The sequence below is a fragment of the Polistes fuscatus genome, unplaced genomic scaffold (assembly GCF_010416935.1).
Source record: "Polistes fuscatus isolate 324 unplaced genomic scaffold, CU_Pfus_HIC Scaffold2, whole genome shotgun sequence".
Classification (NCBI taxonomy): Eukaryota; Metazoa; Arthropoda; class Insecta; order Hymenoptera; family Vespidae; genus Polistes; species Polistes fuscatus.
Window position 1 is genome coordinate 13716226 of NW_025113096.1, and position 72089 is coordinate 13788314.

Consider the following 72089-nt stretch of genomic DNA (forward strand, 5'->3'; position numbering starts at 1 on the left):
AAGGATCATTTTTTCGTGTGCGTGTACGCGTACGCGTATGCGTGTGATAAGAGAGAACATCCAAGAACGATATTTAATAAGGTTCCTACATTCCAATTGGAAATCATATCATATAATCAAGGGAAGCATTCAGAAAGTTTTCTAACACGAAGTTAAGTTAAAGCAAACTTTAAGTTCTTATAGAAGGACGATCGATCTTTCAAGGAAGTCGAGAGAGAGAGCTATTGAAATCGCCGAGTTTTCGCCTCTATCGTTATCCGACATCAATGTCATCCTTCTCACGTAGAAAGAACGCATGAATGTCGATAAAGAAAGCTTGATGAAGATTAACGGAAAATTATTCGAAACTTTCATCGTGATTTTGCAAATGATCTATATATTTTATTTTTTTATTTTTTTGTTTTTTTCTTGTTTTTGTTTTTGTTTTTGATACGATCGGCAAGAAGAGCTCACTTCGAAATCGTTGACAGTTTTTGGATTTTATATCAAAAATAGAGATTAATTTTCATCGTAAAATAATTATTTTTATCTAAGTAAGAAAATCTTTAAACAAGAATAAATCGTTAATTTCTGTCAGGTTGAACTTCAAGGATACGTTTATAAATCAATTCTTTCGTATCGTATGCTTAGAAAGAAAATAAAGGGAACAATTGATTTAAAATTAAATGATTAATTGAATACTTTGAGAAATGTGTTACTTCACTCATGGAACGGAAATTAAGTATTCAACGTGTCAAGTGCAGGAGCGTTACAGATGCATTTTGTTAAGCTTAGTTTCTGGGATGTCGTAACGAGAAGAAACATTAGTGAAAGCTTTTATGTTAATTAAAACGATCAACTTTAGTTTAGATTAGATCTTCATTAGAAATAATTATAACTTTATTTTATATATTATGTTAATGTAATAACATTAATCATTTGATAACGAATCAGCAAGCAAATCAACATGAAAACAAAAACAACAAAAACATATATAATTATGTATTGAAACAAGTTGAATTATAAGAACAACGTCTCGATGATAAGCTCTTTTTTTTGAAAAACATAAACTCAACCTATCTAAATACATCGTTAGTAGTCTCGTGTACGTTTCTGTCAGCTTTTAGCAGCTTCACTGGCAGCAGGTTGTGCTGTCGAGCAGATTGAATGAACGAATTAAGTTTTCATTGCGACGATGTGTGGTACTCGAGGGACTCTTTCTATCTCTCTCTCTCTCTTTTTCATCCATGATATCACTATCTTTCTTTTTCTCTTTTTCTCTCTCTCTTTCTCTTTTACTCACACGTAGTATACTCGTCTCTTTTTTTCCATTCTCTCTTTTTCTATTTCTCTCTCTCTCTCTTTCTTTTTCTTTTGCTTTTTTTAACTTGTTGTACTTTTGTGTCTCTATTTTTCCATCTATCTTATATCTTCAAATGCCATGTTCAGCCCTGTATACTTGTATACTTGTCATCTTGTTTTATCTCCGTTTGATCGTTATAATTCTCCCACTACATCGTAGTACTTCTCTTTATTGAGGGACTTGACGGAAGGTCGTGAGGCGACCGCGATTATTGGCTGGGACAACAATTGCAAGGTTAAACGGAAGCACGAGCTCGTTTATCGTTTATGTGATTCATTTATAAGCGCAAATTGTTCAAAAAATTATTCTAAGCATAAAAGGATAATGTAACGAGATTTTGTAGGTAATATAAAAAGAAACGTATGAAGGATTAAAAATCTTTTTATCTTGCCATCCTATCTTTCTCCTGGTTGTTGAACAAGCAAATGTCCGCGAACTGGTTAAATTAGCGAGTATGCGGGAAAGCACTTAGAGAGAACATAGCTCGTACACGGTGAACGTTTCTAAAGTACTTACATATATACGCTCGAGCGTAAATCCAAAAATTCAATGTCCAAAGAGGATAGAATAGAAGGGAGAAAAAGAATTAAAGGAAAATTATTATTTTATATTCGTAACACAAACACATACATGCATGCATATATATACGTGAATTCACGCATATGCATATAAATATTTGCCCAACTTTCAATATTCGCAAACATGCATTTAATAAATTATCTAAGAAAAATTTATATGAACTACAAAAATAAAAAACAAAATTGCAGATAAAAATGTAACGTTATTTGGCAAGCACTATTATCGAGTAGGGCGAGTTTTTACATCAGTAGATCGATACAGGAATAAAGTTGCAAAAAGGAAACAAAATCATAATTCGACCTAGTTATTAAATACACATATTCTGTACGCATAGGTTTAATAAATTATTTAAAAACAAGATTATAGATAACTTACATTAGACTACAAGTTTGTATATACTAAACCAAAAAATTTTTTAGTCGTTCTAATGATACATAGGAAGATATTAAGGAAGTCATATTCTTAATCAATGCCCTGTAGTAGTCGATTTATCGAAAAACGAAATTAATATTTCTATATACAAAATGTTTCAGGTTTTCTCATACGAACGTTGTGAGTGTATTCTACTCAAAATGACGTATTGATTCTGACTCAAATACGTAACTCAAAAATGAGCACAAAAATATTATATAAACATAGATCATTTAAGGCTTTATTCAAAAGTTATAACATAAATTAAAAACTGTCTATTTGTGCTGTTAAAAATGTTGCCCGCCTACGCGAATACAAGTTTAATACCACTATTGTATATTGTTTTTGACATAACAAATTTCTTGTCGATTTCTATTAATTTCTGCAACAGCATTCTTAATTAATTTTACCATAACATCAAGTGTAGCTTTTTTAATTGCATAAAGTCCTTGTTTCATCTCACAAATAAAATTTTAGAGAAGCGAGGTCAGATGATTTGAACGCTCAAGCTATTGTTCAAAGAATATTACGTTGAATCATTTCAAGATAATAAACAACATATGCAAAATTATTAAACATCATCTTTGAGCAACACATTTAGATAATTTTACAACTTATATTATAGCTTTTGAATAAAGCTTTAAACACTATTTCTATCTTTTGAAATTTTCGGTTAACATTATTATCATTTGTTTAATCATTTTTCCTTCTTCGAAATCTTTCAGTCGAAATAGATATACGCAAAAAAATAACATTAGGGTGAATCCAAAGTTCGTGCATTTTTTGTTATTAATATTTCACTCGCATATAAAGTCATTGTATTGACTTCAAAAAATTGCACTATCTGAAACAATACAACAAACGCACGAACTTTAGGTTCATCCTAATATAAAATACCGTTAAAATGACCTATGTTCATATAATATATTGTTTTTTATTATATACATATATTTAAGCATAACAATACGCTCATAATGTGTTTGTCGGGAAAAAAACCTCAGATATCCCTTATATCAAAGCTTTTATTTTTTTCTTTCTGTAACACTAATACTAACTCTAATAGTGACTCTCTTATTTGAGAGTACGCATGAAGATAAGGGACGTGGGTTGAAGAGGTGATGGAGGTGGACGACGACGAGAAGGAGATGGAGATTGTGTGGGAAGAGAAGGAGGAGGAGGAGGTGGAAAGGATGGAGGGGAGGAGGGGAGGAAACGAACAGAGGACCAGCAGAAGCTCGACCGGGATCGTCAGAGTGCCCTCCGACTTGGCCGCGCACGCATCCCTCCTCTGCCAAGAGCAACGATATCGAGTCGATATCGTGAGAGCGCGCGCGTTGACAACCGCTACGAAGAAGAAGATACCCCAAGAACGTCAACGAGAGGTAGAAAGAGAGAAAGAGAGAGAGAGAGAGAGAGAGAGAGAGAGAAAGAAAAAGAGAGAAAGAAAGAGAGAAAACTACTTTCGAAGTTTCGAAAGTTCGCGCATTCTTTCGGTGAAGGATCGAGATACGGTTACGACAACGATAACGATAATCAAAACCACTACGAAGAGAAGAACGAAGATTAAGAAGATTAAGGAAAAGAAAGAGGAGAGAAATGAAAGAATCATTCTTCGAAGAATATTCACTTTTATTCAACTACCTGGTATTTCGGAAGATCGAGGAATAACATTTAATTGGTATCGATTTGTCTCCCGTAATTGAAAAACAAAAAAAATAAAATAGAATAAAAAGGAAAGAAAATAAAGGAGCACAAAAGCACAAGGGGATCTATATATTATACTTCATCATTCAGATTGTAATATGCTTATTGTTATGAGCGTATGAATGGTGTGTTGTTGGTGAAGTTTCAAGAGTATAAAGTGTCCGTCGATCGGTCGTCGACTAATATTTATCGTCAATCGATCGAAGAAATATAAGAATAAAAAAGACAAAAAAGAAAGAAGAGATTAATAGGATCAAGAAGTCGCGTGATAACGGAAGATAAAGATCGGAATCATCGTGAGAAGATTTTTCGCGCGATGCGCCGCTGAACGACGATGCCTGCCGAGATATAAATATAAAAAATCGCAGAGTACACTGAAATATATATATATACGTGCGTTATACGAGATTAAATTTTCCCCTAGGATGTATCTTTGATAATACTTGTACCAATATATAGTCATCTCTTTTTTTCTTTCTCCTTTTCTCTCTCTTTCTCTCTCTCTCTCTCTCTCTTTCTCTCTCTCTCCTTTTCTCCGTCTTTATCCGTCTCTTAATTTTCGTTGAACGATTATTAAAGAAGAAGGAGAATATTTTGTTAGAGATAAATAAGGTCATCTCGCGTACTCGATATCTGGAGAAGAATAGAAATCTTCATCGGAATAGTGTTGTACACCGGACCGGAACAAGTCCTTGGCTTTCAGAAACTTGAGAATAACGTTGTGCGAACGTTGACGATATAACACGCGCGAACAATGAAGTGGTACTACCTAGTGCTGGCACTGATCGCTGTAACCAGGGCCGACAATGCGGTCCAAACGACGGAGTATACGAATTTCAACTGTCCCGAACTCAATTCTCAAGAGGAGATCGATCTCGATAAGGTTAGTTCGTCGATTTATCACAATTTAGTTATTTTTTATTATTATTATTATTAGATAATAAATATACTTAATTTTATAGAAATTAATTATAATCAAAATTAATATAAACAAAAATGAAAGTTATTATTTTAAACATAAATACTGAGTTTAATCTGAATCTGAGTCTTATGACTGAGTTTAATTGATGTTCGTCTTGATCACACAGGTCATCATTTTAAAATGAATTTACTTTTTGTTTTTTTTTTTTCTTTTTTATTGTTTTCGTTTTTTCTCATGTTTATGTGCAAGCACATGAACGCGTTGGGGAGACAGATTTCAACGATATTCTCTTGTAATTTCACGAATGAAAATATACGCGCTCTCGCGCAATTTTTCCAAGAGACCGAATTACGATTTTCATGGGTATGGGTTGAAGGAAGAGAATGAGAGAGAGCATAGGGTAAATGGTTATGGTTCGTGTAATATCCATAATGAACGGCCTGTGATTCAATCTTTCTTTCCCTTTCTATCTCTCTCTCCCTCTCTCCCACTCTTATTTTTTCTGTTTTTTTTATCAACAGTTGCTCGCGTTTATCACGTTTCGAGCAAACAAAAATATACGAGGGGTTGGTGAGACGATGTTCGGACGATTAAAGTTGTAAATTGTAAATGTCGCCTTTATGAGCTGGATAAAAGCTTGCGGAATAATGGAACTCTTTACTTTTTTTTTGTTTTTGTAATACGTTCGTTGGTCAAATTTCGAAGAATTTTCAATTTGTATTCATGAAAAATCTTTCTTTCTCTCTCTCTCTCTCTCTTTCTCTCTTCATATACATATATATTACATATATTTCGTACACGTACGTATATATACATGTATGTATTATTTTTTAATAGAAAAATAAAAAATCAAGGAGAAATTCGAAACGATCGAAGAGATAAGTTCGATAAGCGTTAGAGGTGGGTCACGTAATGGCTCGGAGTTGGCCGAAGCTTAAAGTATCGTTAATTCAAAACAATTACGAGTTCCTGGCACGCTGCCTCGGCGAAGTTGTCGAGTCCAGAGAGAGTGTGAGAGATAGAAAGAGAAAGAAAAAGATAGACAGACAAACAGAAAGAGAGTGAGAGAGAGAGAGAGAGAGAGAAAGATAGGAGCTGGTTTATAGTCGTTAAATATAAAGTTAAGTTAACTGATGGATATAATTCGAATAAAATAAAATGTTCGTTTATAGAAAATCGCATACGTTTTGACCAAGCAAGCTATTTGACATTTTCCTATATGCTCTACATATGCATGACTATCTAATGTCCCTTGAGAGATTTATGAGAAATCGTCGAGTTGGATTTCAAGCTTAGAAAACAATTTCCGTGTGTCTTGCTTGCATTGGTAATCATCTGCCAGGGTAAATCTCGTTTCCTTTAAGAATTTCTTTAATGTCAACGTTGAAATATTATATTTTGTTGAAATAAGTGAAATAGAAAAATATTACGAGAGAGAGAGAGAGAGAGAGACAGACAGAGACAGAGCATGACGAATATTTACCAAATTAATTATTACCAATATAATATTTACCAATTTAATTAACCTAGGACTAATTAATATTTTTTCGTCGTTAACAAATGTCTCATATTCGATAGGGTTATTCAATTTTTTTTCTTTTGGTTTCTTTTTTAATTCATAGGAGATTAATTTGTATGTTTTCTAATGGTCATATATTTAATTGAGTTTCTTGATTTTTTTTTGGGTGAGTTAATTGACCTAAAATTGACTAATATTATTTCATTGTTTAAAAATGTCTCATATTTGGTTGGATTATCTTGATATCTTTTTTTTATTTCTGATTTATTTCACCTTAGATTTGATTTAATTCATCTAATACCAATTTAACATTTGTTCGTCGTTTTGAAAATTGCCATTTATTTACATAATTACGGTAATGCAATGTCTAATATCGTGACATTATTTCGTTGGTCGATTGTTCGTAAATTTCGATCGTAGTTTCATCCATATTATTATTATTATAATGGAACATCGTCGGGTATAAAAGGAAGATGAATCATACGAGATAGATGGAGATCGTGCTCGACGTCTACCAAGGGAGAGAAAGAGAGAGAGAAAGAGAGAATTCGGCTTGACAACGCCAGTTGTCAAGCCGGTTACATCGCGGAGTTCGTCGAGGCTTAATAGTACTTCCTATTATTCGAAGTTTCGAAACGTGCAAGGTGGATAATCGAAGGTAGAAGTACATCGAATACTGTACCGATATATACGTATACTCGTAGTCACGTTTAGAATGTGCATAGAATTTAACATGGAACGTAGAATTCGATAATAGTAAACTTCCGTTATCGATTCGATAAAATTTCGCGCTAGTTGAAGGGTAGGGGGACGAGGAACGGATAAGAGGGGAGGATCTTGGGGGCTTAGGGAGTTGGTTTTACTGTAACCAAAAATTTCACCAAGATTTTTTTTTTCCCTTTTCTCAATTTTGTGTCTACCCGTTGATTTTAAAATATTTTTTCTTTTTCACACTTTTATCGTGAGATCTCATTTCTCTTTCGTTCAAGTACCATCAAGTCTTTCTCTTTCTCTCCACCTGAAATTTCCCTGCTTGGTGATAAACCGTAAACACTTTGCATCTCACGTCTTTTACCCTTTAGTTTCGTTCTTTTTTTTTTTCCTTTCTTTATTTCTTACCCTCCATCACTGGTGTTCTCTTGCTTGTTGAAAAGAAAAAAGGGTAAGAAAATACGAAAAGCGAAACGAGTCGTGTGTCGAGTTGGTATAGAGAAACGAAGTGGTAGGACCTTTTCCACGTTCCGTTTCCTTCTTGTTTTCCATATAGCTGACTTCTCGATTAGCATAAGCTTCGCTTAAAATCCATGCGCTGAATATAAAGCGAGTCGAGACGTTGTCGTTGTTACTAGTTGAAGTTATGGGCAAGCTGTTGCGAGGGTTGCAGCTGCGTATCTCTCTCTCTCTCTCTCTCTCTCTCTCTTTCCATCTCTTTTTCTTTTTATTTTTCATCTTGTTACACTTGCGATTAAAGAGAGAAAAATAACCGGGGTAACAATTTCATTGTAATTTGTGTCCATTGATGAATAACCCGAAGATATACAATACTTATTTTATTATTGCGAATATGATTGTCTTAACGATATTACGTAGAAACATTTTTATTGAGAGTAGGTTGGGAAAGAAAAGTTGGATTTTTTTTTAGCTACAATTTTTCCGCTTCGCTTGAAGATTTACGTGGCTATCGGGATGGAATTTATGAACAGTCTCCTTTTCGTCTTGAATCTTTCCGTGATCTTGAACTTCCGTTTTGGCTGGACTCACACAACTCCGCGTCGTCCTCGTCCTCTCGTCCTCGTTTTAGTTGTAGATATCGCAAATCGTAGATATACAGTCGATTTTTTTTGTTTCTTTTTATCCCAACCATAGATTTTTCCACCTTTCGTATAAAATATAGCGACATTTTATGGTCCATTTGACGATAATATGACAACGATTGGTGTTATACTCGTAAAATATCTTCGTTGTGGAAACGTTTAAGTTTTTTAGATTATACTCTTCACATTCGTTATTAATCAGTTATAATATAATCATTTTATATCGTAGGTTTATACATTAAACGTAGCAATTAATTCAGTGTCGTGATATTAAATTCATTGCATCAAAATTATTATATTTTTTTCCTCCAGGAATTAATGTAACAAATTATGTACAATCATTTGAAAAGATGCAGAGAAGAGCTAATCAAGTATTACATAGAAAAAGAAATAATTGTATTTTTACTATATTTTACGTAGATGCGAATACCCTTGCGAGATCAATTTTTGATCATTTAAATAAAACGTTCTCCTGTAATACAATTGATATCACTTCAAAAGTTTAATAATACGTAGATGCGAATACCCTTGCGAGATCAATTTTTGATCATTTAAATAAAACGTTCTTCTGTAATACAATTGATATCACTTTAGAAGTTGAATAAATTTTAAAATACGTTTATTTATAAAAGAATTTGAAAACAATGCATTACAAGCATATATCAATTATTTAAAATTAACAGTAGTAATACGAATACTCTTATGACTCGCTACATACATATATATATATGTATATGTTACCGTGAAAGATCGAAATTGGATTCACATGGTCGCTTCGTATATGTATTATTGTATTAATGCATAAGAATAAACCCAAATATTCGATCTGTCACCAATGTATTTGGTATATGTTGACAAGTGATCATATGAATCTTGACATTCTTCAATTTCAGTCTTTCACGGTAACATATATAAATGAATTAATTAAAATAATCAATGAAGTTCAAGTAGAAATCATGGTGCTATAAATCGAGCAACGAGCACTCTGTTCGTTGCACTCTGATCGAAATCGTCGTTTAGATAATCAAAGGGAAATTCTACAAGTTTCTCAGTATTCGTAACAGTGCATACATATAGATAGATTGATATATACACATACGATAGGTGCGTACGAAGTCATCGACCGATAGATTACCATTTACATAACATAGAAGGCAGGCTAACGATCGAAATCGGATTTGTCGATGACGAGATGGCTGTCAAGTTGAAAGACGTCCTTCTTTTTCTCTTTAACCATCCGATAAATGACCTCATTAGCTTTTTTTTTCTTTTTCTTTCCGAAGAGCCTATCAATCAAAGGTTCTTTTAAAAACAATTTTTTTTCTCTATCAGACTTTCTCAATTATCTCATAACTCGACAAAGGCATCAGACGGTTAATGAAATATTTTATTAACATCTATTCTTTTAATTTATAATATAGAAAAAAGAAGAAAGAGAGAGGAAGAGAGAGAGAGAGAGAGAGAGAACGATAGTATCAGTAATCGATGAAAGGTATCCGGAGTTCTCTCGTTTCGAAGCGTCAGGAAAAAAGGTAGACGGATAACGTCATCAGGCGTCCGAATGAAATTCATCGAGGAATATAAAATTTTACGATGGCGAAAGGAATCAGGACACCTTCTACGTCCGACTTCTTCAATACGAACGTTCGTCTCTAAAGTCGATTTTTGTAGGGAAGAAAATGAAAGAGGAGGTGATAGCTTTCAATTCTCACCCCTCGACCAACTCCCCCTTCTCCCTCTTTTTTTCTCTTTCTTTCTTTCTTTCTTTTCCCTTTTTCTATTTTCCTTCTCGTTGGGAGGCAAAGAAAGTTCTTTCGTATTTTCGAGATAATGGTTATCTTAGTAAAAGAAGAACAGCAGGAAAGAAAAAGGAAAAAAGGAGAAGAAGAAGAAGAAGAAGGAAAAAAAGAAAAGTCATGAGGTTTCTTCTTTTTCCTAGATTTTAGATTAGAAAAGAGAAACCAAAACCAATGCGATTTTTCTTCGATCCATCATCCTTTTACCAGACAACTGTATAAAAATTCTTCTCTTTTCATCGTTTTAACTCTAAGCTCACCGTTTTATCATTTCTCTATTTCTATCTCTGTTATACATTTTTCTATAATCTACTAGTTCTCGAAACTGAGCTTCACGAGTAACGAGCTCGCGAATTAACAGGGTTTCACAATGAAACGAGAAGTTTTACCTGAATAGCGGCAGTTGCAGTAGCATCCTACCTAAAGTGTATCTCATTCCTATCGCATGAGTTTTTTTCTATTTCCTATCCTATATACCCATTAAATACCTAACGAGTTTTTATGTTTAAATCAAATCTACATATGTGTAATATGTTAAAAAAGAAAAATATAAAAAATTATGCTACAAAAATGTAGTAAACGAACTCTCGCGATAAATTTTATATTTTTTAAACTTACTTTTTTAATTATATATTATAATATATGTTTGTTGGTTATGATTTTTACTTTAATCTAACAAAATGTATAAAGTGAAATTTTATATAAATTTTAATGCAACTTTTCAACTAATTTAATATTAAAAAAGAGATAGAAAACGTCTGTGAATAGATATTTTTTATATAAAAAATATTATATATACAGAATGTATCAGCTATAAAGGAGGCTACCTAAATATTTTCTTTGTTGTTAATGATATAAATAATATTTACAACATACCTTGTTTGATTTCAAAAGAGGTGTATCATTGGAAAATATTTTCTTGTAAGGTAATATTTTTATTAATTTTATCAGGGTTATTGATATTTTTTATCCTATAAGCGTTTATTTTTATATATTGTACCTTACAACGGGTAAAAAATGTATTAAAGTATACCTGTATCATAACTTACAAATGATCTTGAACATCATAAGTCTTAAAACAAAGAAATACACATTTTCTGTTTCCGAATTTACAATAAGTGCAGTAGAAGCAGATATTGAAAAAAAATCGAATGATATTTTTTTATATTTAATGTATTACTTCCATTTATTTGAAGTATGTAATTCTATCTTATTTCATATTTAAACAGGTCAGTATAGTTATTTCTGAGTTTAGCAACTAATCATTTCACGAATTAACGGATTTGACAGAGTAACGCTAAACATATATATACTATATTACATTATATTATATCCGCACGTTTAATAAATTTTCCTCCTCCTCGTGTATGTATTCAAAACACGGAGAAAATTAATTTCGAGGTATCTCTAATGGTTTCGATGAAAACAGAATGTAACGCTTTACGTGGCTCGTCCCGCATAATCACAATGTTAAGTTCATTTCCGGAGTTGAGGGAAAACTAGACGACGCGTAAGCGCGTAATTACGACATTAAGCAATTAAATTTCAATAAGAGGATTCCTTCTCGCGTGACGAGAAGCCGGCATCGTCCACCACGTGTACGGTTACGAAATAACAAGCTGACAGAACGATGTTGCATCTCTGTATCTTCCAAACCGTGAAGATGCCAAAAGAAACAAAAGAAAAGAAGAGAAAAGAGACTAATAAATAAAACAGAAGAAAGAAGAAAAGATATAAAGATCGAAACTTACGAAACGAGTTTTAAAAAGTTTTCTTTCGGGGTCTAGTCATAAGGGTGCTCGTATGTAAATCACAACTGAAAGTGAGAGAAATAAAGGGAGATCTTTTTTTCTCTCTCTTATCGTGATTCCAAAGAAGGATATTGTGCAAAAAAAAAGAGAAAAGAAAAAAGAAAGGACAAATAAATGATCGATGAAACTTTTCACTAGAAACTAGAGCTGTTGGTTGCGGAGTTTGAAAAGGATTTTATCTCATGTGAGTTCAAGATTTCTCTATTTTTCTCGCTCACTCACCTATTCTCGTTTCTCTCACTCTCTTTCTCTCTTTTGTAAATGCGACGGTGCAAGAGGAGGGATTGAAAATATCTTCGGTAAAGAACGACAGAATATTTCTGCATCTTCACAGCTCGAGAAAAACTACGTTCGCAAAGTTAAAGGTCACCGATGTCATGAGTATATACATATTATACAGGTAAACGTGAAATATATAAAGTAATATGTAAACGTATATTATGTACGTACACGTACATCATAGGTAGATACCACATCTGTTCGTACACGTCGAAACTTGCGGTAACATACGTATGTGTAGGAACTTTTGTGTTTTGAAACTAGTCGATTTTTCTATTGATTTATATGATTAATAAGGAAGAGAAAGAGAGAAAGTGAGATAGAAAGATGTCGCGAAAATATTTGTCAAATCTTGTAAACCAAACCAAGTCATTGAAATTCTCTTATAGTTTTTTGTTTTAATTAACTCAACAAAATGTATATATATATATATATATATATATATATATATACGTTACCAACGAAGGAACGAATTTTGAAATAGAAGTGCAGAAGCGAAAGAAGAAACGATAAAATTGAGTAAAAGATAAACGTATGATTCAAAATTTTTCAATGAAAGTATTTTGACAAGCTAGTTGCATTATTGGTGATGCAGCTGAACTGTATGTATCCAAGCTAGATGAAATGCTTCGAACTTTTTGATTTTAATTTTCTATGGAGTTTTGCGAGACTCGATTTTGAATCCTTTCTCTCGAGAATTTGGGTTTAGGAAAGCATTGAAGGAAAAAAAAAAGATGAATGAATAGATAGATAGATAGATAGTCTTCTATATTTCTTTATTTTTTTTCCTTTCTTTTTTCTTTTTTTATTTTGTTACTTCCATAATAATCCCATCTAGTCATAGAATTTTCGCAGTTTCATTTCTTCGTTGACGACTTAATTTACATATTCAAGATCTTTGTAATACGAGGAGATTTTATTTAGCGAAGAAAAAAGAGAAAAAGAAAGACCAAACTATATAAAAAAAAAAAAAAATTATTGCGAGTACCGAATTTTTTACATTTTGTTCAGTTATTCTTACAAGCGAAACACGTTTTACGGATTAATTCTACCGGAAGTACGATAATAAAAGAGAAATCGATTTAAGGATTAAACAATAACAATAACAGTAACAATAACAGTATGATGTAGTAGTAATATCTGGGGAAGGCGAAAGTAAAAAAAGAAAATTTAAAAAAAATACAATACATATAAACGCTAATTACGAAAGCGAATTTATAATCAACGCCATACAACCGGAAGAGATTTAATGGCAAATTTGCATCGATTTTCGAGCCGTAATTTATCCCACTCGCGAGCAGTCGTAAATTAGCTCGATATTCATAGTCACAGTTTTCGTTATGTAGTAGAATAATCGAAACGTAGGTACGTATGTTCAATATTTTGACAAAACTTCCATTCGGGATTTATATTAGAAATCTTGAGAGATTTATCACTTTAATGTGTTTCATAATATGCGAGTCACCGGCACGTGTTTCGTACGTGTATATATAATAATATATTTTGGGAAGATTCAAAATGAACGTAGTAAAATAAAATTAATCGATGAGGAAAATTTCGTCGTACGAGGACTCTGAATTATGTTAATCGGCCACATTGTTTTAGCTTCCATTAATCGCACTGGTAGTAACCATTTTGTTGTCCCTGGATTCATGAAAATATATTAACATGTACGTTTTCGAGTATCGTTTTCATCGTCGTCGTCGTCGTCGTCGTCGTCGTCGTCGTTGTTATTGTTGTTGTTGTTGTTGTTATTGTTGTTATTATTACAGTAATTACTATAACACATCACGAGAATCCAACAAGTTACAACTGGTACAATTAGTGACCACTCGAGATTGAATTAGTAATTAAACGGCAACACGTTGGATAGCGTCGGTTGCCATTACGCTTATTTGTTGTGCAGATGCTTTTGCCAATCTGTTTAGGGATTCATTAAGGAAGGAGACGTTTAACTTTACCGAATCTCGGCTTACTCTCGACAAATTTCCCATCCGCAATCAATTCTGTTTCATTACTTACGCAACGGCCATCAACCTTGGCTAAAAGCAAAGCTCGTAAAACGATACTTGATATTTGTGTTTGTGCGCTCGCGTGTATGTGCGTATATGATGAATGTTTGGCTGAGAGTGGTCCTTTCAAATTGCGAACGATAAGTAAATTTTACTTGAAACTCTATCGACTATAGGCATGTACCTAGTTTAGTGGCTTTATCATTGGCTTAAAAAAAAAAAAGAAAAAAGTAAAAGGAACACACAAAATGTGAGTACCTATAAATATTTAAATTTTCACTTGAGAATATAAATTGAATGATGAAAGGGATATAAAACAAAGAAATCTTCATCTCGAGAGCGATTGAACAACGTATATATAAGCTCTTTGTTATATTTATCGTTGAAAATTCTAAATGATTAATAGTATTCTATGTAGGAAGAGACGACATATCGTATTCGTAGCTATTTATTATCGTGATTTATTTTAAGCTCGTAATTAAAAAACTACGAGACCAAGTTGAAAAGGGAATTCGAAATAGAATAGAATAAGAAAAAATATAGCAAAGAAAAGGAAGAAGAGGAGGAGGATGAGGAAGAGTAGAAAAGCTTACCAACGACGAACAATGCGGTGAAAGAGAAATGTTGCTTCGATATCCGGTCCATATCCGTGGATCATGGAAAAAGGTCGAAGGGAGGATGGAAAAGGAAGCTCCGGGGACGTGGGTAATACGCTAGGTGGCAAAGGTTAAGGAATAAGAAGAATACAAAATATAAAATGAAAAGGAAAATCCTAAAGAAATGGGAAGAACGCGTTCGTGAGAAATTAGAAAGCTCGTCTTTTAAGCTTGCGTGGTGCTTTTCGAGCACTACGGTGTACGTGCACGGAAGAACTATGAGAAAAAGAAAGAAATAAAGAGAGAGAGAGAGAGAGAAAAAGAAAGAATTATTCTAATGAATGAGAGTAATAAGTGTAGTTAAATATTATCGTACAGAATAATTTACATAAAATTAATGCCTTTTTAAAATTTTTTTTTTTTAATATTTATGAATAACGCTATTAACACTATTAATATTTATAATATTGTTTTGTTAATATTACTAAATAATAATTTTATTACCTATTATTCAATATTATTAAAAAATATATGTAAGAGGGTTGAAAAGTTTTATATCTATAACCGTAGGAACAATTTTTTGTTCGATCAAACTTACTTATAGTTAAAAAAGTTTAGTTGAGCCTTCAGACTTTTTAATCCAGCGCCTCGTATATTATATTAATTATAAAAATATAATATATTGTGTGTATATTAATTAGAATTTTCCTTATGGATAGGGGATAGAATATATTCATAGTATCCTCGTGCTTGTCGTAAAAGGCGACTAATAGGGTTTGAGTATTGGCTTGACAATCACACTTCGCAAAAATCCACTCGTTTAAGTAAACTTCTGGAAGAAAAATCAGAGAAGTGAAGATAAATATAAAAATGGAAGTTTACGAGAAGATATTAATACAAAGAAAAAAAAAATGTCAAATTTAAAAAACGAAATATTATTTTTAGAATTGATATATTTTATATTATTAATAAATATATTTAAATGTGATTATTTGTAATACCTTATAATATTATTATATTGGTAACACAATAATCAAACGAATAGCCAATATTCGACATATTCAGCCATACATTCAAGGAAAACAAGATTTTCAGCATTGAATTCAAAGGTAATGCAATCTCTTATAGATACTGTATATTATGTAAGTCGGAATACATTGTTACTAGTTCCATTCTTGTCTAAATAAATACATAAAGAATAAAGTTAGTTTGATAGGAATCAGCTTGTATGATATTATATAGTTACTGTAACTTTAAGTCAAAGTGGGTCGTATCGAGCGAGGATGAAAATAAGTTTTCCTTCTGACGTCATGTATATTTCGCGTACATGCAAAATATTACCCCTTTTCGTGCATACGAAACGACGTTCATAGTTGGAGCTAACGCAAATCGATTTCGGAAATTTGTATCAGCCTTTGACGACCTGCTTTGCTTTTTGATAAACTCGTACCAGTTTTCTTTTTCTTTTTTAATAATTCCCAGTCATTTTCATTGCAGAGTAATTTTCTTCACAGAATTATTTTCTTTGATCTTGACGCAATGCAACATTCTGAAAAATCGATGGTAATTCTATTACTGGCAAATGATTAAATCGCCAAAGAAAAATATTGGAAATTTAATTGTATCTACAAATCATTATCAGTTTGTTCACGTTGATTTCATTAATTATCCATAAATTTGGACATTCACGAAAAGCATCAGGTGGAATTTGTAATCGTTGGAAATCGCATTTCGAATGCGATTGATTCTCAATGAAGGAATTGCAGTAGTTTCGGAATAATTTGCATCGTGGCAGCCAATTAAATTATCTAATTAGCATAGGATTTAGTAAGGAATGAGATAGTTGGTCTACTCAATCCCAAACTTAATCCATGACTAAGCTTTATTGATTACGTTCTCATATATTCTATTTGTGGAAAGAGTATCGTTTATCTGCCTTTTACTCTTTCTTTCTTTCTTTCTTTCTCTCTCTCTTCTTTTTTCTACTTTATAGTGAGTTAGCAACAGAAAAAATAAAAAGAATCCATCTTTGTTTGATCCACGTTCCACAATTTTACAATGTCCATTCGCTGTCCGTTTTCCTACGGACTGAGTGAGCTTTAAAAGTTAAAAACGTAACTTTACACTGATATCACTGCTTCCATGCTGGTAATTAATTCATATTATGATAATGACATGTAAAGAAAAACGTCAAAGAGACGCTCAAAATTAGATGTTAAGATTAAAATACCCTTAGTAACGTATATATGAAATTAAATGAAATATCGTATAGTGTATTTTATTTAAATACATCGTTTTAGATTGTCCATGAAAATATATTTTCTAAAAATAACCTTTATCGGATAAAACCGTAAATAGACTTTTAAAAATAATTTTTCGTGAGAAAACTTTTTATGATAGAGAGAAAATTTCCATTTGATAGTATCAACTGTTGCATCTTCGCGTCCATCGATTCAGAATAAGATAGGATTAAAAAGAGGAAAGAAAATAAGATAAAAAGGTAGAAGAAAATATGGAAAGTACCGTGCTTTGGAAGCGAGGTCTAGGAACGTACGCATCGTTTAAAAGGCAAAGTTTAATCATGCTCTAATGTAGGTCTAATGTAGGTCTAGCACATCACAGACGGGAACCCAAGGACCAACATCCCATGGCCTACATTCGGTTGCGCATGCTTCCTCTCTACCTTTTACCTTTACATATATACACGCACATTTATACGTACACATACATACTCGCGTATACATACATACACAAATACACGCTTTCTATGTTCTCTCTCTTTGTAACGGTGGCAAATCAAGAAAATTAACATTGGTGCATGCACAATTATCGTGTTGTCTATCTTAGTTACTTATGATCAATGAAATTACAAAGATAATAATATTAGGAAAAATCCATCGGAAATCACTATGCTTGATTTCATTGATGATATTATGATACTGTCATTAAACCGAATATATTACGTGAATCATGCTTTATTTGTTTTTTTTTTTGTTTTTTTCGGAAAATTGTTGCCTATTTTAAGAAAAATGTATATACCTACAAACCTTATAATCGAATTATTACTTAATAATACTCATAATATTATTCCAAATTATTATATTAGATTATATTTAATATTAAAAATATATTGATCGAGAATATAAATGTATTGATCGTCAAGAAAATTTCGAACTATTCCAATATTTCCAAATCTAACTTTTTTTTTTACTTGTAAGAGCATATTTTCTTTCATCTTTCTTATATCCGTTAAAATTCTGAACTTCTTAAAATAAATGTTTCAAGATATAGAATGTAATAGTTCCAGCAATAAAAATGAATTCGAAGATGAGAAAGTAAGTAAGAAAGAAGAAAAGAAAGAAATAGAGATAGAGAGGAGAATATTTTGCGGTAGAAAAGTTAGCACGCGTTTTCCCATTTATATTTCTTCGAACGTCGATTCGTTCCTCGGCAATCTCGATTTATTTTACCGCTCGCCATCCATCCATCTCTATCTGTTGAGGACTTATCTTTGAAAGATCGATCGATAATTCAACATTCTTTGTAGAAATGCGGTTCTATCGGTTTGCAAAGATAAAGAAAAACTTGTTCAAATTAATTCTCAATGATATTACAGCAAATTAGGTACAAATAGTATTTGCGAGTATTTTTCATTTACTTTAATATTTTTCTATAAACGCGTTTTTACAATCTTTCTGAAAGTTAATCTATTAAAAAAAAAAAGAAGAAAAAAAAATTAAAAAACGGAAATAAAAAGATAAGCAAAAAAGGACAGCATAATTAATAAACAAACAATTCAAGATACTTATTGTCATAATAATTTATACATTCCTGTAAAACCTCAATTATACTTCTTTTTAAGAGAAAATACGCTTTTATACTTTGTATAACAAAAAAAAATAATTTACAAAATAAAGTAGGAGGAATCTAATTTAAAGGAAACGTGAGTTACATGCGTCGAGGTAACAAAAAGGTTGGAAGGATGGTAAAACGTTGTTGAATGTCGAATTAACGAGGACTTGGGACAAGTAAGTGGGTTGAGTTTTCTCGCTGAAGGTTACTCGTGCGAATCGAGGAAAATGAAAACGTTGCTTTTGGGAAAGTATTCTGTGGCTCGTGTTTAAAGTTCCGCGCACGTTGCGCGAATGGGGAAGCTCATCCGAAAGCGTCAAACTTTATCGCTCGGACCGTAAAATTTGCACGGGTTAACAGAAAATTTTACGCTCGCATGAAGCCTTGCTACATGACCTCTTCGATACGTACACACGGGGGTGTGAAATTTAGGTCGAAAGGGGTAACGCTGCAGATGGCACCTCAAAGTCCAACCAACTTTCGAGTCTTGTTTTGTATACTATTTTTTCCCCTTTTTTCTTTTTTTTCGTTCTGTTCCTCCTGTTTTAATTTTCTTTTTTTTGTTCTTTTTTTTTCTTTCAAACTCAGTTCCCGCTCGTGACAAAAAAGAAGAAGAAGAAGGAAGAAAGAAAAATATTTCGACGAAAATAGCTAGAACTACGTGATGGTTAATGCACAGAATAAAAGTAAAAATATATGTCAAAAAAGGTTATAAATAATATATTATTACGTGAAAAATTACGTAGCACATATTTAAACTTTTTCTTTGATAATAAATTGTGGAGTAAAAATTTTTTGCGTAAAGGTAAAAAGACATAATTATCAATCGCTATAATATCAAAGAGATATTACATCATCGGAATAAAATGTATGTATCATTAGAATAAAACATCCTCTTATTTTAATCGTACCGTTGGTCCATCGATGGTACGAAAAGCAGATAAGCCAACTCGTGATTTTAATATCAAATCTTGAGAACGATTCAGAGTGGAGTAGAAAAGGAAGATGAAAGAGTAAATCTCAGCTAGGGACGCGAGCTTGCATGCAAATGCATTGCATAAGTTAGCATAAGTAAAGCACCCTCTCGCTTATTACTTCATGAGAGGAGGTTAAAACAACTGATTTTCGGCATTGAATAGTAACTGTGTGTCAGACATAAACTAGACGTCATCCATGATCCGAACGTGCGTAAATGTTCAAGAGAGGATTATGTTTTACTCGACAAGATTTTCCTACGAAAGCTTCAATTACCTTTTTCTTCTTCTTTCTCTTTCACACCATGAGAACGCCAATATCCCTAAATCTCTTTTAATCTATCATTTTTGTGTCATTATAGTCTATCATAGAATCACGGATTATTTCCTAAAATACAATTTCTAACTAACGAGAACATATTACTTCTTATTTTGTTTTGTTTGTTTTTTTTTCATGATTGCTCATATTATTTTAAAACAAAAAATTAAATTATTTTAAATAAATTTTGTAACGAATTGGATATTATATAATTATATATCAATGATATGATATTATTAATACGATAATATAGGAATGAATGACCAATAACCTTTTATATTACTTTCAAAAAGTTATATCTTTTGAAGAGACATATTGGTTCATTGAATCAAATCAGAGTGAAAGATCACATTACCCGGATCATCGGCTGCTCTCCATTTTATAAATCGGATCAGAATACTCGATTATAAAAAAAAAAATGAAGAAAATATAAAATATAGTAAAATAGAAACGGACGTATTTCAAATAAGATTCAAATCGATGCATTTTCTGAAGAAATTTACGCAATAAGTTTGACTTATATCTACTCGTTCTGGGAGTAATTAAATGATCACAATTTACGGGAAAAAGTTTGTGTCATTAGTTAAACTCTCCCGGTTATGAACTCCTTCTAAGTTTCTTAACTGTAACAGTAGTTAATATTAATCGTTATTCTCACTGTGCCTGTCGCGATAATGAAAAAATTTAAATGTTCCAAAAGTCCTTAGGAATGAAAGCAAAGCTAAGCGAAACGAAGTTTCAAAAAACAAAAAAAATAAAATAAAATAAAAAATAAAATAAAATAAACAGAAAATTAAAAATTAATAAAACAAAAAAATTCGTTACCTACGCGTCACGAATCACATTGTTCGTTCGTCCTTTCTTTTTTTTTATTTTGGTGTGTTTTCGTTGACGAAAAAACTCAATCCAAACGAATTTATTTCAAGAGAGGATAAATCGATCACACACCTGAGCTTTTTCGAATCGTCGGTGTAGGCTTAGAAAAGAGGAACTAAAATCGCGTTTTCTATCGTGGACAAATGGTTTTAAACCGTGCGGGTTTGTGTGTTAGTGAACGAGCAGAGACACGAACTGTGGCATATCGATCTTTGAAATTTACCTGCCGATACGTGTAACTCGTCCTACGATTGACGCGGAAATAGTTACGTTATCTCGACTAGAAGAATAGGAACGTGCTTCTGGGAATACGTCGAGGGAATACGATCGATAATAATACTCTTTCCCTTACTTTTTCTAACTCTTTCTTTTTCTCTAACTTTTCGATCTTTCAAAATAGATGGCTCGTCGACAGGCAATTATTAACAACTCGCCCTTTTTTTTCCTCTCTTTTTACAAATACCAGCTCTAAATTGGAAACAGATATGAAAACAGTTTAAGGAAAAATGAGGATGAAAAAAAGGAGAAGTCAGAAAAAAAAATGAGTAACAAGTTGTTCTTCTATGAAATGAAAAGAGAAACCGAGTAGAAAAATTTTACCGATAAGTTTAACTTTTACCCAGTACTTACGTACGTACCTACTTACCAGCGTTAAATCTCAAATAAAATTTTATTTTTTGCTTTTCCCTTCTTTTTCCTTTTTTTCTTCTTTTTTCAAAATCCATTTTCGTAAAATACCATCAACTTCGAATAACGTAACGTCAACGTGGATAAAATGAATGGGCTGCATCGTACGTTTTCACGTCGCGAAGCCAAAGGAAGTTTCCCACCTTCGACGAAGTCGGCACCGGCATTAGCTGAGGGTGCCCAGCTATTATTATATTTTGTATTTAACCAAACTTCGATGCTTGTTCCGTAAGTTAAGCTTCTTCCAACCACCTTATCTTTCTCTCTCGTTCACTTCCCCCTTACCCTCCCCCCACCCTCACCTTTCTCTTTCTATCTGTCTCTATCTATCTCTTTTACTCTTTCCCGTTGGAACGAAGATGAGAGAAAACTTTCGAAAAGGGGATGGCAGCTTCCGTCGTCGCCAAGTGAACGTTCTCATTTGCCTTTCAAAGGCTCGCTAGCAACCCTATCCCCATCCTCCTCCACTCTAAACCATCCCATCTCGCTACCACACTCACTATTATTCTGCGAGATACGAAGAAGAAGAAGAAGAAGAAGAAGACTATACCGAAACGAAGAGTACCACCAGAGTCTTCTCCGTTGAAAGTCGAGAGAAGCTGCGAGAGAAGGTTGAAAATCTTGTTGAATTTTCCTTCTTTCTTACCCCCCCTCCTCCTCCTCTTCCTCCCCACTTCTCTGGCTCCCACTTTCTATCTCTTTCTCTTTCATTCTCTCGTTAACGGCTATTAAACAATGTGCAAACGTAGAGAAAAGCGCTGGTGGGGTAGAGAAAGAGATTAAAGGGATAGGGGGAGGTAGGGGGCTGGGATGAGGGCGGTTTAGAGAAAGAAAGAGAGAAGAATCATTTACACGATGAAAACTATTCGCGATATAACGGAGGAAGAGGGTTCTTCGCTTCGAAACTAGAGATCTTCTCCTCCTCCTGCTTCTGTTCATCCTTCTTCTTCTCTTCTTCTTCTTCTTCTTCTTTCTCTTGATTCTTCTTTTTATGTTAGACCTGCCGGTGGATATTAAAATTATGAATCACGCATGTCAGCTAACCTCCATGAAATTTACGTCCTAAGCATTTCGCGAATTCTTCGTCCTCATTTTCGTCGTTGTCGTCGTCGTCGTCATCGTCATTAATTTTTATGTTTTTTTATTGTATCCTAACTTTTTCTTCATCTTATTCTCTTTTTATTTTCCTTTAATCCTTTTTATTTTCAATATTTTTCATTGGAGATAAATCTACGTAACGAATCGTTTTTGTTAACGAGTAATTTAGTTTATCAGTTATTGCAATACATAAAAAGTTCTTTGTTTTTTTAATGAGAAACTTGATTATTATAATCGAATTAAAAGAGTTTTCGCAGAAAGTGTAGACGATGACAATCTTGATCTAATAAGTTCTATCTAAGTTCGAAGAAGTCTTAAGATTTGACGAGAAGTTGAATATTTTCGATGCATTCTTGCACAAATTGCCCGGTATGATCTTATTAAACTATCGTTATATCGTTATATCGTATATTTCCTGATTGCTTCTGGATTAGTTAAATGAAAACCTTTAAGTATATATATAATATACCTTGGAACTCTGTTCTCTCTCTCTCTCTCTCTCTCTCTCTTTCCCTCTCTTTTCCTTTTTTTCATTTCTATGTCTTATCTTTCACAACTTTAGCTTACTTCCATAAGTTTTCTACGACCCGTTCGTATGCGCTAGGAACTTTTACACATCATGATTTTTGTGATCACAGAGAAACATTTTTAAATAATACGAAATAAAAGAAATATATGACAAAGGAAATATTTTTTACGGATATTTCTTTTTTAAGAAATTAAAACGAAATTTTCTTTATAATATAAAATAATGTAGTTTATACGCATAAAAATAAGTGTCGCTTGTAAAAGCAATGAATGATAAAATTTGTAAGAAAACGAAAAGAATTCAGCCAGTTAGCAATTAGTTTCCCGTTTGAGGTAAAAACATGAGTGTAAATTTATGGCTTCGATACTTAAAACGTGACGCGACTAGGATCTATACAGAAGGGCTACGAAGGGCTACCAGAGGGCTACGAGAGGGATACTGACCAGTATAAGATTTCACGAAGTTGTACGATCGTAATCCTATGGTAAAACTTCTGATAGATGAGATTGTAAAGTAAAAAAAAAAGATAAAACCCCTAAAAAAAGAGAACGAAAATAAAGAACAAAAGAAAAATATGAAAAATGCTTTTCTTTCCGTTAATTACATTTCATTTTCATAGTAATTTATAAACATAAGTTATGCATTTAAAATATTCCGGAATTTTAAATTTACGAGTCGACTACTACAAGTTTAAGCCCGTAAAAATAAATGGACAGAGAAACTGTATTGCTAAGCGTGTCTTTGTTAAAACTAGTTGAACGGACTTTAAAAATGTTCATAATTTTAAACTTGACCACAACATAAATGTCCACAGATACTCCTAAAAGTTTACGTTCTCTCTCTCTCTCTCTTTCTCTTGTTTTTACTCTTTTTCTTTTATTTATTTTCCGAGAAAGAAAGTATACAGGAGTAGTTGCTAGCACATTGCAACACATTTCAATAAAGGATAAAAGAAGAAGAAGAAGAAGTAGATAAAGAAAAAGAAAAATAGAAAGATAGAGTAAATGACCTTTTTCGTTAGAATCATAAGTACGAGTGAATGTTCTCGAAAAGATGTTTAACCAAAAGTCTTACCAAACGTGATATTTAATTCTAAAACAAGTTTCTAATACTATGTCTATGATACGGTAAAAAGATAATTCTAAATAATTAAATAATAAGATAAAATAAGCGGAATTTTTGTCTTAATTCGAGTTTTCTCAAAATATCTACAACGTTCTTCCATCTCGGACTTGACCATTTCGTTCAGTTCGTTCGCATTTTACGAGGATAGTGAGTATAAAAAAAAAAACAAGAAAATAAAGAGAAAAGATAAAGAAATAGAACAAGAAGAAGAATGAAACGAGCACCTAACTATTTTGTGCTAGGCCAAAGCTTGATTGGATCGCTGATCGATGGTACGAGCAAGCAATGAACGCCGAAGCTCAAGTGTTTTTTACTTTTTTCTTCGAGAACTATCGCGATGGTTTGATACTATAAAAAGAAAAAAAAAAGGAGTAAAAGAGAAACATCGCAACATTTTCGTAAATAGGATTTTGTCTACGTAAGCGAATAAGATTAACAAAAAATTTCATTTTTCTTTTAATGAGAAACTAGCAAAAATTGAAAGTAATTTTCTAAAAGGAACACAATGTTTAAGAACGAAATAAGAAATTTTTGTTTACTCCGGTATTAAATTTATATTACTTTTTCGTGTAACAATTAATTGTAACACAATGTTTTTAGAACGTGATTAGAATCTATATTTTTACTTCATTATTAAATTTATATTACTTTTTTGGGTAACATTTAATTATATCATTAACAGAAAGAAAAAAGAAAATAACTTTTCATAGGAGGACGTTGATTAAAATTTCATTAATTGGATTCTCACTCAAAAGGCGATGTAATTAGAGAGAAATCACGACGACATGTGAGATTTGGAAGTGTGATATCGAGTGATTCTCAATGAATCAATGTACATATACGCACAAACATATGTGCACATATATCCTTCCCGTAACATTCTGTGCAGTTCTGCGGGCGATAAGCGGTCGGATGTTAAATCAGCATAAACCGTAAAGTCCAATGAGTTCGATTAATTCAATATAGGATGAGTATGCTCTTTATACAAACGAGAACTGCTTCGGATGATCGAACTTTAACGCTCGATAAAGTAATAATAACATTCAAAGCGCCAATGTTCTGGAACGCGTATATATGTGCGTAGATATATGTACATATGTATGTACATATGTTACAATTTCAATTACAAAGGACCCATTTCAATGTAAAGATATACATAGACTGGTGCAACAAGAACTACAATTTTAATCTATTATAGAAAGTTTTGCTCAATGAATCTTTTTCTGTAACAGAAACCGAGGTTACCGGAAAGATAAACATTAGTATCTAAAAAAAAACTTATTATTTTTTCGTTGATTTAAAATTACAGTTCTTGTTGCGCCACCCCATATATACATGTATACAATAACAGGTACATAAATTTTATATGAGTCGATAATTCATGAGAAGAGGTTGAAAAATACTGAACATAACACATGAAGAAGTGTTAGGCGTTCCAATAGGAAAATACATTCCAAGTATTGCCCTAAACTGAGTTGTGACGAGCTGTATCTCTGATTTAAGTTATAATAGACGAAAAAAAAAATGAATTACTATTAGATGACTTTAATAATCACATAGTTATAAATTGAAATAAATACAACTCAATATTTGTGAACATTCTTTTGAAAGTATCGAAGTGATACATAGGCATAAAAAGTCGTTGAAAAAAATATACAAATAAAAACAAAAAGTTCAATCATAGGTTGAAATATCAAACGTATATATCGTTAACAAGCACACAATGGTCATCCGTGAACAATTTAATAATTAAACGAAAAGATACAAAATCGTTTCGTTGCACAAGAATCTAAAAAATTCATTGTGTATGATTACGTGATATACCAACTATACATATACACAGATAAAAGAATGAATATGTCGCATATTTATTTATTAAGCTTTTATTGACACCCGTTTCAATACTTTGTTTAGTTTGAATTTACCTATTGTTGCGAGACGAACGTGCTTATATTTACGCGATCGATCGAATCTTGGCAAAAATTTTAATTGCAAATTTTTTCTTGTATTTTATAAAAAGAAATTTGTTTTGTTTCGATTAAAAAACAATTATATTATTTTTGTAAAAAAGGAAATAACGTCAAACGTGTTTATCATTTGCAATTTATCAAAAAGTTGGCAATGAAATTAGGTTTAATAGATACAGCAAATTTGTAATTCTCAATAATCGTAGTTAGAATTTTCTTACTTGATATTCGGAAATTTCTTGGCTTGCCATTACTTAGGTGAAATCCTCGATGTGTCGATTATACAGCTCGTCAAGATAATCGTGTCGATGGTAAATGATAAACGACCGTCAGAACGGTTTGATGTATCGTCTTATGATCAAGACTATCATTAGTTTCTGATATCATGCTAAGATTTTGAGGAATGAAAGACCCCGTCAAATTAGAAATCGTATTACTTACAAATTCTAATATATAGGGCAAGCTTTTAAACCCTTTTTAATTATTACAAACATACATATCAAATTTGTTTAATTCATACTATAAACATATGTACAATACCAGCCAAAAATTTGGTTACGTCACTTCATTTTGTTAAAATTTCTTTATTCTTTCACGTGTTTTATATGACTCTATTTAGAATTGTTTATATTGGGGACTCTGGATCAAAAAATAAAAATTATTTATTTTCTTTTTTTTTTATTGATTTGTTTTTATTTTTTTACCGCAAAAAGGACGTTCGATTGAACGGAGCTGCCCATAAAGACCATGTCTTATGTTATAAATTTTCTGTTATCAAAATTCATCAGATCAACTTTCCCAGCTACCAGTACTGTTCATGATATTACATTGCAATATCTTACACGTTCGGCTTTGTTTTTTGTTCACAAGTATTAGATTTTTTTTTTATATGAGGTAGTGACGTTTCAGTAGATTGTTTACCTTTGCTATGGTTGGATATAAATGATACAGTAAAAAATTAAAATTAAATTGTACCAAAACTTTTGATTATCTAACGTATACTAATCTATTCATTTTCTAATTGAAATGTAAAAAATTGGTATCCATTGTTTAAAAAAAAAAAAAAGAAGTAAATTTGAAAAATGTAAAATAGAAAAGTGTTATCAACCGATTGAATCTAACCAAAGTAATTTCTTATCGACTCGATCTTGGAACTGGCCGCAATTGTTTAGCTGGCGTTCACCAAGGGACGATAGGTACCCTTTTAAGGGTGAAGCTCAGCCAGCTCGAAGTTAAACTTTATCCTGAAGATTCGCCGTAGCAGGAACTCCATTCGTTCCATTAAACCACGAGCACGAATCCGAAGTACGGACCATACAATTTCGGTTTAGTTTGCGCTTGGTCTAACAGAAAATATCTCGATCCAGATTCACTCACATACGTAAAGGATACAGACGATGAAAATTCGAGAGAAGGAGAAACGGAAGAACAAAAAAAAATTGTCTGTATAAACACATACATATACGTATACATTAAACGAAGAAGAGATTGCCGGATATCGGGAAAAATATCTCAAAGATAAAAAAAAGAAGAAAAAAAGGAGGAGAACAAAAAAAAAAGTAAATTGGTAGGTACTGATAAATCGAACCTCGAGGGATAAGATCTTCCTTTAAACTTCGTTTTACAAATAATGTTGCTTTAAAATCTAACAGAAAAAAAAAAGAAAAAGAACAATTGGAAGAAAATAAAATCTCTCACTCTCTCTCTCTCTGAGAAGAGAGCGAGAATACTTTAAAGCATTATTCGAAATCGGATTTAGTACGAGTTTTTAAGAGACAGAATAGTAGAAACACAGAGATTCTACAGAAAAGAATAGTACAATCGTATCGAAAAGTAAAAGAAAGAATATAGCGAAGTTTTATCTCGCGTTCAGTAGTAGAAGGAAGGCAGCTCTTCAAACGTTGACACCCTCCTGTCTTCAGATGAAAGGAGCTTCGACGTTCCGATAAATCGTCGCGTTTTTCGATTAGATCGTCGTCCAGCAGGTTCGGCCAAGACGTCACTGGATCAGACAATCTCCAAAAAGGAGACAGAGGGAGAGAAAGAGAAGAGATAAAGTCTTCTCTTCTTCTTGCGTGTGCCAGCTCCGGCATCAATTTCGGTCCAGTGATATACGAGCGAATATTATCCGGCAAGGACACGACACTCTCTCTCGAAGCTAGTGGAGAAGCTCAACGTATGCAGAGCCTCATCGATTTCCAGCCGTTTTGAACACACCTCGACAGCTGGCAATTTTTCCAAGAAGACGTGCATTTGCATCTTTACGACTTTTGACGAGCAAATCCATATCTTGTCTTCTTTCCCTTTCTTCTATTCTTTCTTTTCCAAACCACCCCGCCCCGTCCCCGTCCAGCAAAATTTTTTATTATTTTTGTTCTTATTTCCTTTTGTCTTTCCTCTCAACACGTGCGACTACTTCGTCTTCTTTTAAAAATCATTATCCTTTTATTTCACGATCTAACTCAATCGTTCCACCACTCAATTTTATCATATTATAATTTAGCATTTGATGCCATTGACGTGTGCCATTACATATTATTTTCACGATCAATTCTAGACAATTATATTTTATGTCATGCAATACAACAAGGATCTCTATAATAATGTAGAATTTAATTACCGAAGCTCCTTTTTGGTTGTTTTTTTTTTTTTTTTTTTTTTAATAAAAATAGAATATCGTCGATCGCGGGCGTAAAAGTGATTAATACCGTTGTCGTCCTTTACAAGTGATTTCGAACGGTGAAGCAACAATCATTAATTCTCTTCGGTCAATTCGTGCATAATTGTAAAATTCAGATAACTGAAATCAGAGTGTGTGTTGTATGCTTGGATCATTGAACAATTCGATATTTTTTGGTGACTTTGAAAGCGTCCTCGCATTGAACGATCGGCCAAAACCGTATTTACTATGTCGTTAATTTTAAAGCTCACGACCACATTGCGAGAGAGTATAGAATGGAGGAGGAGAACTATCCAATAGAATGACAATAATTTACGACGAAAATAAAGGTTAGAGAGAAACCCGGATGGCGTATGCACGTTGCACGAACATCCCCATACTCACACTTACATTCTCCCTCTTTCTCTTACTATATATATATATATGTATACAATTTTGTTGATTCGTGTTCGTATTTGTCGTTCCGTTGCCTCGTGAAAATATCTATTCGCGAATAGCCCCATAAAGGGGCGATCTTTTGCTGACGGTTATTACATTATTGCGTAACCGCGAGCTTACAAGGAACCACACGCTACGTTGATTCGTACTACAAAAGAGACTTTGTACGTTATAGATCTTCTCTTTATTGTCTTCATTCACTATACACCGATTCAATATCTAGATTAACGTTACTTTCATATTTGCTTTTATTTTATAAATACTATACTTAAATTTTTAGCACTCGTATTAATCAAATTTAATTCGTATCTACTTTTTGTTTCTTTTTTTTTTATACTTTACGTTATTAGTTTTTCAACACCACGCTCGTTTTAAAAGTCGATTAATATAGTAAGTGACTTTGTTAAAAAAGAACAAAAAATTATAACATAAAACGTCAGGAGCACGTATTCGATTAATTGCCGACTTTGAATGTAATGTATAAAACGTTGGTCGGTTATCGTTAAACCCTACGATCTTCGTAACTGAATGGGAAATACAAAGAGAGCTACGAGGATCGCTAACGTCGCGTTGTACGCTCATAAAATGTTCGTCCACCTGGGTTATTACGAGCTATTGCTCTATGCCATTTTTCCTCTCTCTCTCTCTCTCTCACGCTTATACCATCCACAAGTCCTTTTGAAATTCGCTGGTGACCTATTAAAAGGTTGCGTAATTTCTCGGCCTGACGCGATCCAATTAAAGTAATGAACAGGCAAACTGAACTACCGAATATCAGGGCTGCGTTATTCACATTGTTCTCTGTATATCAAGTACAGTCGGGAACAATGATTACAGTCGACAAACCCGATACGAGAAAATTAAAAAACATTCATTTTTTATTTTAACTAGTTATATATATACGAAAACAGATTGAATCTGTGACGCTTAATCGATAAACTTCGTACGATTTAATTAATTCAAAGGTAAAGCGAGTATATTCGCACGAAAATTCATAATATCTGAAAAAGAAAATGGTACAAATTTGTAATAATTTGTCGATATCGATTTTTATTTTCTTTTTCTTTTTTCTTTCCATATGACAAAAATAGTATTAAAAAGAAAAAAAAATCTCTCGGGGTTTATTGCGGACTGTATTTAGCGTAACGCGAGACAGTAAAATCGTGTACTACGTACTTTCACGCGCGCACGCGTGAATTCACAGAAATAGTCAAGTATGTATGTATATACGCGCTGCGTTTATTAACGTAGAGGAGAGAACGAACGAATACGACTCGGAAACATGTTGGCCTCGTCGGTAGCTCAGTAATCGTGCCGAATGAGATTCGACAGAGACTCGGGTATCATACATGCGAAACTTTTAATTGCAACGGAGATTCTGCAAATAGATATAGATATAAATATATGTATACGTATGTATATAAAAAAAGCTACTTCAGCACATCTAACAGCAATAAAATAAAAAGAAAGGATTCATATAAATACATACCTTTGATTTGATTTGGAATAAATTCTATCTTTTAATATACATTCATAAAAAACATTCAAAATGACATCCTCGTGTATACAAGCCTGCTGCTGTCCACTGTACCAACGACTGTTTTACTTTTTATATATGTCCAAATGTTACGCGGATTTTATAAAAATTTTATCAAATTCTTTCACGAAGAATTTCAACACTGTCACTGTTTCACTAAATTCACCTAGCAAAAAAATTATTATATATATATAATAATTCTTCTCTAATATCTACATATATATAAATTGTTTAGACGTTTAAAGTTGGCACTAAATTATTTCTCGTTTGTTCAGAGACAACTTGTGTTTACAGGATGTCTCTTGTAATTGGTGGTACAAACGAACAATGGATGATTCTATAAGAAAAACTAAGTTTAAAATGTAAAATACAATTTGTCCAAATAAGACTTTGTTTTTGGAGATAAACAAATTTGTAAATTTGTCAAGTACACATGCACCTGATTTAGTTTCAGCTTAGTTCCACTCTTCAACAGTTCTACTCTTATGTTTATCGAATAATGTTACAAGCTCAGTCAAGTGCACAAGCACTTAACAAATGTTATTCCACGTTTTCGACTTACAATTAGTTTTTCCATGTAAAATAATCCTTTACTCACTTGTACCACCACCAGTTGCAGAATACCAATTATTTAAGATCGAGACTCAATTAAACGTCTCATTTCATTGGATCTTTCGCAAATGAGAATTGTATAAAGAATTTTCAAATTCGCGTTCCATTGATATGAGTTCTTCTTTCTTTCTATCTTTCTTTTATTGCAGAGATCTTTTAAAGCTCGGCTAAAGCCTTTCATCGATATTTTTACTTACTCGAAATTCATACAACATTGATAAAATGTATCATCAAATCATTGAAAAGAATAAAAAAGATAAAAAAAACAGAATTATTAATAAAACATTTTATTTGAATTATATATAACTGGCTCGAATATTAGAGAAATTTAATTAAATTCAATACAATGAAAATTAACCGATGAATAAAATTACAATCGTCGAAAAGTTACGCAAGCGTTAAAGCCTTACATACGTCCAGAATTTTCCAAAAAACGATTTCTTTTTTAACAGATTGTTGTTCTTTATAGTTTTAGGCTTATTTCTGTGGAAGTCAATTGCAAAAATTCCCCATAGATCCAAAGTTATGGTAGAAAATGTGGCTGCCCGACGAGAGTTTGATGCACAGATAGCCGTCCTTTGTTTGAGACACTTAAAACTTTAAACGCGTTTTTCTCGAAACTACTTTTTCCGCCATGGTTGGCATGATAACTCATAGAGTTTTTAATATTTTTTAATGCGATTTTTTTTTAAATATTCGAAATCTTCTTCTCTATAGTTGTCGAGCCGGATTTTGGATACTTTGATTTAAAAATTTTATAAAAATCATTAAAGTATAAAATTTATGACGTAAAACGCATACTTTTTTTAAAACTGTCATAAATTGCTAAATTTTCCGAAATTCAAAATTCCGGCTCGACAACTATAACTATAACTTTATTTTACAAGAATTTTTTTGTATTCTGTAGATCGATCAAAATTTACAGGAGATATCATGCAGACCGTGGAGCAACTTTTTTTTCTTAGTGTTGTGGAACGTGTGATTTTTTGTATAGTAATTTTTGTAAAAATAAAGTGAAATAAATTTTTTAGAAAGTTTAAATACCAATAAATAATGTGCATTTATTTTTATTAATTTCTATTGTTATCCCTACTAAAAATTTTTTTTCTTTTAACGCATTTTTGACGCTGCTAGACGTATGTAAGGCCTTAAAGGGAATAAAATAATCCCTACGAAATCTGGTTAATAATTTTTATTTATATATAATAATTACGTCTATTTCTCTCTCTCTCTCTTTCTCGTTCTCTCTCATAGAAATTACGCATTGTTCGGTCAATGAATTTAACGTATAAAAGTATAAAAAGAATTTTCGTGGCTAGCCACGGGAATTGGATACTCTGGAGACTATATTCGTTCTATTCACTTGCTATCATTTCACTAGAATCGTGCTAGATAAAGAGAGACAGAAACATAGAGATAGAGAGAAAGAGAGAAAGAGAGAGAGAGGGAGAGAGAACTTAATCGCTTGGCGATTATGTGCTCGATAAATCGCCGGTAATTTGGTTTAAGCACTTTGTACCATTATGTACATCCTGAATATAGAACTATCAAGTTCCTGGATTATCTCAACAATTGAGACCTCTCTCTCTCTCTCCCTCTCTCTCTCTCTCTCTCTCTCTCTCTCTCTCTCTTGAGTTGTCTATAAGTTATAAGCAATATATTCCTTCACCTTATCGTTTACATACTTGTATTAAACTTTATTCATTATTAATTATTATTTCAAGAAAATAATAAAATAGACTTTATATATAATTAAAAGTGAAATTAACTTTAGAAATAAATGAATAATATATTCTTGAAGTACATTATCTATCAAACTTATTTGACCACCTTACAAAATGATTGAAAGTTGGCCTAAATGAAAACTGTATCCAATTGTATCGATAATTATAATTTAAAAAGAAAATTACATATATATATGTATTATGTAACATATGATATGATATATATATGTGAACATATGTGAAAACAAAATGATGTAAAAAATTTTTGTTAAATATACGAAGGTTGTATTTTTCGTTAATACTTTGGAATATATTCTATTAATAAGAAATTTACAATTATATTGAAGGAGAATATAAATAATAAGCTAATCGATTTATGTGCCGTTTTCAGATAATGGGCAAGTGGTATGTTGTGGAAATTCTTGAACATAGGAGCGATCCGATGAGACCTATAAACAGTGAACGCGTAGTTCTCGATTCCTGTCCAACCGTTCAACTACGCTCGCACGAATATTCCTCGCTGACACTTCTCTGGACAGAGACTGCTGGAAACTTGGAATATACATTTCGGATATCTGACATAACCAGGAGACCCGGATTCTGGACTTCCTCTTCTTTACAAAATGGTATTTTTCTTTCATTATACATATTGTCTATGTTCAACCAAAAGTCCCTAACTAACATTTATGCTAATCTAATTATTGCTCGTCAAATAAAGTTTTAAAGGGAAAGAGTTTGGTAAAAGTATACTTTCACGCATTACCATTGATATTTTATACGAATCAAGGACCACTTTTCCTGAATTGTTTATAAAATTTTAAGCAATGTAAGCTACATAAGTCAGTTTCGGTCAAAAGTATAATTAATGACTTTTGTCTGAACATAAACGATATAATATATATCGATATAATAACGATACGTATTACGCGTATTATTCTAATTGATTATTTATATTAAAAGAAAAATTAGAAAAAAAAGAATAAAAACATCGTAAGTTAAACACTTATATAAGTTTATTCTAATCTATGTTAAATAATTTTAAGGTCGGAGCTATCACCAATTTACAAATATTTCCTTTTTTATTCATCCTATTGTTCTTTTACTTTTTCTCTTTTCTTTTCTTTTCTCTTTTCTTTTCTTTTTTAATTCAATCATTCCAGCGTATATAAATGGAAAAATAAATAGAAGAAGAAAATCAATTGAGGAAATAAAGAACCTTCAGTGAGAATATACGTAACTCCGATGGTCCGAAACGGACGGGAAGAGAAATTTACTTTACTGTTTGATAGATTCCGTCTTTTTGAAGGCTCTGTTTTGATAGGAAACAAAAGAGAGAAAGAGAAAAAGATAGCTCGATGAACCAACTTCCAATGGAAAAGCAAAGTTCTTTTGAAAACGATTATCGTAAGCTGCCAGATAACCGATCGCATAAACTTCCCGATGTATTTTGGAGGCCATTCGAGGAGAAGTTTTCGAAACTGTTTGAGGAATAAATTAGATTAACAGGCCGACCAAGTTACCACTATAAAGTTACCATAAAGCCTCCACAAAGTTACTTTATCTTAAGGATTATATAATGGCCAGCCATTAAAAATCAAAATCTACTTTTCGTCCTTACCATATTTTCATTAATTCTTTCCTTCACGGTCATGATTCCAATTCCGAAAAGTGTTTAGAAAAAATTTTACGACCACCGATGGTCACTTTTCAAGTCCAGACTTCGTTGGATTAAATTTTTGTCTAATAAAAAGTAACACTTTCAAAAGTAATAATCATCTTTCTAATAATCGTTGAATAATGTTTATATTTCTTAACACTATAGTTATCAAACTTTTTCGATTCTCGTCGCATCTGCCGAATACAAATTTACGCTTTACGAAATAACCAATAATTTTTGCAAGGATTAAGTAAAAATATATAAAACGCATTTTAAATAACAAATAAATGTAATCGAACTAATTTAATTAACTATATTATTGGTGCGGGACAAAATGAACCTGTTCGTCGCCGCACATTATCTCAAATCATGGAATTAAACTGGACACAACCACCCTCACTCCCATTTCCGTATTGATTTTTGTACGGTATTTATTGTTATATTTGCTCAAAGCGACAAATAAAAAGGCGCAAATGAAATTAAAATTATGAAATTTATATAATATTTGACGACAAACCCCCCCCCCCCAAGGCACCAAAGTATACAACTTGGGAATCATTGTTCTATCACGATGATGATTCAATTAAACGTTATAGAATTATGCGAAGTTTATATTTCTCAAGAAGATTGTAAATAAAATTCGACGGACATATAAAAATAATAAAATCGATGGATTGTTTAATTATATCGCGATAAGAGTTAAAAGAAAATTTGAAAAAAACAAGCCATTGATATTATTCAAATCGATGGAACAATTATGCGTAGTATCATTTGTAGGAAGTGACAATCGTTCGGTTTGGATTTGAATCTGTTGGAAATAATTATTGTCACTGGCGCTTGGTTAAAAACAATTTTTCAACCCTTTTATGTTCTCCTCTTTCTTATATTCTATCTTTTTCCTAGGTCTCTCTTTCTCTCTCTTTTCTTTCTATTGTCCAGGATTACTATAGATGCAGCTGCCTTTTCGATTAGGAGAAATCCATGCTCGAGGTATTAGCTCGATCGTAAAAAGGCAGATGGCAGATCGTTAATACCATTTATAATCAAAAAGAAAATTGGATTAGAGTCACACAAATGTCTATCCGACAAAAAAAAATTGGAAATATTCGACTAATAATTATCTGTAAGGACATATTTTTCTAAAGTCGATATAAAACAAATTTTATCATAGAAACGGAACAAGTATACAAAATAAGTATACTACAAAACAAGTATTTTTACAAATTCAAAATTAATTTTTTCATATCTCCGTTTTGAAAAGCTTTCTGTCCTATCATGAAAATGCATTGTCCTCGCATTTGTTACCATTCTCTATTTTATCTTTCTCCCTTTTCATTTACAATGTTGGAACAACCAATTACGATTTTCGACTAACATAAGACATGACTGAAAAAAGAGAAAATTCGTAGGAAAACTCACCGATGCGGGGAATTCAAATAGCAAATAATTTAGTAAAAGCTTTGCTTTTTTAATCGATTTTTTTTCAAATTGTTTTCATTTCAAAATCTTTTTCCATTTTTCTCTCTTTATATATATCTGTTTCACACGTAATCATATATATTGAAATCGTAAAATATAAATTTCTTATCAATAAATCTTGATTTTTCAACGATCGTAAAATTCACAATAAACGAATGCGACGGAGCAAATAAATTTCTTATTGTCAGAGGCTTCATTCAAGTCGTCGAAGCAATAAATTAACGAGTTCGTTTTAAAGAATCGGAACTCGTAACTCTAATGCACAATCACGTTGCTCGAACGTTGAAATTCGTTGATCTCGAAGAGATGACGTTTTATGGACTTACGAGAGTGAAAATAGAGAAGTACTTACTTCCCATGGTAAATTCTTTGGGTTCATTCGCAAATATCTCATCAGAATGCAACGACCGTAAGCTCGTACTCAAAAAAAACAAAATAGAGAAAAAAGAGACGAAGAGGGAGAGGAAAGAAAAAGAAAAAAATAGAGATAGAGAGAGGAAACAGAAACGAGAAGGAATAGGATGGGGGGATTTGTGAACGAGTTTGTTACGTTTTCGACGTTGAAAATCGTAATTTTCGTGGGTCCCGAAACGTGAGGTAAATTTTTACATTCGCGTTCGTCCCCGGTCAGCACTTGGCAGCCAATGAGCGAAGAAGGTTCAGCAGGTAGGAACGAAATCTGTGCACAGTCACTTTAACGACCTCGACGACGCATCATTATCTAATTTTGATAGTTAGTTCGTTAGAGCAAAAAATCGTTGAATTCGACACGTCGGAGTCGCTTGATTTTTAATGATACTTTAATTTCTTTTTCTTTTACTAGAACCTTATCACGTTTCCTATCCCGTGAGAGACACTTTCATCAAAAAATAAAAATAGGGGAAAAAATATATTATTTCATCGGTAACTACATTTTTAGCCAAAAATGACTAATGTAGCTTACATTACTTAAAATTTTACAAACAATTAAGGGAAAGTTCACTATCAACTCTCTTACAAAGAGAAAACATGGTAGAAAACGTTAAGAAAAAAGCATACTTTTTCCAAATTTGATTCGTCTTATTTAGAATTTGTTTGACAAGCAATAACTCAGATTCATAATGATCAGAAATGTTAGATAGTGACTTTTGGTTGAACGTAGAAGATATAAATATTTTATATATATATATTATAAGTAGTATTAAGACACTGTTTATAAATTGACTATTAGCACTTGGTGAGAGTCCTAGTTACTTTAGTTTCACGTCAAAACGTTCACTGGAAAATGTGTTGTAAAGTAACAAGATATGAACACGTATCTCGTATTACGTGTCATTATGTTGTTAGATAGCTACTTAACCTTTGATTAAAAATTACACGTAGCTACTCGCAGACACGAGAATTACATATGTATATAAAAGCTCAGTCACAAATGTAAACTTTAATTCACGTTTAATGTGCACCTCATACGGTACGGTCCAGAACAGAACGACGTTTCATGCGTGTGACGTTTCGATGATCGCTCTTACAAATGTCGACGATCCCTGCTGAATCTGACATTTCATTGAAAACGCTTTTCACCGATCGAGCAGTTAACGGCACGTAAAAAATTCCATCCCCTGTCTTTTATCGTTTACATCTGCTGATGACAACTAGGATGCAATAATGACTACCTTTTACATGAAAACAAAAAAAAAATGAAAGAAAAAATACACAATGACGTTATTGATATATTCTAATAGAAACGGGACAATATCGATCATTATTTCATTTTTGTTTACTTAATATACATACACCAATACATATTTACATATGTCATCGAAATCTTGTATATTGTATAGAAATACTTTATACACACATAGATAGAAAATAATTAGAAAAAACTAACTATATACTAGAAAAATTTGGTAAAGAATAATTAAATATGGTTAAACGTAATACTCGTCAAAGTAATCAATTATTTTCTTTACGACAATTTTGCCATTCGTGCAACTAATTTTTATTCTTCTCCCGTTGACAAATTACTTCAATTATTTTTTAGAATGTCCAATAAATTTTCTCTCGAGCGTAGAACAATAATTGTAAATACATAAAATGTGTAATATAAAAATGCATGAAGTGTACCGAAATTTTATATATAATAAATAAATATCAAATGCATAACGTAAGAACGATAAAAAAAAAGAAGTGAAAAAATATATTCACCGGAAAATATAAAAATTCTAATCTCATGGGCATTTTTCTGTCGTAGGAACGTTGGTAAGAAACCAATACAGACAATTCATTGGTTGCGTTCACGTAATGAAAGCTGTGGCCTCGGACATGGTGTTGACCTTCTGCTCGCGAAACCCTACAAGCCAGCTCTATTCCTTGCTACTCTCACGGGAACACACGCTCGGTGAGGCTGACAGACGAGGGGTTCACAATCTTCTTGGTCGACGAGGTCTGAAGATTGTAGTAACTCGTGAGACCTGCGTGAACGGTGCAGCTGGATGGAGAAGAGCTATGGTTGACCTCGTTACCTCTACGACTCTTCTAGCTCTCCTATCTTCAGCGATCCTTTCCAGATCCTCGCAGTAAAACTCTTGACGTGACCACGAACTCCTCCGCGATTTCTCGTACCAACCATCTTACCCCACCTTATGACACTTTACTCCATCCAACCAATCCACCCTATCCCTTGCGAAGAAGTACCCCTCTCTCATCTCTCAAGTCACGTAGATCTCGCGGATAACTCACGCTCTTTTTTCCTGACATAAGAGGCGTTTCGTAATTTCGCACGATATCAAAATAAAACTCGTTTCCCCGACTTCAATCGATTCATCTCACTCGAATATCGTGAAATTTATTTAAAATATGTGTATTGAAATAACAAAAGAAAAAAAAAAGGAAAAAAAAAGTAAAGGAACAAAGAAATAAAGCTTTTCAATATCAACGACATCGATATCGCTCGATAGCAATGCACGAGTACATAGTATTGTTAGTTACCATAGAGAGAAACTATTATTGACGATTTTTCTTTAAATCGATACTAGTTAGACACATCTGAAATATATAGACATATATTATATAAGTATATAAAGTATATCTCGATATATATACTATATATACGTATGAATATATATTATATATCACGTCCTTTATTCATACTTTACTTTTAACAAATAGTTAACGAAGAATCGTTCGTATGATGAGATATTACAGATACAATTTCATCTTGAAAAGAGAGAGAAAAAGAAAGGTACAGAAAAAATAGAAAAAAAAAATAAAAAATAATAAAAAAAAAATAAGTACCAATAATATTAATAATAATAATAATAATAATAATAATAATAATAACTAATATAAGAAAGAAATAGAAAAAGATTGACGTTGTAAGGTCGGACTCGATAATTTTCGGATTCTTCGAGAAACCCATGACAATATCGATTTACAAAAACCGATTTTGATCGGTTTTTTCAACGAGTAAGGCTTTTCAACGTAGATATCTTTCTATCTTCGAAATAGCAGTAATAGGACAAATTTTCAAAGATTAATATCCGAGTTCGTTGTACTCGAAAGTTTAACAATTTTCGATATCTCATCAAAGAAAGCCAAAGACACAGATGAAAAAATATCTAATGGCAGTGGCTTAAACGTTCAATGCCAATTTGGGCTTTTTGTTTTTTACGCAAATTAGGCGAATTTTAATCGTCGATCATAAAAAGCTCGAGTTTATTAAATAATACCCCCTATCATCCTTGCAGTGTGTCGCGGTTATTCTGATATTGTATAAATCAGGGTTTCCCAAACTTCTCCGCTTAACAACCACCCTCTTTTACCCGAGCCAACATTTTCACGACCCTGGTCGTATAAACTCTATACTATTTTCTCTTTTACTATCATAAAATCACAGACACTATTATTGGATAGATTCTACTACAAATTTTTGCCACCCTTTACAGGGTCACGAGTCATACTTTGAGAAACCCTGATATAGATAATCGAATAAAACGATGATCGTTCTGCCCGAAGTGTCTCGAAATTATAAACCGCATAAGTAGACATGTGTGCCACCGTGCGTTTCTTAAAAACAATCAAAAAGAAAAAAAGAAAATAAAACAACAACAACAAAATTTATATCTATATCATAGTTGAAATTTATTGGAGAGATATTAATTGTGTTCGTTAGCTTTTTTAATTATTTATCTTCTCTCTCGAATTCGATCGTCGATCTCGTCGTTATGATCGTACGTTTCGATGATAAAGTTTTTTTTTGTTTTTTAGGAGATTCCTTTCGAATGCGAATCTATGAGACGATGTATGTAGGTATATGCAGTTAATCGTTGATTCGAATTGTAATCTATGCAAAAAAGAAAGAAAACAAAAAAAGAAAAGAAAAAAAGGAGAAGAAAAATAATTATCGCAAGAGACTACGTGACGTTGTGTTTTAAAAAATGCTCTAGAGTCTTTATTTATTGTACAAAACGCTGAATATATGATGATATATATATAATATATATATATATTACGTGTATGTGTACATGATCTTAGTACCTAATACGATGTAATCGTATGCTTATTATGTGTATAAATATGGAACTAAAAAAGAAAAAGAAAATAAAAATTGGAAGCCGACATGCTTTTCATTTCGAAAAATCTTATTCATTTTTAATTTATTTTTTCTTTTTCTTTCTCTCTCTCTCCCTCTCTCTTTCAATGAGAGAGATACAACAATATGTAAATAAATATATACAAATATGTGTATGTGTATATGTGTGTTTGCGCGTTTGCGTCAACCAGTTAATGGAAATCCGATGCAACTGAGATAGTCCGTTCGTAGTAAGGCGATCGATCGATCTATCTATTTATCCATCTTTTTATCCATCTTTTTATCTTTTTTCTTTGTATTTTTATTTTTCTTTTTTTTTTCAAAGAGGACTCCTCGTTGAACGTGAAAAACTCTCTCTTGGCAAAGATACACGTAGTGCATACGTGCGCAAGGCTATCGATGAGAGAACACGTTTAAAAAGGGTGTGTAAACGTGATAACACGGAGAAAAGAGGGTCACACACGGACAAAGGACAATTCTCTATCAATCTCACTCTCGGCTAACTCGAAAGCGAAATACCTTGAAAGAAATCGTAAAGGAGGTCGTATGGGGAAAAGAAAAAGATCCGAGTGGAAGGGTACAAACAGGGCGGAGGAAAGAATAAAAGGAAAAGAAAAGTACAGAGACACGATAGAAGAATTCAAAAGAGAAAGAAAGAGAATAAGCCGAAACTCATCGAAGAAGAATCGGTAAGCTTGCTTAAACGAGAAAGAAAGAGAAAGAAGGGATAGTACGATTGGTGCTCAGTCGGCTCGTAAAGGGCAGAATGAAAGAGTCCAGAGGGTCTGATAATTAAGGTTAATTCCGCCATTAACTCCAGCATCGTCTTGGTTGTTGGCATGGGTAGTAGTTCAATCTGACGCCTACCGATCGTCGAGGCAAACTGAATTTCCATCTCTTTCCACCCACGTTTCCTCCTTTCTTCATTTCTTCTTCCATTCTTCTTCCCTTTCCCCCTTTCTTGTGTGTGCCTTTTCTTTTTTCTTTTTTCCTTCAAATTTCTCGTCTCTTTCATTGATCCTACTTTCTTTCAAAGATTACCATTCATTCCTCATATCTTTTTTTTCGTAGTTTTTTATAAAAAAAAAAAAGAGATAATACGTATGATGTTTAACAGTTTCGCCAGATAATCGGTTTATTTTATAACAAATCTTTTCAAACGATAATGAATCCTTTGATTTTTCATACTAAATATGAATTCGATTTATTTTTCTCTCCCTCCCTCTCTCTCTCTCTCTCATTGAAATAGGTACGTGTAGATGTCAGAGAGAAAGATTGAAAGAAATCACGACCTCGTTAAAATTTCTTTTCCACGAGCCCTAAAGGGAAATTCTATGGTTCGAAGTTTTCCGGTATCGACCGGAAGTAGAAAATATTTCCACTAGGTACAGTTCATCGATCTTTGAAACTTTCTTTTCCTCCTCTCTGTCCCTTCCTCTCTCTCTCTCTCTCTCTCTCTCTTTCTCTCTTTTACTTTCTTTCTCTTCCCCCTTCTTTCTCTCTCATTTACTCGAATGGGATAAGTTAAGAGGATCTAAAATTATGCCGGGTGAGTTCGCAAAGGTAGTAGGGTATGTAGGAACAATAGGACGGCTTCACAGAAAGGCTTCACTTCGTCCCAGGACAATATCCACTTTAACTCCATACAGATTATCGACTTTGTAAAAGAATGGAACGATTATTCCATCGTAGCTATTAGCATTTTAATTGTCGCGTAGGTGTATCATAGAGGCAAAGATGAATAAGGAGGAGGAGAGGAGGAAGAATTTTCAGAACCTTTCGGGGAGCACAAACAAGTGAATTAATAAATTAGTTAATCGCTCTTCCGACAAGTTATATAGCCTAATTTTGCATCCGGAAACGACAGATAGAGATAGACAAATTAAGAGATAAAAAAAGTTCAAACATTAGAATTAGACAACGTACGTTATATAAACGTATATATATATATACGTGCGTAGATACATGTATATCTAACGTGAATCATGTAACGTGTTTTTATTTGATAACTCGGTCATACAGATACAATCTATTATTATTTTCCATTATGATTAGTTTATATAATCAAATTATTATGTTCTGAAATATAGATGTCTCTTATTTTATTTACATTTAAAGATAAAAACGATTTGTAACAGATTACGTGACTCATTCTATCCATATATATGTATATATGTATATGTTATATATACATATAACAAACACGTGTACGTTCATATATGCAAACATGTATTGCTCGATTTTACCGCTTTACCCGACTCTCACGACGGCTTTACGGGACATACGTGAGAGGAATAAGAATTACATTCAATTACGTGCGACATCTAACGCGCGCGTCCGGTTGCATAAACTTTGCCTTGCTCCTAAACTCGCGTACAGTATGTTTCCTCTATTCCTGACTCTCATGGGATACGTTCTTTCATGTTATACCAAACAGGACCTCACGCAGTGCTTCTCTATGGATCTTTGCTTGAGCATTTCCACCTTTGCGTTTTTTCTTTGAACGTTAAAGAAAATATTATTCAAGGAAATTACCAATTTTTATTGGTTGCAATTTTTATATAACGAAATTCGTAGTTTGACTTTAGTTACAAACATTTTTGCATTATACGTTCGTGAAAAAGTGTATAATTTGTTCTTTTTCGTTTTTCTTTCATTGTTATTTTTTTGATTGTTCTCGATAATATTAAAATAAAACTACGAAATAGTATTGATTGATATCAATAGATGAGATGAAATTCTTCTCTACTTTCGCTTACATTTGTAACTTCTCTCTTATATTCAACTTTAGTATTTCCTTAGCATAGCATTTTTCAAGTCAAACTGTACTTCCCTATCAAACTTTGGCCATCCAACTTTTCTGTCTTTCTGTCATTTAAAGCATATATCTAAACGCAGGGAGAAAATTTGATGGAAAAGAAAAGAAGTAGAAATATCAATATTGAAAAGAAAATTCAATTCCCATAATATACACAAATTTCATCGAATTTTCTGATAAGATAATATGATAAGATTCTACTCGTTTCAGAATTTTTGTTGAAATATATTATTAATAAATAGAGTAAAGAAAGAGAAAGAAAGAAAGGACTTCGACCAAAAAAAAAAGGAAAGCGTGTGCGCGCGCGCGTGTTTGAATGTGTGTACCGCGAAAAGCCTAGGTATTTATCTCCCGCTTGAAAATCGGTCGCGCGCAGGTAAATGAACGGAAGGATAATCGACCGTTCGTGCAAAATTTGTGGAGGCGTGATGCTCGTCTGATCGTGAACAATTCTGTCACGCACCACTGAAGCGCTCGTTCCTTTCACCGAGGGGTTCGTCGATAATGCTCGTAAACAACACACACACACAAATTATATGTAACGATCTACATATATGTAGTACGTATATACATGCACGCGCATATACGTGTGTGAAAAAAAAATAGAAAGAATAGCCGTTTACCTAGATCGTCCCTTTTTTATTTTTAATTTGCATTTGTGCCCCACAATGGCAAAAAAAAGACAGAGAGAGGGAGAAAAAAATAAAAGATAGTCTTTCCCAACGAGAGTAGATAAAAAGAGTCATAAAAATATTGAAAAGATAGGAGAGGCGTCGAATATCGACAACGCAGGTATCGATAAGTGTCTGATACTCGAATAGAATAATGCCTGAATATTGGCACAAGTATCGATACTATCGAATTTTTTGAAATTCAATCATTCAATGTAATATATACGTATAAAAATTCACCATGTAAAGGACAATATCTTCGCCGCGTTAGTGAATTTTCGACGAATTCAAAAGTTGATTAAATTTTGTAGACGAACATTCGTTATTATCGGCTGATTCCATTCGCCCGAATTTGTTCCCTCGAGTGAACGAAAGGAGCTTCATAGAGTATATCTGCCTGGGATAGGATTTAGGTCGAAGGTCGAGAAAAAGTTGGCGGAAAAATGGCTTTTCCAATATCGAAACCAACCCATCTTTACTCCCTTCTTCTTTCCCACCACTTCCTTTCCTCCTCCTCCTCCTCCTCCTCCTCCTCGTACTCTCCTAACTTTTTTTTTACTTTTCTGCATACGTGTAATCTCTTATCCAAAGTGTTTATAATTTACGGAAGTATTCCTAGATAACGGTTCGAGTTCGAAATTCGAATGGAGAATAAAAGAGAACTGGAAGAACTGCAGGGTAGTTGTACGTTCGACGTGTGAAAGAGGTGCAGGTGCAAAAAAATAAAAACAAATAATAATAAAAACAAAACACAAAAAAAGAGGTAAAAAATAAATAGGAATGGAGAGTGGGGAGAGTTAAAGAAGAGAGAAAAATAAAAAGTCGTCCGAGGATGGTCTTTAAAGCACTCGCGAAATTGGATATCGACATGCTTAAAACGGAAAATCGAAGAGAAATAGAGATAGAAAGTAGAGAAAGAGAGAACAGAATTCCATTAGCAAGTAAATCGTAAGGGAAACGCGAAGAGATTGGAAAATGGTTAGAGAGCACCGGAGTCGAACGTTTTACGGTCAGTTACAGTGAAAAACATTTTCTTTTGTCTTTCTTTTTCCGTTTTTATATATAATACATCAAAAACTCTACGAACTGTTTTCTAAATAATCCCTTCAACAAACTCACATCAAAGAGATTTGCGCGCAATGCACGTCGCTGCTCGTTTCGATTGATATTATTCTTTTTATTCTCGTTATCGAAAGTTGCACAAAAAAATTAATTGATTAGAAAAGTTGAAAAAGAAAAAATAATAGCACACGCGTCTTATTTCGTTAATACTCATGAAAAAGAAATGAAAATAAAAATAAATATTAGCGTTCTACATTGTTTCAATTTCCATTTTAACTTAGAAACGCGTAACGTAAATCTTTAAGTCTAGGATCGCGAAGAAAGTTATTTAATATCGCTCACGAACTCGAGTCTCTCCAACTAGGAGAATCGTTTAAAGTACAATCGTCTTTTTATTTGATTCGCATTTGCGAAAGCAACAGCAACAGAATACAAAGGGAGACCGAGCGTATCAGTAACTCTTGAAGAAGTAACTTGAATATTTCGCCTTGAATTTACTCATTCCTTACTTTCATTTTTTTTTATTTCCTTTACTTTTCATCCCCGTAACATCTCTTTGCATCGCCATATTTCTAGTTCGACAAACTTTTCAAATCATTTTACATATAAATACTATTTTACCACGAAAATGTTAAATGTATAAATCGAATATTAAAAAATTATATTATACGCATATATTATATATGTATATTTATATACATATGTATATGTATAATAATATATAAAATATATAAAATAATTGTATATAATATATTATATGTAGATGGATTGAAAATTTTGAGCCTAACATAAAAACAATTCTTCTTTTCTGTCAAACATACTTCTTTTTGTAAAAAGTTAACAGTATTTTTTATATTATGACTCAAAACCTTTTTTAATCCATTCTCGTATATATTATATATAATGTTTATTATATGTATTAAAGTGATACAATTTTTGTAAAGTGGTATAAGTCAAATTTCTTAAAAATTGAGTTAAGATTAATTCCAGTTAAGCATGGATAATTTCTTTTTAATAATAAGGCCATAACGATATAATATCCTTCTTAATTTATCTAATTTATCAATAATAGTTTCTCAATAAAATGTTAACTCATTAATATTTTATTTGGAAAGTGATATAAGTCTATTTGAAATTTAAAAAAACTTGTTTCTTTTTAAAAATTAGTAAAATTGCTATCGGATAATAAAATTTACCATATTTATATTTTAACAAATATTACATGAATTCATTAACATTTACCTACATTTTTCAATCGATTTAAACACAAACGTTTAAATATCTTCAAATATATATAAAAATAAATAGATTTATATATACTAAATACTTAAAAAAAAACAGATCATATATTCAATGTCACGATAAACAGCATATGAAAATATTTATCTATTAAACTGTACCAATATATGATATCATAATTATGAAACGATCATTAATTAAATTATGTTCCAAAGTATCCAGAGATCGTAAACGGTTCTAACACGGAATTAACATGTCATGTGCAGGAATATGGATCAATATCTGTTATTCCTGATTTAAAATAGAATATAATTCCCTCTATCTCTTCCTCTCGAATGATAAATTATGTATTTTCGTGTTAAAGTTTGAAAAATATTGATCATAAATAAATTTCTAAACGATTGATTAAATTGCAGGATCAAATAGAAATAATGTTTTACGACCTTGAATAGTAGACACAGAAGAATTTGGAACATGAAAGCTTGTAAAGAAAAGAAAGGCTTAATAATTACATAACTTATACTGACTCATCAATTAGGATCAATTACTCGACGTTTTCTTCATCGGTCTCAGCATTCTTTGCTTTAGTTTCTTTCAAATACGAATTCAATGGAAACTCTTTCGAGAAATAACATCCACCTAATTTATTAATACAAAACATAATAATGCAATTTATTTATAAAATTATTTAATATCGTTATCGATTTCTCATTTCTTTTATCAACCCATTGATATACAAATTTTTTCTACACAAAACTAAATATTTTAAATGAATAATCTGAAACTTTGCACGTGTCGTGATAATACGTCGTATCTAGTAGTACGATTTAAAAGTTAAATTAATCAGGATCCATCAAGCAATGTTTTCAAATCACCTGCGCGTGCTAGCGAGTAAACTCATTGTTAGTTTCTTTTTTGATTTATTATATTTTTCTTTTCTTTCCCTCACCCTCTCTCCTCCTTCTTCCCATAAAAAGGCCACAAACAAAGAAAAAAGAAGGGTTAAATAAATTAAGCTATTTAATAATTCGATTTAACTTTCCTGAAAAAAACACATATGCTTACATCACATGTGACTCACATCCACGTACACGTACACGTGCATACTCTAATTATATCCAGTGAACGCAATATGGTCAACGAAGTTTCTAGAGAAAGAGGTAAAATGTGGAAAAGGACATGTCGTCTATGAAAGAAAGGGAGGTAGAACAAGCAGGACATTTTGCAGCCTGTGAAAATTATTTATCTCTCTTGTGGCTTGGTAGCAGGCGTTGATAAATGTGTTCTCGCGAGAAATGTTTCTCTCTCTCTCTCTCTCTCTCTCTCTCCCTCTTTCGTGATCCAAGGTATGTTTGTATACGTTGGAGAAGTAAAAGGAAAGATAGAAAGAGAGAAATAGATAAATAAAGAGAAGAAGAATAAGAAAAAGATAGATAAATAGATAGAAAAAGAAAGAGAGAGAAAGAGAGAGATAGAAAAATAGGAATAAAGACGCAACATCAAGCTTTCACATGGTTGTTGAATCAAAAGGAATTTAGAAAAACAAAATTGTCACTCTCGGTGTCTCTGTAGAATTGAAATAAAAGCGAGTATTACATCTTCGCATATTCGTTTTCTCCCTTTTATTTTTTCATCATCTTTTCTCCTGTTTCACCAATGCAGTACAATGCAATGCAATGTAATGCAAAGTTTTGTATCATTTTGTTATTCGAGATATCGAAATAATTCATCGAATATATCTTTACGTCTCTCTCTCTCTTTCTCATTTTTTTTATAACATATCTTACTTGTATTATTATTGTCACTCTGTTAATCTACTGATCTTGTTTTCTTTTTATTTATCTTCCTTTCTTCCTTCCTTCCTTTTTTCTTTTTCCCTTTATCTGTCTGTTATTTCAATCATTTGAAGAGAATCTCATTAAGGTTAATTCACGTCGAATAAGAATAATGTATTATACAAAATTTATGGAAAAAAAAAAAAAAAGAAAAAGAAAATAATCAAGGAGATATTATTATCGAGAATATCACGACAAATTGCTTTGTTGGAGGCTCGAGAATTTGTAAATAACGAGGGGCATATAATTCTTTGAGCAAATAATAACGATCTCGAGAATCTTAGAGAGATAATCCTAAGCAGATTTCCAATTAAAAATGATACTCGAGAAGAAATATCTGCTACATTTTTTCTCAAAGTACCTGATAATTGGACAGTTGCGTTCTAGTGTATATCAACAACAACAAAAAACACAAAAAAAAAGTTTAACTAATTTTAATTTCAGAATATAATTTTTTTTTTTTAAGATAATTCTGATAAAGTCTAAATATTTATTTTTTATTTATCTCCTAAAATTACTTAACAATTTATTACACATGAATTATTTGACTTATTTACGTATATATATATTATTATATATTTATATATAATAAAAAATAATATATAAATATATATATAAAAATATTAATAAAATTATTTATATTATTTTAAATATTTTTGAAACAAAGATACAAAAAATAAATTTCCTATGATTTAAATTTCCAAAGATAATTCTTCTTAAAATGTAATACTAATACAATTGAAACATATCTTTTATTTTTTACTTATCTTATATAATGAATAACAACAATATATAATATAAGAGTACTTATTATCTCTAGAATGATGAAAGGAAAAGTAAGTTTTGTATGAGGTCTCATGTTAGTAGCAGGTCAATGGCAAGAATAACCGGAGGCAATCTCCCGAAAAGGAGTCTAAAACTCAACCCACTTCCCTTATGATCAAAGAACAATGGTGGAAAGGTGCGGTGAGAGACTTGCAGAGATACGAACCGGGCTTTACATTCATACAATTCGTCGGTTAATCCAGTTAGAAACAATTAGCTGATGTAACTCGTTCTACTACGTCTATGTGTCTGCCACCCCAGACTGTTCCTGATCCTGCTCCTGCTGATGCTGGTGCTGGTGCTAGTGCTAGTGCAGTTAGTGCTGCTGCTAATAGTAGTGCTGTCGCTAGTACTGTTAGAAACTGCAATGCGGGCAAACCAGGTTCCTACCCAGACTATTTCGAAATTGCAACAAAACAATATTTGTATGGCAATGGATCCATTCGCGAACGACTAACACGATACGCCAAATTGAACAATGTACTACATATGCTCTATGTATATATATATTTCTGTACCTATATACTATGCGTGGCAAACGTATTTCAGGAATATAACAATAAAAGAATGAAAAGGATGAAATTGTTGGAACGAAAATTAAACTAGTATTGAGTTTTAAAAGAATAATAACTATTCATACGTTTCGTAGCAATAATCAAAGGGTTCAAGTGAATAATTTGAATAATTAACATTTTAATAACATAATAGGCTAATTTTCTAATCCTGCATTCGTTCGACGACTAATAAAACGATCAAGTTGATAATGAAATTTGACGAGAAATTTATCGATATTATTAACGACCACTAATAAAAAGCGTCAATTCATTTCGTTCAATTTTGATTGATTTTTGTTAAATATTGTTTAAACATGACGAGTATATACTTGTATTAACACGTGTATAAATTTTATATAATTATTAATTGGCAACTAAGTGATTGCGGATTTTTTGGTTGGCAACTAAGTGAGCATGGTTACTTTTAACAAAAACCTATTGAAAACACAGGTCCCTGTGTTGGTGAAACACTGTTTTTTAATGGGGAAAAATACTGTTGGAGCCAAACAGTGCCTTGATAAGCATTATGGGGACTCTGCACCAGAGAAATCAACTATTATTGACTGGTATGCTGAATTTAAACGCGGACGTATAAGCACCGATGACGCTGAACGCTCTGGTCACCCAAAATCGACAGTTGTTCCGGAAAACATACAAAATGTCCACAAAGTAGTTTTAAAAGACCGTAAAATGAAGTTGCGTGAGATAACTGACACCTAGAAGATATCAGAAAGTAGTGTCTTTACAATTTTACATGAAAATTTGAGCATGCGCAAGTTGCTTTTGAAGTGGGTGCTGCGTTTTCTCACACCGGACCAGAAACAACACAACACGTCGACGATTCAAAGCACTGTTTGGAGCTGTTCAAGCGAAATAAAAAGGATTTCTTGCGTTGATATGTGACAATGGATGAAACATGGATCCACCACTACACGCCTGAATCAAAAAGATCGTCAGCTGAGTGGACAGCAACCGGTGAAAGTCGTCCAAAGCGACCAGAAACTCAAAAGTCGACTAGCAAGGGCATCAAAAAGTTAGAGGAGCGTTAAAATGACTGAATCAATGATCAAATCACTCTTGAAGGAGAGTATTTTGATGAATAAAGTGGAATTTCTAAAAAAAAATTTGTCTTTTTTAGTTAAACTTATTGAGTGATGTGTTACATATAAGGTGTGCAAATAAGTGCAGATTTTTTGGTTGGCAACTAAATGAGTATGGTTTCTTTAATAAAAAGTTACAGGTCCCCGGGGGCCCTCTCTTTCTCTCTCTTTCTTTTTATCTATCTATCTATATATCTCTCTATCTCTTTGTATAAATAAATACTTACGTAAATATATATATAAAGAAATTATTAAAATAGATTTAAAATGTGCCAATTTTTCGGTGTGTTGATTTTTCGGTGTGCCGATTATTCGAGTTTTTGTTAAAATAAACACCTTCGCTTAGTTGAAAACCGAAAAATCGGCACATTTTAATATCAGTTAAGAATTTAAATAACAATATTTATTTTCTTAATGTTTTTCATTCTTTTTTGATTTGTTGTCGTTTCGTTTACTGAAAGAAACATCCCCTCGTGAATCTTTCTCTCTTTCATGCCTACTTTTAAAGAGGAAGGATCATTTAGTTGCCAACCAAAAAGTCCGCAATCACTTAATTGCCAACCCAATATTATGTTAGTCGTAACTATAAGATCATTTATTATGTTACATGGTGTTTAATTTAATTTGATATTATCGATTTTCCTGAATTTGTATAATAATTCTATTTCATTGCGAACACATGTACATATTTGTCTAAAATGCATGATCGTGATGCATGTGAAAATTACTCTTTACATATTTGTAATAGCTTATCAACAATGTATTAATAACAATTTGATGGTAGGAAAAACAAATGGTGAACTCTCGAAATGGCATATCAACAGGTTCGAAGGAAGATTATCACGAATGCATAAAACCGCATTCGTCATGACCGCAACCCATAAAACAAAGTTATTCTGAAAATATTGTTTTTGTTTCCTCCCAAACTTGCTTCAAGCTTCTCTATCCTTTTTATCATCGTAACGAGTTAGTAGTTTTCCCGCACATTGTTCAGTGAATTTTTAATTATTTTCCGACAAAAATAAAAATTTTTTCAATAAAATTCCCTGGTGAACATTTTATTTGTAGTTTTAATAGTTTCGTACCTATCAACGAAAAACTAACTTTTCGTTATGTTCCCATTTGCTTTCGTTTTTTCCCCGAATCACTTTAAATTGATAAAAAAAAAAGAAAAACACGCACATACATACACACCAAAAGAATGGAGAAGACTCGAAAGATAAAAGTATGTCTGCCTTTTTTCGGGTATTTCGAAATGGAACAAACCCAACTACGATTCAGCCGGTTAAAGTCAACCGAACGAGAAGATCTTCACGAACACGTAGGAAACATAACGTTTAGCTTTAGTCTAGATTAAAGACGGTAGGAGAAGTATTTCCACGGCGTGCTCGAACGGAAACAACGTACTAACGCAGAATTTCTTACATAAGTGTATATTTTCAATTTGAACCGTAAAATAGATTCGACCATTTTCTATTAGAAACTAATAGCGCTAAGAACATTTTATTTTTTGTTTATTCTTTCAAACAACAAATCGATGAATGTGTCGACGTTCACCAATTTTTAATCTAATACAATTTTTCACATTAGATTAAAATCAAATATTGAAAATAATCGTTTCAAACGTGAAGATTAAATCGAAATTGAAAAAAAAAAGATATTAAAAATTTGAACGAAAGATTTCGTTCAAAGACTCAAAAATGAAGGGACTTATCATCTCGAACGTCGAATTGGCGAGATTAAAAGGAACGCGTAGATAATTGTTTGAACCGCGAGTCGAGGTAAAAGTGGTCGGACAATACTGCACAACGGGAATTTAATAAAGCTAGGTGCCCGACCAATGGACGTTGCGTAGAACGTGGCTAAAAGAAATGGACGTGGAGCGTGTCCAGCATGTACAGAAGCACCTTTCGACCGTCTTTATTTTCCCTTTTTCCAACAATTTTCTTCTATTCGAGCTCTCACTCCTTCCTTCGTCGTTACTTACTCAGAAGTATTATATTTCCTTTCTTTTTTGCTTTTTCTTTCCTACACTTTCACGAGTACGAGACGTTTTTCTCTTTTTTATCAAAGATTCGTTGGAATTTTCTCTTTCTCTCTCTCTCTCTCTCTCTCTTTCTTATTTTTTCTTTTTTCTTACTTAGCTTGACCAAATGTTCTCCACAGGATATATCTGTAAGACAAATGATACAAAACTCTTCTAGATAAGAGAATTTTCAATTTAAGACTAAACGGATGTGTCGTCTATTAATTTTAATCCAAATGATTCAATATTTATAGTTATAGTTTTATTTTAACCCTCTCTAAATTCGTGTAAACTACAAAGATATACATTTATAATTCTCTGTTTATTATTTCCTTCTTTATTTTATTTTTTTTTGGCACAAACTTACTTGATTACTTCATATCTGAAAGTTTATCGTGTTTTTTAAGCATAAGTATTCAGGGTGAGCTGAAAGTTCCTAGATCATCTTAAATATATTATAACTGCAAAGGTAGTTTTATGATTAAAAAAAAAATTCTAACGGGTGTAGTAAATTTTTTTAAATTACGCAGGAACTTTTGGCTCACTCTGTACTTATTATCATCTAATTATATCATAAAAAATATCGTAACTTACACACGTTAAATAATTGTTTTGTAGACAAAAGAAAATTCAGTTGTAGAGGATTATTAGTCATGACAACGTTAGATGATATTCAAATTATGGCGACCGAGATATCTACCCCATTGTCTACCTTCGTCAACCGAACTAAGTGACATGCGACATTCAGTCAAGCGCATTTGGAGTACCCTCAACCAGTTAACACATCCAGAACAGGAATAAATATATCGACCCTAATGTTAACTTAATCTGGCTATAACTATGTAACTAGGACTATCTCTCTAAGAACCACTTTAACGAACTTGATTTACTGTAAATTTCATTTCATCCTCTCTCTCTCTCTCTCTTTCTCTAATAGCACTCAGATCTTCTGTAGTTGAGTTTACTTCAATGTACTAACAATTTGGCTAAATAAATTCAATCTTATTAAAATGCTGTTGTTCAAACCCTGTTGGATGTCGATCTATATTTCCCTAACTTTCCGTCCCATTCAAAGCCTGCACTATGAAAATTACATAATACATGATAATAATGCATGAACTGATGATATTATAAAGCACTTTTTAATGAAATATTATTTTTCAAAAAATAACCACAACGGTCTGAATAGCAAGTCTAATGTGGGTTATTAGTAACCAACGTGACATTAAATCGTTAATGCATATAATCTTCACAACTCTGTGTAATCTCTAATTTTCAATTATCCCTTTGAGTGTTATGAACGCATATTTGTCTCCAGCGAAAGCTATCTATGTGAATTTAGGACGCATATATACGTCCAGTGAAAGCTACCTGTGTAGATTAACGACTCATATATGCGTTTAGCAATTTTTACCCATATCCTTCAAGGTATTTCCTTCTCGCTTCCAGCTATATTTTTTATATATTATTAAAATTATATAAGATATATACATATAATAATATAAGATATATATATTATTTATAATAAAATTGTATTACATTTATATATTAAAATATGTTACTATTCCCATAACAATTTATTTGACTTATATTATGTCATATTAGCAAGACAGAGTTCCACATCGTTATCGGCCGTCAATAAACTGAAATTTACTATCACTGTTGGTAAAAAAGAAATCTACTTTAACTGATCGATAAACAGAAATAGTTTATTAATTATTATTTTTTCTAAAGGCATTTGTCTACTATTAGTTTCCTTATTATACATCAGATGAAACTAATGTAAGTCAATTTCAAATTCCATAATAAATAAAAAATATGATTTCTTGTCTTACCTGTGTTGGTAAAGTAGAAAGTTTAGTTTAAGCAGTGACCTTATCAACAAAGAATTACTTCGGCTGGAACGTTTGAAACTGTGCAATAGGAGTTGTATACATATAGGGGTTTTGTCCAGGGCGCCGACGCCGTTCTATAAATAACGAGTTAGCGGGGTGGTGAAATGGAAGAATAGAGAAAGAGAAGGGATAGATAGTCCGGGTTTACGGGGACCGGCAAAATCCTATGAAGACAACGACGTACGCACGTACGACAACGGCAGTAGTAACATCCGTGGCAGTGCGCTCGTTCTTTCGTGCGCCCTTAAGTAAAGAGATTAAATACCTGAGATTAAATACCATGCCTTTGGCTTTAACCCTTTTCCTCTTTCCCGGAATGCAATTAAAGAGAAGTATATAGTGACTCCAATCAAAGAAAAAAGAAGATCGGCCTAAAGTTTGAAGGGTCCTAAAAAAAAAGAAGATATTCAATTGGATTAAACAGATACAAATTTGTGATAGCATAGGTTTAAAAAAAATTAAAAAAAAAATAAAAAAGAAGAGAAAAATAGAAAAAGAGAAAGAGAAGGGGAGAGAGAGAGAGGGAGAGAGAGGAACGAATTGTGATAAAGTTAGAGAGATATCAGAAGAAAGATTAGAAAAGAAAAAAAGTTATACGCTTAGAAGGGGGTGGAAGAAAATATGTACAGGCGTTTGAAGGATCAAAAAAGAAGTTGGTCGCAGAGCGTCGTGCCTTGCGGCGCCGCGACAACGCGTCTCAAGATCTGACTCTTCTTCTTCTTCCTTTGAAGAATCGAATAAAGCAAACGAGAATAAACAGAGAAAATAAACAGAGAAAAATAAGGAGGGAGAGTGTGTGCATGTGTAAAAGTGCCGGCGAATAAATAAGGAAAGGTGATTATATAAACGGGGTGATGCCCTGTTCGAGAAAATAAGTCGAGAGAGGAACGGTGCGTTATACCTCGAACGACGTCTATCTCGCCCCTGCTGCAAGAGAAAGCGCCTAATTATATATCAACGTGCATTGCGCATGCGTAGAATTTACGAAATGTCGCGGGACGTAACGCACCCTCTCGACTCACCAAAGAGGAGAAGACTCTTGTAATGTGATCAAACGAACCTTTAAATGCATTTTTTTGTTTTTTTTTTTTATTTATTTATGAATCTAAATAAATAATAAAACTTTCAACAACTAAAAGGAGTAATTAAAAAAGATAATATTTATGATATTAATTCGCAGATAAATATAAAACAGCTTCAATTAATAATATTAGATTTAAATTTTGTTTTGCAATTATCAAGATAAATAATATAAAGTAAATTTTGTCCAAAATAATTTCAGAGATAGAATTTGATACCTCTTATTATACTAAATAAAAAAAATTGTTTCATTAATAATATTAGTCTTATAATAAAAAAAGGATTAAGAAATCGTTTTAATTAACATCGTAGTCGCCATTGTCGTCGCTATCATTATTATCAGAATTATTATCGTCGTATTAAGTTATGGTGTGATCATTTTTTACGATAACATAGCAAGTAAAGATTTTTCCGAGAAAGACCCTTAGTAAGAGGGTAAGCTAGGGAGAAAAAGGGTCGATATCGTTTCTAAGCATCGTTGCAATCTAATAGGCACCTTCGTAGACCTGCCTGTAAACGTTCCTTCTTACGATAGAAATTCACTCTTTCGCGATACAATAATAATATCTATAGAAAATATATATATATATAGGTCAATACGAAATAGAACACAACTCACCGTGGGCTAGATGCCAAAGAAAATGTTAACTGACAATCGTGATGTCTCGTAAATCCAAACGATTAAAAAATACGCGTTTCACGGTGTGAACAGTTCATCGTGATCAATCTTTGTCCTATTAATAGTGTTTCCTAAATAGTAGAAAATCATTCGAATAGGTGAGAAACAAAAAATATAAAAATTTCCAACTAAACGAAATGACGAACAACTTTTGTTGTTTTCTCTTTTTCTCTCAACAGATTTTTAGCTACAATGGCTTTAGTTATGCTTCCTTGTGACCTACCATGGTGGCCAGCTGTGGTAAAACAATTGGACAGAGCAGCACTCGCCAAGAACTCCACGGATCTTTTGGACGCGATGCAGAGATTGCACGACATGTGCAAGTAAGCGTGACATTTTACGTATCTTATTGTATTATATTACGTAGCGTAAAATATAATAAAAACACACGAAGGACACACGTGCGTGTACTTGCGTTTAATACAAGCGTAGGTATAGATATGTTTCTACGTTATTTAAAATGACTGACAACGAATAAAAAATGTTTAAAAAAAAATAGATAGAAAAGAAGAAATAAAATGTTTTTTTTGTTCTTATTTAATTTATAATAACATTTCCGTTTGACATAGTTGCAAAATTAACTCGGTGAAGATACGACAATGCACACAAACGCGAAACTATATTCGGTCGATGATCTCACGCCTGTATTTTATTTTGTTTGATGTTACTGCTCAAAGGAATGTAAAATTTACGACTAACTTGTCGCGTCTGCGCATTAGAAAATCGTTTAAAGGATCTCGTTATAATGTCTCATCTTTTATGACCCTCTTAAAATGATATTCGCGAATCTTTTATGGAAAAGAATAATAAAAAAAGAACATTCTTAACGATCCAACTAAAGGAAGTTATAAACGAGATCTCTACTTCGCGCTTTACGAAAGGTGGCGCTTGTTTGTCTATTTCATTTAATTATTTTAAACAACAGTGCGAACTTTCGTTTCAGCATAAGCCTAGATCCCGAAGAGGACATTCAAGACCCCGAGTTGTTTACAGGATTAGGGAAATTTCTCGATGAGGATCTCGACTCCAACGAGCGTGATCAAATATTCACTAAAACAATACCACGAATGGTAGAGAGAGCTAAATCTTTGAGATCCACAAAACCTCCTCTGGGCTTACACTACAGCCTACAGCAACAAGGTAATCAATTATACAATATTTAACAAAAAAACAAAATTAAAAATATAAAAAACAAATACATTTGCTAAAACATAAAAAATACTTTTTAATATTTCAATAAGACATTTGCGATCATTTACAAACATGTACCTAAAGATAATATAATTTGTTTCTTTTTTTTTATTAGGAGATAGCGTCGAGTACAGCTACGCTTTTGTCTCTTCTCTCATCGCTAATGCATTTTTCTCAACGTATCCAAAAAGAACGACAAAGACACATCCCACCTTAAGAGATTTCAACTTCACGAATTTCTTCAAACATCTTCACACGTGAGTCAAATCCCAATCAAAATAATTATAATAATTATTGACGAAATATTAACGAAGATATTGCTATGTTTTAGGAATTGTCAGAAGGCAAAATTGAGAAGTATATTTCGTTACTACGATTATCTCGAAAACGAAGATGCTTTGGATGGACGAGTGACTATTTCGAGACAGGTAAAATGAAAGTGCGTTTGTTAAGAATGATATGAATCAGGATAAACAAACAAATAAAGGAAATAATAAAGAAGACAATTATTTTAATCCCTTATGTTTTTTGTACGTAGGTAATGACATCAAAGCAATGGTTGACTATTGAAGATTGGCTCGAAAGTAATATACCACTTTGTCCATTAACGATTCGTCATGAAGGTCGTTTGGGAAGACAAGAAACAGAAACCGTTTATGTTTGTTTCGCAAGTGCGAGATTCGGGGGTGGAGTACTCGACGGTGATATCACACAAGAAACCATACATGTAAATAAATATAATTGTTTAATTAAATAAGTATATATATCAAATTACGAAGAAAATAATTGTTATATATCTGTATATAACATCTGTAATATCAATCATAATATATAATATCTATTATTCCAGATAGCAACTCATCCAGAAATGATCGCAGCGATTTTGTCAGTCGAGGCTTTGGAGGATAACGAAGCTTTGGTAGTCGAAAATGTTAGACGTATATCTATCATAAACGATCCCCATAACAGAGCAATATTTGAAGCTGTTCCCAAACCAAATACTGTAATTGATTATATTAATTGTAATAAATATGTTTTCTTATGTTTAAAAAATATTTGAATTAATTATTTATCTTTTTTTTGAAGGTAACCATTTGCTGTATAGATCCAGAAGATTATTCAAGATTACCGTTAACTCAATTCGAAGAGGACAACATTTTAAGAGAAATGAACAAATCTCTTCTAGGATTCCGACAAAGACACGTACCGAGTAGCCCAACAGATCCAATCAAAACTGAATTAGATCCCGATGGGAGTTTAGGAGCTCGGAGATTGTCGCCGATTGGTGAAAGTTTTAGTAGCACTCCACCTGAAATTGAGAATGAAAATAAATTCTACGAGGCTGGTGATGGCACGAAAGATGGTTAGAAATTGAACAATTTAAACTATTACTTTCCTAGTAATGCCTACTATTATAATTTAAATTAAACCATTATATTTACTAATTGTAACAGCTGAAACAACGACGTTTAGTGAATTGAGCAAATCACCGAGTGGTACTGAACTTCGAACAAAACCGAACGGTAAATTCGTTCGATCAGCGAGCCCTCGAAGAGTTTGCAAGGATAGCAGTTGTACGAACAAGAAAAATCGTTTCATCGTTCTTGGATCTAGCGGTGAAGTTTTACCAGTCACTCGGAAATCACTTGGTCAAATGTCTGTTTACAGTAGTTGCAATAGTCAAAGTACGGATAGTTTTCATAGTGCAAAAGATACAATGGACGAAGAAGTTGGTACGTAGAAGAACGAATATTGTTCTCGGGATTCGCTTACAATTAACATTTTTATTAGAATTTGTAATCAATTTTAGACGAAGAAGAACAAAAGTTAACAAGACGCTATAGCTCGCAATTGGATACACCCGAAAGACGAGGTACATTTGCACAAAGATTGAAAGAAGCTCTCAAGCGAGAAAGTACAGCTACTGGTGCATCTACTTCCAATACTTCTTCCGGAGAAAGCAGTTACGCTGTTGGGATAAGTATCACAGGAAGTAACGTTTGTGATCAGGATATCAAGTAAATCTTCTTTATTTATACTTAAATAATCCCTTCTGTTAGCTACTAATAAGTTAACTACTATTGTGTCACCGAATGTTGCAGGCTCAAAAGAGGAGGTTCAAGGGGATTCGTTTTGCGAGATGAAACGGTCGACGAAGATTTTTTAAAAGAGTCTTTGGAAGCAGAGCAAAAGTGGTTGGGTAGATTCCGACAAAGTCAACCACCAGCGTTTCAAAGAAAAGAAACCAATGCTAGCAGTAGATATAGTTTTAGTACCGAATATAATTCTGGTAAGTTAAAATACATTTTATACAAAACATGTAACTTTGATATTTTCGATACGTTGAACAAACATTTTTCATTCTTATTCTATTAGACTTCTGTTCCGAATTAGAAGAAGTCTATGAGCAATTATCAAAATGGTTGGAAGATCCAATCGCAGCGGATGAAAATCGGGAATTGGATGCACGAGACAGAGCGGTTGTTAGATTCGCTGGTTCTTTATTAAAAAGAGCCCTAAGCGAATCGTTCGCAGGTGTTCCACTTCAAGAAGGTGAACCACAACCTTTCATCGATTCGACTGATATCAATCAAAGGCACAAATTAGCTTTAGCTGTGAGAAGTTTAAGTTTAGAACTGGCACGTCAGAAAAGCAGAAGGCAACAATCGGTAAAAAGTCTATTCTCTTCTTACTAAATTTATTATTTTCAATAGATGATAAAAAAATAATTCCATTCGATTAAATCGTGTACCGCCATTGAGATAGAATGAGAGACAATAAAAATTTATTTTTTTTTATATATAACCCTAATTATAATATAAATGAAATAAGCAAAAATTTCAATGAGAAAATTAGACAAATGAATATTGTGTTGTTAGATTTCAAATTTTATTAGACACACATTTAAAGCTGTACCATACAGGTTACTGAATCCGAAGACATAGAATATTACGAAGATGCTCTGAACGATGAGGCTACAATAACAAAGGATACGAAGGATTGTCAACGCAGGAAACTGCGAGCTGTTGCATTCACTTCTGAGGTATATCAAACCTTGGTCGACGATTATACTACTGTATACCTACCCAAGTCTATAGATAGAAAGATATCTGGAACTGATGATAATAATATTACGGAATCAGCTAATGTCAATAATACTACGCATGGAAATCCTATAGAGAAGTCCATACAATATTTAGTAAATGAAGTGAGCAGACTTATTCTTAGTTAGAGTCACAATAATGATATTGTGAATTAGTATACATAAATATCTATGTAACAATCTAACGCATGATGAAATGAACGTAATAATGTCGACAATTTCAAACTTTTATCTGATGCCTATCACTTCGATTATCTATCTTTTTCTCTCTAAAGATACGTAATTTAAATCTGACAAATATATCAATTATTAATTAAAAGAAGAAGAAAAAACCAACGAACCGCAACATATACTAATTATTCATGCATGATCAATATTAAAAACACTGCTTTAGCGCTTCAGCAAAAACTAGACTTTAATAATTAACATAACATTTATCTGTCTCTCATTCTATCTACCTTACAATGTGCTTTTTTTATTTGTGAAAATTAAGATAATATATTTCGATCGTTTATAAATTAGTAATTATCTTCTTAACTTCTAAAAAACTCAATAATTCGATAAAACATAAAACAATAGTCGAACATCGTTTGCTTACGAAAAACAAAATACTATAACCAAAATATTTAAATTAGAAAACTAAATATTACCTTTTATGCTTCCTTCTTATCGACTGTCTCATAGTTTATTAACAATGATACTTTATGTTCCATAAATATTCATTTACTGCATGTCAATGCACTTGCATACAATATCACGACAATATTTACAAATTCTATATATTTTTTATAAAATTATATTACATATGAAAATGTAATATATTTATGCAAATGTATGGTAAATAAAATCAAAGAATAATGTAATAATTATTATATTTATAGATACCTCGAGAGAATAATTCAAACATCGGCGGATTGTTGTCCGTAGCAACAGGCAATTGGGGTTGTGGGTCAAGGTTGAAAGGTGATCCACAATTGAAGCTTGTCATACAATGGCTAGCAGCTTCATTAGCAGGTGTACCAAGATTAATTTATTACACCGCAGGAAATTGTTCTTTATCTAAGGTAAGAATCGAATTATATTTTTCAAATAAAACGAAGAAAATAACTTTAAAGTAATAATACTATTTACATTTTAGTTGGATACGATAATTAGAGTTCTTCTAGACAGACAATGGTCAGTAGGTGATTTAGCTGCAGCTACATTGAAGTTTTCTTTACAAGCAATAGAAAAAAGGGTAGAAAATAGAAGTAATCTTTTTGAAGAATTAATTGGCATGGACAAGCTGAGTCCTTAACCTGACCAAATGCTGTCCGTTTTAGTAGACATTCTTGCTACTATGATAGAGGACAGCTTACTAATGTCGCGTGAACAAAATACAATGTCAATAGCTGACGACAATGAATCGAAATGAATATGGTACTAAAAAAAATAATAATAATAGAAAAAAAATAGGTCTAAAAAAAAAATTGAAACTTAAAAATTGCAATAAGATATTTATAGGTATACGATCGAATAAGATATTACTTACGTTCTATTCTTACATTCTATCAATTTGGTAAACTAAAACCATTGTAAATATAATCTATAATTTAATTCCTTGACATAATTTCAATAAAACAACTAGAATGTAAAATCATTAATACTGTCAATTTTATAAAACATCAAATAAAACATTATTATTCTTATCCAAAATTGTTGGAATGAAAGAATCGCGTAAAAGTAAGTAACTTCTTTTTCTACTTTATCTTTCCAAGATTTGAACTTGACTAAACTTAAAAATGAAAATGATAATGATCAAAACGAAATACTTTATCATTTAGCATATCAATACGATGTCTCGCAACTGCACAAGCTGTACAAAATAGCCCTATCGAAGTAAAAGTAGATATTCTGATATTTTCTGTAAATATATGAAAAAGTGCATTTTTTCAGGGAAAAAAATTGTTAATGATTATATAGGAATAGCAGTATTCAAAAGAAAAGAAAAGAAAAAGAAGAAATGATAATAACTATAGCACAACTAAAAAGTTAGACAGATGTACAATATGATATATTAGTAACACGAATGTATAACATGTCAATTCTAATTCTTTGTTTATACAATGAAACATATTTGCATATAATTATTAATAAAACACGATATATACTGATCTATATTTTATACAGTAAAATTTGTAAGACATTATATATATATATATATATAAATATATAACACAAAGAGTAATTGCTAGTACAAGCAGAAAAACGGCACTTTAATATCAAAAGAAGCTAAGAAAAAGGAGAAAAAAAGAAAGAAGACAAATCCAAAACACGTTTTATGTTTAAAAGAAAATAAGTTTATCTATACTCAATTTGTAACCATATGGTCCAAAAATAACAGAAATATTTCACAAAATTTATATACACCTATAAAAATAAAAAAGAAATTCTATTTTTTGCAGCAGATATATCAATATTTAACGAGACAAAGTTTTACTCTCAAAGTGATATTTTAAAAGCGAACTCTGCGTTTTTATGAATAAGATTTTTTCATCGAGAATAATCAAAGATACTGCTTTTACTATAAATAAAACTCTGCACAATACAATAAACTCTAGTTTAAGAATAATAAATAATTTTAGCAGATAAGGTTGCAAGCCTCAATCTCATAGAAATAAAATGTAAAAAGTGAAAGAGTATTGATCAGAAAATTTCCCATTTGATGAATAATCTTTGCGGTTTACAACTTTCTACAGCTAAGGTATTGTAACAATGAATAGAATTTTAGAACAATTTTTTGTCATATTTTATAAACAAATGTACAGGCTGCTTTTTATATATTAAATAATTTGTATACATCTACTTATATGGAATAGACATTAATGTAGCCTGTGAAGAAGAATGCATCTATTAACACGAGGTCTTCCATTACAAAACAACGAGTGAAAGTATTCATTAAATAATTCTCTTATGTACTATTTATACGTATCTCATTTTGGAGCGTATTATATTATGTTTGTATTGAACGTACGCGACCGTATAAACTTATGTAAAAAGTATCTATTATTTTTTATATTATAATAAGAAAAGCCTAATGGAATTAATTTTAAACAAAATTTCACTATAAATCGACTTATATGCAATTACATAATCGACATATGAAATTTTTTTTATTTAATATTCGATAGATTATGTCAAATTGTTCTTTCAATATTATTTATAACATAATACAAAACTGAATGTGAAGTAAAGCAATATGATTCACACAATGCATCACAGGCTTTATTGACTTTACATCTTAGAGATAGTTAATATATCCTACAACACAATTAATGAGATACCGCATTCCTGGTTTATTGTTTCTAAATCAAAGCATACGCGAATAAGGTATACAAATATTTTTTATAAGTATCATAAATATCCTTCATTACGTTTAGCTATTTTTTTTTCATATAAGTGAAACGTCTTACTTCAGTCGATTAACTTATAAAACTAAAGTTTAAGTGTACCTGCTTAGTGCTTTATTCCATATTCAATACAATGTACTCCATTATTCTGCAAAATTTACTCACCGATTGCACTGATGATTTCATTTTCAAAATCCTGAGTTTATTATTTTAATAAGTTGTAAGAAAAGGAAAGTATAAAAAACAAAATGTTCCATTCACTTATCAAAAAAACAAACTTCGCAAACGCCGACCAACACCTTGTCTATCATATAGTATATTAAATTTGTTTACAAATTGATTTATATTATTGCAACCTTTGGTTATAATGCCCAAGTATGTCATCAAAGCGAAATCATTGCATTGCTAAAATAAAATACAAATAAATTATTACATTTGCGTAAATATAATACATAGAAAAAAAAAATACAAATATTTAAATACATACATTATAAAAATCAGCTCTAAATTTAGGATTATTTAAAACAGGTAAACGATATCCAAGAGAACAGGCTGCTCTTAAAACTTCGTGATTTCCTTTTAATTCGCCATTCTGTACCGCTTGCACGTATCTTAAAACTAATTTTACTCTCGAATGTAACATCTTAATAGCACTGTGTTGAGCTGCCAAATGTTCTGCCACTAAGATATTTAATAAAAATTATATAAAATCTTAAAATAAAGGAATAGAATTTATAAGAAGCAAAAAATATTTTACCTAAAGAACTTTCTCCCTGTTCATTGCTACACATTCTCGCAACATGATCGACTCCAATCCTTTCTGCTTCTTCCGTAGCTAATGTATAAGTTAATGGAACGAATAGCATAGTAGCTTCCCCATTAACTAAATCAATCACAGACTCATACATAGAAACAGATAATTGCTGTAATAAAAGGTACAGCACATATGTAGAATATTTTTCAATTTTTTAGGAACCAGTTTAATTTCATGAAGTATTTCTTACATCTGTATTTTTGGGTCTTGGATCCAATTTTAAAAGTACCGGACTTTCGTTGATTTCACAAATCTGTTTGTGTACTCTAATATCTCTCTCATTGGGCATATCTCCGGTAGTATACCACCCAAGAAAGTCCATTTCACTAAAGACTTGTTTAAATTGTTCCTCTTTTGTATTATAGTAATCCCTATCAATGATAACATCATCAGCAATGCATGTAAATAATAACTCAAAGGAATTCATAATTTCTATATTACGTCCTTTCTGTTTTCCTATTAACGCTCCATAAACTGAAAAAAAAACTTGTTATTATAATCATCCAATGATAAGCTCAAAGTTATAAGAAAATTAATGCAAGATCAAGATACCTAATTGTTCGGTTCCTTCTTGAGCTCTTAACCTAGTCCAATGTTCGCTAACATTCATGATAACCAAAGGATGTAAACTGATAGATACGGAACCAACTGTACCAGAAGATGCCATAACTTTCATTGCACTTGCAAGACTAGCAGATGCATTAGGATCTCTTTCAGATGTATCTTCATCGACTTCCATTGGTACTTCTACCGGAGCAATAATATTATCATCTACTTCCATATCGCTACCTCTTTGCCTAGACTCATTCATGATATCAAAAAGGCTGAACAGCCCTCTTGGACGGTATCTTTATCGATGCCTTAATGAAAAAAGGAAAAAGTAATATAAATAAAATGCAAAAGAATTATTCTGTTGCTAAGTCAACAATACAATTTTGATATAACATAGATAAATTTATTGTATAAAGTAAGACTAACAGTATTCTATTAAGTATAAATTAATCACACACATAGAAATATATATGATCTGATTATATGATTAATGATTTTGTGACAAGAACAATAATAACGTACTTATATTCTTTGTCTCGTTAATTGAAATAACGGAAAGTTCTACAATTTACCAGGATCGCCGCAAATGTACGAAAAAGCAGACTTATATGGTATAATATAGTTCACTTATATAGCAGCACATTTATTAATAGGTTCGCTAGTATCGTGGTTAGGTGCACGCCATCTGCTGTTAAAAATTGTTAATAATTAACTCGAATACACTAGCTCCGCATGACGTACAAAAAGGAAACTAAAGTTGATGATTGTTAAAACATAAGTACACCTCTTATCGACAACGTGGTTGAACGTGGTCAAAACGTTTTTAAACTGAAAGCCACGTAAGGTGGTGAACAGTGGTTAGTAGCAGATAGTAGTCTGCCAAAGTGCGGTGGTGAGCGGTTGAGTGAAACGAGTTGCCGCTCACAACGCTACAATTCAAAACTATTACGTCTAAAGTAAATTGATTTTTTTCTAAAAATGGTTACAATTAAAGGAAGAAAAAATTCTAACAAAAATCCACCAATATTCAGTCATGAATTTGTTATTCAAAATCACGCGGATATTGTCGCCTGCGTGGCTATGGTTTTTGTAATCGGTTTAATGATGCAGGTCAGTGTTCGTATTATTCGGTTTATCTTTATTGTAACATTAAACTAACTTCAATTGTTTATTATTTTGTGTTTCTATAATAATTCATTTTATGCGTTATAAAAATCGCGAAATTTTTGTAAAAATTATGAAATGTTTTAATAAAATTATTTGACTTTGACAGTAAGAAACTTATGAACATATGTTACTCTCTGACATTAATGTCTTCGGTTCATCTTAATCATATTTGTAGAATTTGAATTAATATTTGAATTATTAATGAATGTAATGTCTTAAATTTACATTTATTATTATCAAATATTTAAAATTTGATTTTATTATATTTTATTAAATAATTTTTTTTTACTTTTGTATGTAAATATATGAATTTTTAAAATAGTCTTATAAATGTACATACATTTTTTATTAAAGTTTAAAATTGGTAAATGTTTATTTTGCAGGTCACATCACCATGGGCTTATACATTTATTGCCATACATCATAATGTTTCTACAACAATTACCAATGATCCAATATTACCACTAAAATATACGACTGGTTGGAAGGATGCATGTGCTGTATTTTTTTATTTTTTAATAACTATTGTAATGCATGCTGTATTCCAAGAATACATATTCGATGTAAGTATTCATGCATCAAATGTAGTATGTATAAAAAAGAAATATTTTATTATAAAATATCTACTCTATTCTTTGTGCAGAAAATATCAAAACGTCTTCACTTAAGTAAAGTAAAACTCGCAAAGTTCAATGAATCCTGTCAATTGATAGTATTTTATCTGCTCTCAGTGATTTGGGGCATTGATATCATAATCAGGTAAAAAGTTAGATCTCTTATTTGATACATTATCTAAAATAGAATACCTGTACTTATAATTTTGTTAATGTTTCAGAGATAATTTATTGTTAAACATAACTTCTTTATGGACTGATTATCCAGTACTCTTATCGTTCTCCTTAAAACTATTTTTTATTGGACAACTTTCCTACTGGTTACATTGTTATCCAGAATTATACTTTCAACGAGTAAAAAAAGAAGATATTACACAACGTGTTATATTTACCACCATTGGCTTGTTCTTCACTTTTGCAGCCTATTTTTTGAAGTATGACAATGTTATAATTTCATCATATAAAATACTTTAATTCTTTATATCAATATAATTAATTCTTTATTATAATTATTACAGTTTTCAACAAGTAACCGTCATACTACTTATCCTTCATTATACTGGAGATGTTTTACTACATGCTGCAAGAATTAATCACTTTGTTAATCAGAAAGAAAATACAACGAGAAGTGAGTTTTGCATAAATCATTTACATTCTCTCTGCATATATTAATTAAAAATAATATTGTTATATACATAAATTTGTTTACAGTATCATTCCTGATTGCCAATTCAATATACGTGTTTGTTCGTATCGCATCCCTAGTACTTGCAGTTTTAGTATTCTTATATGGATTCAATCAAACTGAAAGTTCATTTGATTACACCACTGGTAACTTCAATATTCCTATTGTACAGTATACTGTCTTAAGTGTTATTGTATTTTTCCAAATTTATCTCTTACATTCGTTCGTCATGAAACAAATTAAACGCGCTCGAGAAAATACAACTCCTGTTATTACGAAAGTAAAACCAAAACAAAAGTTGAAAAAAAAGGAAGGTAAGTTTGAATATAATATAAGATAGATATTTGGGTTTTATGGATATCTACAGTTGATGTTTACTAATAATTTGTGCTTTTAGGTAAAAAGTCAACTTTGTCTGAAGATGATGAATTACCTGAAGTGGATCAAGCAACTAAAAAAAATTTGAGGTCTCGTTCTTCTACAAAAGCGAAATAACTCCTTTTTTACATATATTATTAATAAAATTGTATAAGGCTGATTAGATATCAGATACCATTCACTTACGTATCATCAGTATCAAGGAGTGAATGTTTCGAAATATGTAGGTTCTTCCTTAGCCATAAAATTTATAACAAAAATTACACTTTAATGTAATTGAAGAAATTCACGAAACCATTTTCACAGCCTATGTATATCGAATATTCTAATTATGAGAATAAGATTTTTTTGTGTAACTATTGCATTAGTCTTATACACAATTCATAAAAATAATGTAAACAGAAATATGCATTACCTCTTTTTCATAATAAAATTCTTTTTTACCGACAATAAAAAAAATAAATATATTTGTTTGGACTATAGCGAGAAAAAGTTAGTATAGAACATTAAGAATTGAAAAGAATGAATATATGCATTTAATTGCTAGCTATCTGCTAATTCGAAATCCATATTTATTATGTCTTTTAATTAATTATTTAATTAGTTATTGATAATTGAAAATGTAAAAATGTTTTTTTTATTTGTTAGTAAAGCAAAGTAGTTGGCCACAGCAGAAAAAAATGAATAAGTGCGCCAAATTGCTAACAAAATGTTTATTTAAAATCCATAACTTCTAACTTTATTAATTAATTATTTAATTAATTATTAATAATTAAAAATCTAAAAACGTCATGAAGAGGTTATATGTTATACGCATGCGCAACCACAAATTCAAGGTGCAGCGCACTTTGAAAAAAATAAAAGTAAAGTTGGTAAACCTGCAGGGGATATATTTAAAGTTGATTTCCAAAGGAACAACCATGGAAACTATACAAGGAACACGAACTCAATGGGTGCGTTCCACTAAGCGCTCACAACGATCACGCTCACGACCACAGTTTTTCCCGTTCCACTTACCTACGAGCGTTACTGTCGTAAATTCAAGTGGAATGGACTATGGTGCGTTTTGAGCGTGGAGGTAATAATACAAATGGCGGTAGTGAAAAGAAAGTAAAAGATTAAAGAGGTTAAGATTTAATCTGTAATCCTTCAAAATAAACTTAAATAATTACTGATTACATTGATCCGTATTGAAAAAATTGATAATTTGGAATAAGCAGTATCCCCTGTACTGAGGAATTCTTCATCAATAAAAGTATCAGTGCTTTCATCAGTTAATTGAACGTTGTTATCAGCAAGATCAGCGGACGTTGATGTTTGCAGTTATTCATTTAAACATTTGTTCAAAAGTTGCGTCGCAAATACTGTATCTGTAATAAAAATAAAATTTTCATGAAAGAAATTTTGAATACTTGTCATAATTTTTTCAATAAAAAAAATCAAAAATTTCTAAATGTCGGCTAACTTAGTTTTCATTAATAACAATAGGTTATGTTGTTGGTACTCAAGGAAAAATGCATATATTTGTATTGATTATAAGCTGTAATTAATTTTTTTAAACTTATTTCATATAATTATATTTACCTGTGGAGGCACGTTGAGCATCCGCTGCAGAAACATTTACATCTACTAAAATATCTCTTTCCGCATTATATAATGTCAGTTTCACGGTCGCCATTTTTATTGTTGTCAGTTTCGAAAAAACCGCTAATTTTCTCAACGCCCACTACGACCCACGTCTTCAGATGGGTCGTCGTGAGCTTCGCGTGAGCGTTAGTAATGACGTCATGAGTGACGTTTTCGCCGCGACCACAACGACCGCGGTCGTTATGTGGAACGACTAAAGGAGCATTTTGATCGTTGTGAGCGCTTAGTGGAACGCACCCCATGTATGTAGAAAGTAAATTTAAACTCTCCTAATAACCTTTTGTCCACTGTCGTGTTCCCCCTCATCGAAAGTGACAGCAGCGTCATCTTCTATGAAAATATAGAAGTTAATCGAAAGTTTGTTCTTGCACATGCATTTACGTGTATGCGTTTCTTTGATTATTTCTCATCTGATCTCTTAAAAGATTCACAGTATTTATTATCTAAATTTTGCATGTGCAGTGTTTCTTATGAAGTGTTGATTCAGATTTAGAATTGTTCGTGCAATGCTATTAAATTAGTATATTTTTGTATTATTCGTCTAACGATAGAAAAAAATGTTTCGAATAATTTGTATAAATTTTTAAGTTTACGACACGCATATGTGCAATACATCAGAACAACTAATATTTAACAGAAGTATGTTTTTTATTCCCATCTACGCTAACTTTATTTGCATTGATTTAAATAATTTTTTGTGAAATATATATCTTTTTTATAATCTTATTGATATTTTATTACTTAAATTTATAGGTTAGGTGGTGAATAAACCGTCGTTGAAAAGGGGCGCAGATAGTGATAAATCTCGTTTATCTTTTGTTCATCCGTGCGGACGGCGTTGGGAGATACCGTTAGTGAAGAATTATCCCGACAAACAGGTGCCGATTACTTAAAGTATTGTCCAACAGTATATTTTATTGACTCTGAAAAAATTACTACACATTCCTATGATTTATGCTAACATTGACCCTGTTAGGAGGTCTTAAATATCAGATCTTTAGTATCTTAAAATATAGATGATATTTCCAATATTTATAAAAAGAAAAGAAAAAAAAACGAGATCAATAAAGTATAATTATTATATGAAAAAATAATTTGTGCAACTATAAGAGAAATACATGCAAGATTTTAGTACACTTTAGTTAGTATTTTAATCATCAAAATGCTAAAGAAAATATCTGAATTGTCTCATTTGAAAATGATTCTTAATGAATTTCCAAAAAGTATAAAATTCTGTTTTGCATATGGATCTGGTGCATTTAGACAATTAAATAATCATGATGATAAAATGTTGGACCTTATATTTGTTGTAAAAAACCCAAACAAATGGCATGCAGAAAATTTAAAACTTAATCCAAAACATTATTTTTTACCAATGAGATATCTTGGACATAAATTTATTACCAATATACAAGAAAATTGGGGTGCAAAAATTTATTACAATACCTTGGTAAAAACAAAAGCAGGACAAACTATTAAATATGGAATAATGTCTGATATTTCTTTGATAGAAGATTTAATTGATTGGAACAATTTATATGTAGCTGGAAGATTACATAAGCCCGTAGAAGTTCTGATAGAACCAGCCGAAAATTCTCCGATACGTATGGCTCTCGTAGAAAATTTACATTCAGCTGTTCGTGCAGCGTTTTTATTACTTCCTGAGCATTTTACCAAAATAAATTTTTATAAAGTTATTGCTGGGTTATCTTACAGTGGTGATTTTCGTATGACTTTTGGAGAAAATAAAGATAAAATACACAATATTGTTGTCCCGCAATTACAAAGTTTCCAAGAATTGTATGCACCAATTTTACAACATTACGAGCAATTTATAGATTTTCCTAAATCTGATC

At 31.9% G+C, this 72089-nt stretch overlaps 5 protein-coding genes and 1 long non-coding RNA gene across 10 annotated transcripts in view; 4 read left to right on the forward strand and 2 right to left on the reverse strand.

Moving 5' to 3' along the window:
• The first annotated feature begins 3540 nt into the window (after window positions 1-3540).
• On the forward strand, window positions 3541-39334 carry LOC122516913. Its single transcript, XM_043635130.1, has 4 exons — window positions 3541-3714; window positions 4638-4919; window positions 33595-33829; window positions 38570-39334. Exons 2-4 carry the CDS (start codon window positions 4791-4793, stop codon window positions 38896-38898), a joined length of 693 nt encoding a protein of 230 aa, XP_043491065.1. The 5' UTR covers window positions 3541-3714; window positions 4638-4790; the 3' UTR covers window positions 38899-39334.
• A 15699-nt stretch (window positions 39335-55033) lies between these two features.
• Window positions 55034-63364, forward strand: LOC122516157. Of its 5 annotated transcripts, none has more exons than XM_043633740.1 (16): window positions 55034-55768; window positions 56607-56791; window positions 56873-57016; window positions 57637-57833; window positions 58000-58141; window positions 58216-58312; window positions 58423-58611; window positions 58735-58887; window positions 58971-59247; window positions 59339-59617; window positions 59695-59902; window positions 59987-60174; window positions 60261-60553; window positions 60808-61092; window positions 61869-62051; window positions 62126-63364. In XM_043633740.1, exons 3-16 carry the CDS (start codon window positions 56886-56888, stop codon window positions 62282-62284), a joined length of 2781 nt encoding a protein of 926 aa, XP_043489675.1. In that variant the 5' UTR covers window positions 55034-55768; window positions 56607-56791; window positions 56873-56885; the 3' UTR covers window positions 62285-63364. The 5 variants fall into 5 exon arrangements, with proteins under 5 accessions (XP_043489675.1, XP_043489678.1, XP_043489677.1 ...); XM_043633743.1 differs by having other exon boundaries at window positions 60808-60927; XM_043633742.1 differs by having other exon boundaries at window positions 60279-60553.
• An 865-nt stretch (window positions 63365-64229) lies between these two features.
• On the reverse strand, window positions 64230-66430 carry LOC122516160 (COP9 signalosome complex subunit 6). The gene is made up of 6 exons (XM_043633747.1): window positions 66265-66430; window positions 65743-66050; window positions 65381-65664; window positions 65134-65299; window positions 64864-65057; window positions 64230-64781 (listed from the first exon to the last, which is right to left on the reverse strand). Exons 2-6 carry the CDS (start codon window positions 65999-66001, stop codon window positions 64641-64643), a joined length of 1044 nt encoding a protein of 347 aa, XP_043489682.1. The 5' UTR covers window positions 66002-66050; window positions 66265-66430; the 3' UTR covers window positions 64230-64640.
• An 81-nt stretch (window positions 66431-66511) lies between these two features.
• Window positions 66512-68991, forward strand: LOC122516159 (translocating chain-associated membrane protein 1). Its single transcript, XM_043633745.1, has 7 exons — window positions 66512-66852; window positions 67293-67472; window positions 67553-67668; window positions 67745-67957; window positions 68042-68151; window positions 68235-68522; window positions 68606-68991. Exons 1-7 carry the CDS (start codon window positions 66721-66723, stop codon window positions 68701-68703), a joined length of 1137 nt encoding a protein of 378 aa, XP_043489680.1. The 5' UTR covers window positions 66512-66720; the 3' UTR covers window positions 68704-68991.
• A 713-nt stretch (window positions 68992-69704) lies between these two features.
• On the reverse strand, window positions 69705-70331 carry LOC122516219. Its single transcript, XR_006303510.1, has 2 exons — window positions 70171-70331; window positions 69705-69956 (listed from the first exon to the last, which is right to left on the reverse strand). It is a non-coding gene; the product is annotated as an uncharacterized LOC122516219 (long non-coding RNA).
• Window positions 70332-70593: 262 nt separating this feature from the next.
• Window positions 70594-72089, forward strand: part of LOC122516217 (phosphatidate cytidylyltransferase, mitochondrial) — a 2010-nt gene continuing 514 nt past the window's right edge. Inside the window, exons 1-2 of the mRNA XM_043633850.1 lie at window positions 70594-70872; window positions 70987-72089. The exon at window positions 70987-72089 is cut by the window's right edge and continues 514 nt beyond it. Of these exons, the coding sequence (XP_043489785.1) occupies window positions 71396-72089 (694 nt within the window). The 5' untranslated portion in view covers window positions 70594-70872; window positions 70987-71395. The remainder of the gene's footprint in view (window positions 70873-70986) is intronic.

What these genes read in the sequence shown, in the direction of transcription:
- LOC122516160 (XM_043633747.1), bottom strand. Translation starts at nt 66,001, where the DNA reads ATGAATGAGTCTAGGCAAAGAGGTAGCGATATGGAAGTAGATGATAAT. An exon ending in CAAGACCCAAAAATACAGAT is followed by an intron (nt 65,300 to 65,380) that starts GTAAGAAATACT and finishes CTTTTATTACAG; the next exon opens with CAATTATCTGTTTCTATGTA. An exon ending in TTAGAGCTGATTTTTATAAT is followed by an intron (nt 64,782 to 64,863) that starts GTATGTATTTAA and finishes ATTTTATTTTAG; the next exon opens with CAATGCAATGATTTCGCTTT.
- LOC122516157 (XM_043633740.1), top strand. Translation starts at nt 56,886, where the DNA reads ATGGCTTTAGTTATGCTTCCTTGTGACCTACCATGGTGGCCAGCTGTG. An exon ending in CTGTTCCCAAACCAAATACT is followed by an intron (nt 58,888 to 58,970) that starts GTAATTGATTAT and finishes TTTTTTTTGAAG; the next exon opens with GTAACCATTTGCTGTATAGA. An exon ending in GTTTGTGATCAGGATATCAA is followed by an intron (nt 59,903 to 59,986) that starts GTAAATCTTCTT and finishes CGAATGTTGCAG; the next exon opens with GCTCAAAAGAGGAGGTTCAA.
- LOC122516913 (XM_043635130.1), top strand. Translation starts at nt 4,791, where the DNA reads ATGAAGTGGTACTACCTAGTGCTGGCACTGATCGCTGTAACCAGGGCC. An exon ending in AGGAGATCGATCTCGATAAG is followed by an intron (nt 4,920 to 33,594) that starts GTTAGTTCGTCG and finishes TGCCGTTTTCAG; the next exon opens with ATAATGGGCAAGTGGTATGT. An exon ending in TTCCTCTTCTTTACAAAATG is followed by an intron (nt 33,830 to 38,569) that starts GTATTTTTCTTT and finishes TTTCTGTCGTAG; the next exon opens with GAACGTTGGTAAGAAACCAA.
- LOC122516159 (XM_043633745.1), top strand. Translation starts at nt 66,721, where the DNA reads ATGGTTACAATTAAAGGAAGAAAAAATTCTAACAAAAATCCACCAATA. An exon ending in TCCAAGAATACATATTCGAT is followed by an intron (nt 67,473 to 67,552) that starts GTAAGTATTCAT and finishes TTCTTTGTGCAG; the next exon opens with AAAATATCAAAACGTCTTCA. An exon ending in GGCATTGATATCATAATCAG is followed by an intron (nt 67,669 to 67,744) that starts GTAAAAAGTTAG and finishes TTAATGTTTCAG; the next exon opens with AGATAATTTATTGTTAAACA.